Source organism: Dipodomys merriami, unplaced genomic scaffold (assembly GCF_024711535.1).
Source record: "Dipodomys merriami isolate MVZ:Mamm:240054 unplaced genomic scaffold, mDipMer1.0.p SCAF_28, whole genome shotgun sequence".
Taxonomy (NCBI): domain Eukaryota; kingdom Metazoa; phylum Chordata; class Mammalia; order Rodentia; family Heteromyidae; genus Dipodomys; species Dipodomys merriami.
The window spans coordinates 11,093,959-11,164,501 of record NW_027204270.1 but is presented as its reverse complement, the minus strand read 5'-3'; the positions used below and the strand labels follow the sequence as shown (position 1 = coordinate 11,164,501).

Below are 70,543 nucleotides of genomic sequence, written 5' to 3'. Positions count from 1 at the left end.
AAAGCTGGGTGCTGGTGGCTCACATCTGCAATCCTAGCTACTCAGGAGGGGGAGATCTGAGGCTCGCAGTTTGAAGCTAGCCTAGGCAGAAAAGTCCATGAGACTGTGATTTCCAATAAACTACTAAAAAGCCGGAAGTGGAGCTGCGGCTCAAGTGGTAGAGTGCTAGCCTTGAGCAAAAGAGCTCAGGGACAGCACCCAGGCCATGAGTTCAGGCCCCAGGACAGGCAAAAACAAATGAACAAGCAAAAAGATAACAAAAGAAAAAAAGCCAATCATGATGGCTAATGTCTGTTGTCCTAGCTACTAGGGAGGTAAAGATTAAAATGCTCCTGGTTTGAAACTCCATTTTAGCCAGCAAGAAGCTGCGCATGGTAGTCCATTCCTGATATCCCAGCCTAACATATAACAAAAGTTATATAGAAAGTATAAATAAGAGGATAATGGTCCAGGTCTCCTCAGGCAAAAAGGGAGACCTTGCTCAAAGAGTAAATAGAGCAGAGAGGGCTGGGGGTATAGTTCAAGTTGTACAGTGCTTGCCTAGTATGTGAGAGATTCTGAGTTCAAACTCCAGTACTACAAAATAAGAGGCACCTGGGGCTGGGAAGGTGGCTCAGTGGTAGAGTGCTTGTTGCATGCATGAGGCCCTGGGTTCTATTCCTCAGCACCACATAAGCAGAGAAAGCCAGAAGTGGGCCCTGTGGCTCAAGTGGTGGAGTGCTAGCCTTGAGCTGAAGAGCTGAGGGACAGGGCCCAAACCCAGAGTTCAAGCTCTACGATAGACAATAATTAATAATAATAATAAACAAATAAGAGGCACCAGTAAATTTAACATTTGTGTGTGTGTTTGTGCATACGCATGCGCATGCACACTTGCTAAACACTTTTTTTTTTGGAGGGGGGGAAGTTGGTTGTGGGGCCTGAACTCTGGGCCTGGGCGCTGTCCCTCAGCTCTTCAGCTCAAGGCTAGTGCTCTACCACTTGAGCCACAGAGCCCACTTCTGGCTTTTTCTGCTTATGTGGTGCTGAGGAATCAAACCCAGAGCTTCATGTATGCATGGCAAACACTCTACCACTGAGCCACCTTCCCAGCCCTGTCCTTAGTCTTAAATTCAACACTTGGGAGGGATATTCTGGGCCTAGATGAGGGGCCAGCCCCTGCCACACCCCCATTTTATGGACTAGAAAACCACAATCATGACATTGTCTTCTAGGGAGGCAGTCAGAGAGAGGTCTGTGTTCTTGTTATGCGGCACTGGGGATTGAGCCCAGCCCGTCTGAGCCAATCTCCTGGGATCTGTTTTGGGCTTGCATTGAGGATATGGTTTGAGACTTTGGAGCCCCCTGCTGGTTTCTAGCCACCCCAATGTGTGGCTTAACATGGCGTCTCCCCACTTCAGTCATGGAAGTTGGCATTGCGAGGTAGCTTTTGGCTGCTTCCAAAAATAAAATCCATCCAGAGGAGGTCAGGATCGGAGGAGGCCGAGAAGACACACCACATGTTGAATGTTCTAGAGCTGGAAGGCAGAGGCGATGGTAGCCACCCCACTCACCTTAAAGCCAAGGGAGTAGGGAAGCTGACGGCTGACCCCGCCCTACAGCTGGGCCCTGGCTCAGCTCTGGGTCTCCGTCTCTGTGAAGGTCGCTGGCAGGGAGGAAGGAGGTCTGAAAGTACTAGGAGCATCTCTTGACTTGCCGTTAGTCCATTTGCTGACCACACTGCTCATGCTTTGGAGACGGGATGATTGTGGTTGGGGAAGGCTGATGAGGGGAAGCTGGGCGGAAGGACATGGGGGTGAGGAGGCCGTGAAAGGGAAGCCGAGGATGGGTCACGGACAAGCTGTGAGTTTCAAATAAGCAGGAACTGGACGTCTTCCATTGGGTATCCTTAGCACCTGGTCTGTTGCCAGGCTCAGACTGAGTGCCTAGTAAATGCCTGTGGAATGAAGGAAGAGTTATCCTACATAGGCCCAAAGGGGGCCTGGGGCGGGAAGGTGGAGTCTCCCCTTAGAGGACTGGTCATTTTCAGTGCCCTCAGCATGTTGACTGCTGAACCCTAGGATGTAGAATCTAAATCTTACCTAAAGCTCTTTCTGGCCTCAGTCCATGGAAAGCAGTAAGTGCATGGCGGAAGGGGAGGCACTCATACTTGGTGCCCACCTTTGGAAGAAAGGAAGAATAAGAACTTCAAGCCTCAGACAGGAAGCCCTTTCTGGAAAAGTTAGATGATCTGATTCCTTCTTGTCACGTGGCTTTGCTGTCACGTGACAGGACGCAAGCTCTCAGTCATGAGGATGACCGACCTGGGCTGTGTGTTTGCTGTGTGTGCCAGGCACCGCTTGAAATCCTTTGTTTGTTGATTGGTTGGTTGGTTGGTGCTGGTATTTAAGGCCTGGGCACTGTCCCTTAGCTTTTTCAGTCAAGGTTGGCACTCTACCGCTTGATCCATAGCTCCAGTTCTAGCTTTTTGGTAGTTAATTGGAGTCTCATAGACTTTCCTATTGAACCTTAATTCTCAGATCTCAGCCTCAGGAGTAGCTGGGATTACAGGGTGGGCCATCCATGCCCAGCTCAAAACCCTTCTATACCGCGCTTCTCACTTACGTATATCTGCCACAAAAGGTGCTTGAGGAGAGCCAGCCGAGGCACATGTCTGCCATCAGCAGAGATGACATTAGGAACCAGGGGTAAGATAAGACAGAGAGTTGCTGGGTCATAAGAGACTCCAAGCTTCTTAAAGACTAGCTATGGTGTGGCTAGTCTATGCAGCTTACAGCCAGCCCTGTCCCCTGGGTGTAGTCTTTCCAGCAGGCATTGGGCCTAGTATGCCTAGGCAGACCTGAGCCATAGCACAGTTACCTCTCCTTAAGCTGGAACCAATCCTATGTCATTGCTATTTGGATTCCTCCCTCCCTCCCTCCCTTCCTCCCTTCCTTCCTTCCCTCCTTCCTTTCTTCTTCTTCTTTTTTTTTTTTTTGGTTGGTTGTGGGGCTTGAACTCTGGGCTTGGGCACTGTCCCTCAGCTCTTCAGTTTAAGACAGGCACTCTACAACTTGAGCTACTGTACTACTTCCAGTTTTCTGGTGGTTTATTAGAGATAAGAGTTGTTAGTATGGGCTGGGAAGATGGCTCAGTGGTAGAGTGCTTGCCTTGCATGCCTGAGGCCCTGGGTTCGATTCCTCAGCACCACATAAGCAAAAAGAAAAAAGCTGGAGGTGGTACTGTGGCTCAAGTGGTAGAGCGCTAGCCTTGAGCTGAAGAGCTGAGGGACAGCGCCCAGGCCCAGAGTTCAGGCCCCACTACTGGACCCAAAAAAAAAAAAAAGAGTTGTTAGTATTATGCTCACCTTTGGTCCTCAGCTCCACCCATACCTGGGCCTCTCTCCCATTCCTGGAGTTCCCTCCATACAGCTGGCCCCTCCCTCTCTCCGCCCAGACCCACCTGAGCTCCCATCTACCCCACTTCCTATCCCTCAGACCCTCCTGCTACCTGGATGGTGACGGAGGCCATGTGCCCCCTCTTGGGGGAAATATGGCTCCTCTAATAAACCTTATAATAATCTTTCTCCTGTGCCTGCTGCCTCTGTGTGGTCCCCTGGGATGGATGTGTCCGATCCTCTTTCAAGAGTCTCTCAGCATTTCCTGCCCGGGCTGGATTTGAACCATGATCCTCAGATCTCTTTCTTTCTTTCTTTCCTTCCTTCCTTCTTTCTTTCTTTCTTTTTTCTTTTCTTTTTTTTTTTTTTTGGGTCCAGTCGTGGGGCCTGAACTCTGGGCCTGGGCGCTGTCCCTCAGCTCTTCAGCTCAAGGCTAGCGCTCTACCACTTGAGCCACAGCACCACTTCCGGCTTTTTTCTTTTTGCTTATGTGGTGCTAAGGAATCGAACCCAGGGCCTCATGCATGCAAGGCAAGCGCTCTACCACTGAGCCACCTTCCCAGCCCTGGTACTGGGTCTTGAACTCAAGGCCTCACGCTCACTTGGCTTTTTCACTCAAGACTAGCACTCTACTACTCAAGCCACACCCCCACTTCCAGCCTGTTGCTGGTTTGTCAGGAATGAGGGTCTTGTGGACTTTGCTGAACCATGATCCTCAGATCTCAGCCTCCTGAGTCGCTAGGATTACAGGGGTGAGCTATGGGCAGCTGGCACAACATGGATAGTCCTTTCTTTCCCACAGATCTGTGGGCTCCCTGTGTATAGAGCTCCCTCCCCTGGATTCTGGGGGACAGGGTGGGGGGGGGTGGAGCCTTTCTGAGCCTCCCCCCCAGGACTGCTTTGAGTGTTCTATGTGCAAGAGACACTTCAAAGATTTCTTTCTGGCTTCTCTATCTCTGTCTAGCAGAGGGTTTCTGGAAGCTTCTATAGTGAGAAGGGAATATGCGCTGTGCCCTGTAGCACCCTGCGATCTGATGCCTGGGCGCAGCTCTAGGGGAGCAGGAAGCCCAGGAACCTTAGGGGAGGGCACAGCAGCCCTGAGTCTGGAAGCAAAAGGGAGTTTTTCAGGCAGGTGAGCTTAGAAGAACATTCCAGGCTGGGAACAGCTTGTGCTGTGGCCCAGAAACAAAGTCAACTGCTTTTGTTCCTGGAGCTGTGGTTGAGGATGGGGGGGCAGGGGGGGCAGGGGGAGGGAAGGGCGGGCGCGGGGCAGACCAGACCAGAGCCAGAGCCAGGTCGCGCTGGGCTTCTCCTTCCTTCCCAGGGTGACTCTCAGGACAAAGGGTTTTCTCATCAGAGAAAGCTGTGGACTGCAGCTGGGAGAGGTGGGGCCAGGAGGAAGAAGGGGTTTCTGGAAGCTGCCAGCAAGTTCCTCCTCCTTCTCTGCCTCCTGGGGCCTTGTTTGCAAGGTGCTTAGAAACGGAGTACCCCCAGATGCTGTTTCTGCCACCAGCTGCAAATCAAGCCACGAGGTCACGGGACCCCAAAGCCCCAGGCCCAGGCCCTCAAAGTTCTGATTTCCAGATGGGGACACAGAGGCCCTGAGAGGAGCTAGGCATTGGCAAAGCAAATTCAGTCCCTCCCATATTGCCATCCCAAATCAGAGATGTGTGTCAGAGAGACAAATGACAAAAGTGAACACTCCTTTTCTTCACATCTGCAATAAAAATGCCAATTATTAATAATGCTTCCTGTGAGCTGTGGGGAGGGGGGGGCTGGCAGCGAGTGTTCATTTCAACCTGCCACACAGCCTGGCGTGACATGTTACAAGGGTACCAGCTGACAGCACTGGGTGTCTCCAATGCCAACCACACCCCGCATCACCCACTGCAGGGCTGTGGCCTTCCAGAAGAGTTTTCCTTTTTTAGGATGGATTTTTGGGATTATGTCATTCAGAATTGAGACATGACAGAAGGTTCAGGAAGGCAAAAGGTGTTAAAACGAAAGAAATGAGGGAACAAGACTTAATGTTAATTGACCAAAGTATACGAGGCACCCAGCCTGAAGGGGTAGAAGCAGTTTCTGGCATGATACTGATGGAGTCTGACTCCTGCCTTTAGCTCTAAGAGCTGGGAGAGATTGAGTACATTCATTATAGTGCTTCCATTTATACATATGTATGATGGAAACAATAAGAGTATATCACTGGGGCTGGGAAGGTGGCTCAGTGGTAGAGCACTTACCTTGCATGCATGAGGCCCTGGGTTCGATTCCTCAGTACCACATAAGTAGAAAAAGCCAGACGTGGTTCTGTGGCTCAAGTGGTAGAGCGCTAGCCTTGAGCTGAAGAGCTGAGGAACAGCGCCCAGGCCCAGAGTTCAGGCCCACGACTGACAAAAAAAAAGAGTACATAACCTCCAGAGCTGTGTGTGGTTGCTCATGCCTGTAATCCCAGCTACTTGAGAAGCAGAGGTCCAGAAGACTGAGGTTTGAGGCTGATCCTGGCAAAAAGTTAGCAAGAGCCCATCTCAACCAATAAGCTGGCCTGTGCCTGTCATCCCAGCTATAAAGAGGATCATAGTCTAGGCCAGCCCTGGGGAGGGGAGGGGAGAGGGTGTGCTGAAGAACCTATCTGAGGGGGTAGGAAGGAGGTAGCTCAGTGGTAGAGCGCTTGCCTTGCATGCATGAGGCCCTGGGTTCGATTCCTCAGCACCACGTAAGTAGAAAAAGCCAGAAGAGGTGCTGTGGTTCAAGTGGTAGAGCACCAGCCTTGAGCTGAGGAGCTCAGGGACAGCACCCAGGCCCAGAGTTCAAGGCCCCACGACTGACCAAAAAAAGAAAGAGAGCCTATCTGAAAAATGACAAAAGCCTAAAAGGTCTCTGGCTGTGGTTAAAGTGGTAGAATGCCTGCCTAGCTAGTGTAAGGATCTGAATTCAAACCTTGGTACCACCTCAAATGGGGGGGGGTACTCTGAACTGTAAAGAGAACCACCTGGCTCCTACTGTCCCTCAAACACCGCAGGATGACCTGCCATGAGGCTGCCTGTTCAGCACCAGCTCATCAGTAAGGCTGCCGTTGATTGGGCTGTGATGCGGGCACCTGTGTAACCCGGCCATGAGGCCTAAGGGGCTGCGCTGAGGGCCACCTGTGCCAGGATGCACCCTCGTATCTTGGTTCTGCCTGCACACCTGCCTTCTCTATGTAGACCAGGGTATTCTAGAACCAGAGCCAGAGCCGCTGTCTTCTGAGCTGCCTGAGCCTTTTCTTTTGCCTGCAAGAGATCAGACAAGAGAGAGAGAGACAGAGAGAGAGAGAGACAGAGACAGAGACAGAGAGGAGAGACAAACAGACACTTTGTGTCTCAAGCTCAAGAACCAGGACTACCACTTGTCCATCTCAGCCAGTCTCACAGAGACTAGGCAAGGATTTTCCCAGGTGCATACCTGACAGGGAACTGGCACAGAATACATTTTGGAAGGACGAAGGAATTGACAGAGTAGGGATTCAAACCAGGAGCTCTGACGACAGATCCTGTGACAGGATATTCAATACCGGAGCAAGCCTGTATCTCTACAGCAGGGATCCTGAAAACCTTCTTTATCCCACAGTTCTCCTCCTCCCTCCCCACCCAGGTGAACGAGAGCGGCTGTCACAAGAGCGATACTGCCTTCTGCCACATGGTGGCACTGCACAAGACTTTGTCACTGGACCTGGGGATCGGGGAGGTGGAATCTGCTCCAGGGCCTTTTCTGATCCTAGGATGAGTCCATTAAAAGCGAGATGCCGTGGACTGAGCCCTGTCCTCTGTCATCTATGCGGTGGTTGTTATCCCAGCTAAGTGGCCTTGGGCAGGATAGCGGGGGTGGGGAGGGGGGGTAGGGTTGATTCCTTAGACTTCTACTTCTTCACCCCTGAAACTGGGGTATCAATAGAGCCTATTTCAGAGTGTGGTTGTGAGCTTAGAAACTGACTCATACCATATCCCCAGCACTTAGAACAATGCCTGGCACGTAGAATTTGATTTAAAAGGTGGGTTTAAAAATAAATAAATATGGGGCTGGGAAGGTGGCTCAGTGGTAGAGCGCTTGCCTAGCATGCCTGAGGCCCTGGGTTCGATTCCCAGCACCACATAAGCAAAAAGAAAAAAGCTGGAAGTGGCGCTGTGGCTTAAGTGGTAAAGCGCTAGCCTTGAGCTGAAAAGCTGAGGGACAGCGCCCAGGTCCAGAGTTCAGGTCCCACGACCGGACCCAAAAAAAAATAAAAATAAAAATAAAAATAAAAAAATAAATAAATATTGCCGGCTGCACAGGCTGAGATCTGAGAATCACTGTTCACAACCAGAAAGTCCACGAGACTCTTATCTCCAATTAATTACCAAAGGGCCAGAAATGGGGCTGTGGCTTAAGTAGTAGAACATCAGCCTTGAGCAAAAAGCTGAGTAGGGGAGCGGGGAGGAGGACACAAAGGCACAGTGCCTGTGTGCCTCTGATCGTGTAAAATCCTGTTTATCTAAATGAACTCCAGGAAGGGGAAACAAGAGGGTTTTTTTCTTTGCTGTTGTTTTTCTTTTCTTTCTGTCTTGTTTGTTGGTTTATCTGTCTTTGGGAGGGTAAGGAGGCATAGAAATGGAGGGACAAAGTATTAACAAACACAGCAGTGGCCCTCACTAGACACTATGTTGAAAATGAACTTTACAACTTGTGGATGGGAATGGGAGGGAAAAACTAAGAGAAAGTGCGGGAAGGGATGGCATTGTCCAAAAAGAAATGTACTCTGGCACTGGACAAAGCAACTCAAGGGTGGTGATGGGAGGGAGGGAATGAGAGAGAAAGAGGGAACAGCTGATGCTAAGCAAAAGGAAAGAAATGTATATATCACCTAATTTGTAAGTAATTGTTTTATTGCTGAGCGCTGGTGGCTCACACCTGTAATCCTAGCTACTCAGAAGGCTGAGATCTAAGGATCACAGTTCAAAGCAAGCCCGGGCAGGAAATGCCATGAGACACTTATCTCCAATAAACCACCAGAAAACTAGAAGTGGCGCTGTGGCTCAAGTGGTAGAGTGCTTGTCTTGAGCTTAGCTGAGGGACAGCGCCCAGGCCCAGGGTTCAAGCCCAATGACCAACAAAAAAAAAGAAAAGAAAAAAAGAAATAGTTTTATTATTAGTCATAGAGTTCCTAAGCAATGTAGATTAAGATTATGACTATCGGGCTGGGAAGATGGCTCAGTGGTAGGGTGCTTACCTTGCATGCATGAGGCCCTGGGTTCAATTCCTCAGCACCACATAAGCAAAAAGAAAAAAGCCAGAAGTGGTGCTGTGGCTCAGGTGGTAGAGCGCTAGCCTTGAGCTGAAGAGCTGAGGGACAGCGCCCAGGCCCAGAGTTCAGGCCCACTACCGGACCCCCCCCACCCCCAAAAAAAGATTATGACTATCATTGTGAAGATTAAAAGGTGTTTGTGACTTAAGTATAAAAAAAAAGAAATTTACTCAGTAATCACCTTTATAATAACAATTTAAAAAGCAGGGACTGGTGGCTCACGCCTGTAATCTTACTCAGAAGGCTGAGATCTGAGGATTGTAGTTGGAAGCCAGCCCAGAGAAAAAAATCTGTGAGACTCTTATCTCCATAATTAACCACCAGAAAACCGAAAGTAGGGCGCTGGCTCAAAGTTATAGAGTGCTTGCCTTGAGCAGAAAAGCTCAGGGACAGCATCCAGGCCCTGAGTTCAAGCCCCAGGACTAGTGTGCGTGTGTGCACACATGTGCACACACACACATGCACACACATGCACCAGTGACCCAAAGTTGCTGCATTCTGCCTCCTGTCTCTTGTGAGCTCACAGTGAGTTTGAAAGGTGGCGGCCTGGGCACCCATCCTTTTACAGCTCCCGGATTTACTTTGGAGGAGAGACGCAAAGCCATCTTCCTGCCTCAAGCCTGCTGATAGATGATTCAACAGCCAGGAAGCCTCTCTCTGGCTGAAGGCTGGTTTTTTTTCTAATCGCATTGGATCCACTCCACTCTGCCCCAGGCAGCCAATGTCTGTCAGACTTTCCAGTTCTTGCACACTGCAGTCTTCTGGTCTCTTCTCTTCCAGCTCTGCTCAGTACAGCATCTGCGCAGTGCCTGCTGGCAGAAAACTGTAATTCAAGCCAGAGATCCTAGGAACAGCCAGAGGATTGAAAGCATGCCACACCACAGTGCGACACAGGGTCCTACTGGGCTTAGTGAAACTGCCCACCTGCTTCCCTTGGGACGCAAAGGCCTGTGCAATGCAATCTACTTCCCATAGCTTGAACTCAGGGCCTAGGCACTGTCCCTTAGCTTTTTGGGCTCAAGACTGCTGCTCTACCACTTAAGCCACAGCTCCACTTCTATCTCTTTGGTAGTTAACTGGATTTTTGGGGGGCCCAAGCTGGCTTTGAACCGTGATCCTCAGATCTCAGCCAACTGAGTGGCTAGGATTACAGGCGTGAGCCACTGGCGCTCAGCAAGAGCCTCACACTCTTGCTTGGATTTTTTTTTTTTTCCTCAAAGGTGGAGTTCTGTCACTTCCTGCTTTTTAGTGTTGGGTTGAAGATAAGAGACTTGTGGGCTGAGTGACAACAAAAATGACACACCCACAAGAAAGTCTCATGGACTTCTCTGTATGGCCTGTTCTAACCTCAGTCCTCAGCTCGCAGCCTCTTGAGTAGTTAGGATTCCAGGTGTGGGCCATCAGTCACCTGGCTACCTATCCTCCCTCACCCCCCTCCCTCGCCCCCCGCCCCTGGTTGTGGGGCTTGAACTCTGGGCCTGGGCACTGTCCCTCAGCTCTTCAGCTCAAGGCTAGTGCTCTACTACTTGAGCCACAGCGCCACTTCTGGTTTTCTGACTGGTTAATTGGAGATAAGCGTCTCATCGACTTTCCTGCCTGGGCTGGCTTTGAACTGTGAGCCTCAGATCTCAGCCTCCTGAGTAGCTGGGATTACAGGTATGAGCTACCTGCACCCGGCTTTCTGTGAGACTCTTCTCTCCAAGCAAAAAAAAAAAAAAAAGCCAGAAGTGGAACTGTGGCTCAAATGGTAGAGCACCTGCCTAGCAAGCAGAAGGCCCTGAGTTCAATTCCCAGGATTGCAAACATGAGCAGACAAAGCCTATGGGTAGTGATGATTGCAGACACACTACCAGAAAGCAATGTCCTTTGGTGCAGAATGTGGCAATTCCAGCACAGATGAAGGGAGAAGATAGAACTTCCCTACCACCAGTGCCTGCTGCTCACGTTGAGCCCTGGTGCACATTGCTGTGGCTGCCAGCTTGGCCGTGGCTGGCAAGTGTTAGATCCAGTTGTTGGGCTCATTCGTATCCCCCATCATGGCCGCCATCATGGTTACTGTGACAGGTATGCTGCAGAGCATAGGGCTGGCTGGCATCCACGATGGGGACAGCCGGACCATCTGGCTGCAGACTGTCTGCCCAGAGCAGGGCCTTGTGCCTCCCAGGCCCCTCACCAACTAGTGGCCATGTGCCTACATTTCCCTTGATCATCTCTCTCCATGCACCGGGGGACTACTGCTACCATTGTTCTGTGCACCTCCCCTCCCACCACCCAAGGATTCACCTCTGACCTGCAGGGATCTCCCACATAGGCTAGGAGAGAGTCTATGCCCAGCTGAAGCCCTAGTGCTATCCTGACTCTGGTGTAGCTTGGGTTCAGAGACTTTCTTCCTAGAATGCTGGGGTGCAGGTAAGCCTCCTTAAGGCTGTGGTGTTGACCAAAGAGAGTAGGCCAATTCCTAGTTAAGCTGGGTCCAGGTGGCTCGTGTTGTAATCCTAGCTTCTCAGGAAGCTGAGATCTGAGGATCATGGTTCAAAGCCAGCCTAGCAGAAAAGTTTATGAGGGCCTGAGAAGGTGGCTTAGTGGTAGATTGCTTGCCTAGCATGCATGAAGCTCTGGGTTCAATTCCTCAGTACCACATAACCGGAAAAAGCCAGAAGTGGCACTGTGGCTCAAGTAGTAGAGTGCTAGCCTTGAGCAAAAGGAGCTCTGGGACAGTACTCAAGCCTTGAATTCAAGTCCCAGGACTGGCAAGAAAAAAAAAAAGTGTATGAAATTCTTACTCTAATTAACCAGCAAGAAAGGAAAGAAGAAAGGAAGAAAGAATGTATGGAAGAGGAAGGAAACAAGGGAAGGAAGGAAGAAGGAAGGAAGGAAGGAATGAAGGAAGACAGGCAGGCAGGCAAAAAGGCAGGAAGGCAGGAAGGCAGGAAGGCAGGAAGGGAAGAAGGAAGGGAAGAAGGGAGGGAGGGAGCTCTCCAGGCCAATGAGCACACAATGTGGTGTTCACATGCCCCAGGAAAGAGACCACATGTGAGTGAATTAAATGAACTGCCATCCATCACCAAGCACTCAAGAGTAATACCACAGAAGTAAACTGGGTGGGGAAGGGGTGGGAAGTCTCAGTGTTTGTTTATGGTTATGGAGAAGGTCTCACTATTTAGCCCAGCCTGTCCTAGAACTCTTAGCGTCCTCCCTCAGTCTGCTGATTGCCAGAATAATAGGTGTGTGCCACAATATGTGTGCTCAAATGTTTAGTTTCATGTGTAAACAGTATCAGATATTTAGGTGTATATAGTCTATGGGCTGCTAGGAAGGTATATATGCACACATACATATACTGTGTATCTGGTACTGGACATTGAATCCAAGGCCTCGTGCTTACTAGGTAAGCACTCTACAAATAAATCCTCAGCCCCCTAGTTAGATTTTATGAGATTAACATTCTCCATAATATAGTGGGTCTCATCCAATCAGTTAAAGGCTTTAAGAGAGAATGTGTATGCGCGCGCGCATGCGCGCGCGCGCGCACACACTATGGATTCTGTTTCTCTGGATATCATTGACCAATGCAGGCTGCTTCAGGAGACTTTGCTTAGTTTTTCCTATGCTTCACAGGGCATGAAATCTGTAAGAAAACTATGTCAGCTTCTGTGAGACCCATTGGACTTAGGCTGATATCTATCTGCCTTCTAGCTTCCTTTATTGTCCACCCTATCCCCTTCCCTTCCAGGTCATCTCATTTCCATCTCTTTAATAGTTGGGGGGGGGGGAAGGTGGCTCAGTGGTAGAGCGCTTGCCTTGCATGCATGAGGTCCTGGGTTCGATTCCTCAGCACCACATGAGCAAAAAAAAGCCGGAAGTGGCGCTGTGGCTCAAGTGGTAGAGTACTTGCCTTTAGTTGAAGAGCTGAGGGACAGTGGCTAGTCCCAGAGTTCAGGCTCCATGACCAAACCCCCCCCCAAAAAAAATTGTATGTGTGTGTGTGTGTGTGTGTGTGTGTGTGCACACGCATGTGTGTGCACTGATCCTAGGATTTGAACTCAGGGCCTGAGCACTGTCCTGGAGCTTTTGTGCTCAAGGATGACACTCTACCACTTGAGCCACAGCTCTCCTCTGGCTTTTCTGTTTGGTGGTTAACTGGAGATAAGAAGCTACAGGGGAGCCCGGCGCTGGTGGCTCACGCCTGTAATCCTAGCTACTCAGGAGGCTGAGATCTGAGGATCGCGGTTCAAAGCCAGCCCAGGCAGGAGAGACTGTGAGACTCCTATCTCCAATAAAAACCACCAGAAAACCGGAAGTGGCGCTGTAGCTCAAGTGATAGAGTGCTCCCCTTGAGCTGAAGAGCTAAGGGACAGCGCCCAGGCCCAGAGTTCAAGCCCCATGACTGACCAAAAAAAAAAAAAAAGAATCTACAGGGGGCCAGGCGCTGGTGGCTCACGCCTGTAATTCTAGCTATTCAGGAGGCTGAGATCTGAGGATCGCGGTTCAAAGCCAGCCCGGGCAGGAAAGTCTGTGAGACCCTATCTCCAATAAACCACTAGAAAACCGGAAGTGGTGCTGTGGCTCAAGTGGTAGAGCGCTCGCCTTGAGCTGAAGAGTGCAGGGACAGAGCCCAAGCCCAAAGTTCAAGCCCCACCACCGACCAAAAAAAAAAAAAAAAAGAATCTACAGGGGGGCTGGGAAGGTGGCTCAGTGGTAGAGCGTTTGCCTTGCATGCCTGAGGCTCTGGGTTCAATTCCCCAGCACCACATAAGCAAAAAGAAAAAAAAGCCGGAAGTGGTGCTGTGGCTCAAGTGGTAGAGCGCTAGCCTTGAGCTGAAGAGCTGAGGGACAGCGCCCAGGCCCAGAGTTCAGGCCCGACCGGACCCAAAAAAAAAAAAAAAAAAAAAAGAATCTACAGGGATGGTAAGGGGAAAAAAGGAGGAGGCCACAATGCTTGATAAGAAATGTACTCATAGCCGGGCGCCGGTGGCTCACGCCTGTAATCCTAGCTACTCAGGAGGCTGAGATCTGAGGATCGCGGTTCAAAGCCAGCCCGGGCAGGAGAGACCATGAGACTCCTATCTCCAATAAACCACCAGAAAACCGGAAGTGGCGCTGTGGCTCAAGTGGTAGAGCGCTCGCCTTGAGCTGAAGAGCTGAGGGACAGCACCCAGGCCCAGAGTTCAAGCCCCACAACCGCCAAAAAAAAAAGAAATGTACTCATTACCTTGCTCATCTAATTGTAACCCCTCTGTAAGGTATTTTCACAATAAAAAAAAAAAGAATCTACAGACTTTCCTACCTGGGCTGGCTTTGAACTTTGATTCTCAGCCTCCTGAGTAGCTAGGATTACAGGTGTGAGCCACCAGTGCACACTGAAAACCCTTCCTTTTCAATGCAGGTTTGCCTGACACCGGGGTCCCTCTGGGAATATTAGTTTAATTGTGGTGTCATTGCAGAATTGCTCCTCAAGGGGGCATAGTCTCCCATGCAGTGAAGAGATTCTGGCTCTGTTAAATCTAGAATCTGGGTGAGGGAGTGATTTTACATAGTGGCAGTAAGTGGCAGTCTTTTACTTACCAGCTCTTGGTGTTGTTTTTGTTTTTGTTTTTTAATGCAAAATGCAAGGAGCACCCGGTACAATAGCTCATCTGTAATACCTAGGAAGCTGAGATCAGGAAGATTTGAGGCCAGCCCAGGAATGCATCCATCACCCCTTCTCAGATCAATATGGAAGCCATGCGCCAGTGGCTCATGCCTGTAATCCTAACAACTCAGAAGGCTGAGATCTGAGGGTTTCAGTTGGAAGCCAGCATGTGCAGGAAAGTCTGTGAGACTCTTATCTCCACTTAACTGAAAACTGGAGCTGTGGCTCAAAGTGGTAGAGTACTAGCCTTGAACAAAAGAAGCTCAGAGAGACAGAGCCCAGGCCCAGAGTTCAAGACCCAAGACCAGCAATAAATAAATAAATAATAGCTGGGCCCCGTGCAATGTGTCATTCCAGTGGCATGGGAGGCTGAAATCCAGAAAATCGTGTTTCTGGTTATAAGCCAGGCTTGGTTGAAAGAGCCATAAAACTCCATCTCAGTGGAAAAGCCTGGGCATCATGGCACACACCTGTTATTCCAGCTATGACACAAAGCATAGAATAGACAGGTGTCAGCCCAGGTGTGCATCCAGGCAGGAAATGGATCCTATCTCAAAGATGATCAGTACAAAAAGCTGGCTGGGGGCATGGCGCCTGCCTAGCAAAGATGAGGCCCTGACCTCAAACCCCAGTGCCACCAAAATAACAACAACAACAACAACTCTTGGGGGGCTGGGAATGTGGCTTAATGGTAGAGTACTTGCCTAGCATGAAGAAGCTCCAAGTTCGATTCCTCAGTACCACATAAGCAGAAAAAGCCAGAAGTGGCGCTGTGGCTCAAGTGGTAGAGTGCTAGCCTTGAGCAAAAGAAACTCAGAGACAATGCTAGACCTTGAGTACAGGCTTCAGAACTGGCAAAAAAAAAAAAAAAAGAAAAGAAAAGAAAAGAAAAGAAAAGAAAAGAAAGAAACAAAAACACTCTGGGAAGCCAGAGCACTCTACTACTTTGAGCCACAGCACCACTTCCGGTTTCTGGTGGTTAATTGGAGATAAGAGTCTCACAGACGCCGGGCGCTGGTGGTTCTTGCCTGTAATCCTAGCTACTCCGGAGGCTGAGATCTGAGGATCACAGTTCAAAGCCAGCCCGGGCAGGAGAGACCGTGAGACTCCTATCTCCAATAAACCACCAGAAAACTGGAAGTGGCGCTGTAGCTCAAGTGGTAGAGCGCTCGCCTTGAGCTGAAGAGCTGAGGGACAGCGCCCAGGCCCAGAGTTCAAGCCCCACGACCGACAAAAAAAAAAAAAAAAAAAGAGTCTCACAGACTTTCCTGCCCAGGCTGGCTTTTTTTTTTTTTTTTTGGTCCAGTTGTGGGGCCTGAACTCTGGGCCTGGGCATTGTCCCTCAGCTCTTCAGCTCAAGGTTGGTGCTCTACCACTTGAGCCACAGTGCCACTTCCGGCTTTTCTAGTGGTTTTATTGGGGATAAGAGTCTCACAGATGTTCCTACCCCGGCTAGCTTTGAACCACGATCCTCAGATCTCAGCCTCCTGAGTAGCTAGGATTACAGGGTTGAGCCACTGGCTCCCGGCTCTGGTTGTTTATTGGAGATAAACCTCATGGACTTTTCCTGTCTGGACTGGCATTGAACCCTGATCCTCAGATCTCAGCTTCCAGAGTAGCTAGGATTACAGGCATGAGCCACCAGCGCCCGGCAGGAACAGTTCTTTGAGTGTATGGCAGCATGGGATCTAGAGGAGGGCCAATAGCAGAGGATCACTGTCTGCTCCCAAGAGAAGGGACAGAATTGGGAGGTGTCTGGGCCCCATGAAACCATCTAATATTCTTTATTTTTTTGTCGGTTGTGTGGCTTGAACTCTGGGCCTGGGTGCTGTCCCTAAGCTCTTCAGCTCAAGGCGAGCACTCTACCACTTGAGCTGCAGCGCCACTTCCAGTTTTCTAGTGGTTTATTGAAGATAGGAGTCTCACAGTCTTTCCTGCCTGGGCTGGCTTTGAACCGTGATATTCAGATCTCAGCCTCCTGAGTAGCTAGGATTACAGGTGTGAGCCACCAGCGCCTGGCCCATCTAATATTCTTAAGAGGAATCTTTGCTCCTGGCAAGATGGGAGGAGCTGTTCCCGTCACCCAAGAACGTGTGAGATGGAGATTCTTCAGTTTGTCCTCCCCAATGTCCTCGGCCCCTTGATCTTGACTTGGACACAGGAGACCTATAGGCGCTGGGCCCTCGGGGCCCTCTGTACCTCTGCTTCTTCTAGCCTGATCCTCATTCTGGATTTCCACAGCTTTCCCTTCACGAGTAAGAGATTTAATTATAGAGATGTCCACTGCAGGCCACTCAGCATACTACAGATAGGCTACACTCTGGCATCCATAGAGGTGAGTGACTCCACCCACCCAAATCCCACATCTGTGTGTGTGTGTGTGCGCGCGCGCGCACACACCAGTCCTAGAGTTTGAACTCACAGCCTGGGCACTGTCCTTGAGCTTCTTTTATTCAAGGCTAGCACTCTACCACTTGAGCCACAGTGCCACTTCTAGCTTGTTTGGTGGTTTATTGGACATTAGAGTGTCCTGGGGGCCAGGTGCCAGTGGCTCACGCCCTCGTTACTCAGGAGGCTGAAATCTGAGGATTGTGGTTTAAAGCAGGAGCAGAAAAGTCCATGAGACTCTTATTTCCAATTAACCACCAGAAAACTAGAAGTGGTGCTATGGCTCAAGTGGTAGAGTGCTCGCTTGTAGCTGAAATGCTGAAGGCTGACAGCACCCAGCCCAGAGTTCAAGTCCCAAGATCAACAACAATAACAAAAAGAGTGTCGTTGGGGCTGGGAATGCAGCTCAGTGGTAGAGTGCTTGCTTAGCATGCATGAAGCCTTGGGTTTGATTCCTCAGCACCACATATACAGAAAAAGCCAGAAGTGGCCCTGTACATTAAGTGGTAGAGTGCTAGCCTTGAGCAAAAGAAGCTCATGGACAGTACCCAGGCCCTGAGTTCAAGTCCCAGGACTGGAAAAAGAAGGAAGAGGGAAAAAAGAGGAGGAGGAGGAGGAGGAGGAGGAGGAGGAGGAGGAGGAGGAGGAGGAGGAGGAGGAGGAGGAGGAGGAGGAGGAAGAGTGTCATGGACTTTCCTGTCCTGGTTGCCTTTTTTTTGTTGTTGTTGGTTGTGAACTCTGGGCCTGGGTGCTGTCCCTCAGCTCTTCAGCTTAAGACAAGTGCTCTACCACTTGAGCCACAGTGCCACTTCCAGTTTTCTGGTGGTTTATTGGAGATAAGAGTTTCACAGACTTTCCTGCCCAGGCTGGCTTTGAACTGTGATCCTTAGATCTCAGACTCCTGAGTAGCTAGGATTACGGCCCAGCTTTCCTGGTTGGCCTTGGAACCAGGATGGTGCTGCAATCTCAGCTTCCTGAGTAGCTAGGTTTACAGGCCTGAGCCGCCCGCTTCCTGCTGAGGTTTCTTTTGTCATTAAAGGTCAGCCTGTGTTTCCTAGGGAGCAGAGCCTGCATTAAGGTGTGTGTTAATGCTTCCTTGGGAGACTGCAATCCTGAGGCTGCAAAAGTCTGTCCTTTGGGGTGCCTTAACTCATTCCAGTGGATTGTTGCTAGGGAAACCAGAGCCTCAAAGGCTCTGTTGGGGTCGATGTGAGTGCAGAAGTTGCCAAGTTCCCACAATCCCAGGCTTAAAGGGAGACCAGCCCTTGCCTCCCAAAGAGGCTGAGGCCGCTAGTGGACGCTTGGAGATGAGCCAGTGACCACCTGGCTGTGCATTGAGAGTCTTTGAACTTAGTCTGCCACAGTCCACGTAAGGACTGGCGCATTGACTTCCAGTGAGTCACAGACTGGAGCAGAAGGGTCACACCTCTGACAAGGATCACAGCGGTGTGAGAAATGCTGCAGTATCCTTCACCATGAATCCATCTTGTTCCTGATTTGCACGGTGAGTTCCAAGGCCATGGGAGCTGGATTTGGGAAAAGTAATCAGCGGATTACTCACCTCTGCATACCTATGACAAATGTATGTGTGGTGGCTCCCACACTATATGCCAATTTATTTAAAAATTGTAAATCAGGGCTGGGAAGGTGGCTCAGTGGTAGAGTGCTTGCCTTGCATGCATGAGGCCCTGGGTTTGATTCCTCAGCACCACATAAGCAGAAAAAGCCAAAGTGGTACTGTGGCTCAAGTGGTAGAGCACTAGCCTTGAGCTGAAGAGCTGAGGGACAGGGCCCAGGCCCAGAATTCAGGCCCATGACCACCACCACCAACAACAAACAATTGTAAATCAATAACAAAAAAAAAACCAACACTGGATACAATAGTATTTACCTGCATACCTCAAATATATCTTTAAAATGACAAGATGGCCAGGTGCTGGTAGTTTATGCCTGTAATTCTAGCTACTCAGGAAACAGAACTGAGGATCGCTGTTCAAAGCCAGCCCAGGCAGAAAAGTCCATGAGACTCTCATCTCCAATTAACCACCAGAAAACTGGAAGTGGCATTGTGGCTTAAAGTAATAGAACACTGGCCTTGAGCAAAGGAGCTCGGGGACAGTGCCCAGGCCCCAAGTTCAAGCCCCATGGCTGACAAAATAATAAAAATAAAATGACAAGATGAAGCCTGGCGCTGCTGGATCATACCTCCTAGCTACTCAGGAGGTTGAGATCTGAGAATCATAGTTCAAAGCCAGCCCGGGCAGACAAATCTGAGAGGCTCTTATCTTCAATTAAACATAAAAACTAGAATCGGAGGCATGGCTCAAGTGGAAAGGCTCCAGCCTTGAAAGGTATGAGGAGACTAAGTGAGAGAGCATGAGGCCTAGGGATCAAATCTGTAACACCAGCTACTCAGGAGGCTGAGGCAGGAGGATCAGAAGTCCAATGCTAGAGTGAGCTAGTGAGATAAAAATAAAGTTAAAAGAAGGCAAGACAGGTAGTTAAGTGGTAAAGTCATATATATATATATATCTTAAGGTGGAGACCTGGTTTTATGTTACTGTAATAGTTTCAATGTTGAAACCTGCTGTGCTTTTCCTCTCATTTGGTCTTGAAGACTAAGCAACTGTGAAGTGTAGCTCTGCCCTTAGGTCAACATCATGGATGTTTACCAAAGCGTGCTTTTCCAGGGCTACTTTATCCTGGCTGGCAGCCTCCTACGTAAGTGTGTCTGACTCGTGATCCCGTGGGCCTCTCATAGGGCTAACGCCCTTGTGCTTCTTGTTTGACCTGTGTCCAGTATATCCATACTACAGTGACTCTTGACTGGGAGAAGTTAGGTTTCACTCTGTCAGGCCAGACAGAGGACACATTCACAGCATAACAAGCTGTTTTACCACTTACAGATTTGGAGGGTTCACTAGAGTGCACCTCACAGGACCCAGGGAAACAGGAAAGGGATATCTGAGTTACTTGAGCTCAGAGGGGTGGTGGGGAGTCAGAGGACAAAGGACTTGTGGGATTGCTAGGGTTTCTGGGTGTTAGCCTTCAGGGATTATGGGGTGGCTGGTTTAAGGAAAACATGGAAGAAGCAGTGTAATTCCAGCACTTGGGAAGCTGAGGTAGGAGGATTGAAAGTGTGACACCAGCCTCAGAAACATAGAGAGATGCTGTTGGAAGGAAGGAAGGAAAGAAGGAAGGAAGGAAGGAAGGAAGGAAGGAAGGAAGGAAGGAAGGAAGGAAGGAAGGAAGGAAGGAAAGGAGGGAGGAAGGAAGGAAGGAAAGAAGGATGGATATGAAGAAGGAAGGGCTGGGAGCCAGTGGCTCATGCCTGTAATCCTAGCTACTCAGGAGGCTGAGATCTGAGGATCACAGTTCAAAGCCAGCCCAGGCAAGAAAGTCCGTGAGACTTTTTTTTTTTTGGTCTTGGGGCTTGAACTTTGGGCCTGGACGCTGTCCCTCAGCTCTTCAGCTCAAGGCTAGCGCTCTACCACTTGAGCTACAGCACCACTTCCAGTTTTCTGGTGGTTTATTGGAGATAAGAGTTTCACAGACTTTCCTGCCCGGGCTGGCTTTGAACCGTGATCCTCAGATCTCAGCCTCCTGAGTAGCTAGGATTACAGGCGTGAGCCACCCGCGCCCAGCCATGAGACTCTTATTGCCAATAAACCACTAGAAAACTGGGCGCGGTTGCTCAAGTGGTAGAGCACTAGCCTTGAGCTGAAGAGCTGAGGGACAGCACTCAGGCCCAGAGTTCAAGCCCCATGACCGACAAAAAAAAAAGGAAAGGAGAGTAACTTACAGGAGTCAGATGTTAGTCAGTAGGTCTTATGACCAACAACTATGTTGAATTTTATATTAGTAGAATGAGGAACAACTGGCCTATAGCACAAGGGAAAGTTTTGTTTTGGTTTTTGTGGCTGTGGGGTTTGAACTCTGGGGCTGGGCCCCGTCCCTCAGTTCTTCAGCTCAAGAAGAACATTCTACCACTTAAGCCAAGGTACCACTTCTGGTTTTCTGGTGGTTTATTGGATATGAGTTTCATGGACTTTGGCTGGCAATGTGGCTTAGTGGTAGAGTGCTTGCCTAACATGCATGAAGCCCTGGGTTCGATTCCTCAGTACCCATAAACAGAAAAAGTCAGAAGTAGTGCTGTGGCTCAAGTGGTAGAGTGTTAGCCTTGAGCAAAAGAAGCTCAGGGACAGTGTCCAGGCCCTGAGTTCAAGTCCCAAGACTGGCAAAAGAAAAAGAAAAAAAAAAAAGGTCTCATGGACTTTCCTGTCGAGGCTGGCTTTGAACCATGATCTTCAAATCTCAGTCTTCTGAGTAGCTAGGATTACAGGCGTGAGCCACCAGTGCCCAGCTTGGAAGGGAAAGTTTTAATTAAGCCAAAGCTGATAGGGTATGACGGCGTTTCAAATATAAAAATGGATGCCAGAGTGGCAAGTATATTTAACGCCTTTGTAAACAAAGCTAATCCCAAATGGCACAGTCTTGAGAATTCGGGGGAGCTATGCAGGGCATGAGGGCGGAGCCTCCATGGGTGGGACTCATTCATATTTTGAGAAGAGGCCTCCCCCAGATGTTAAGTGAGGTCCAGAGAGAAGACACCTTCCAGGAGGAAGTAGGCCCTCCCCAGACACTGAATCTCCCCTGACCTTGATACTGAACTTCCCAGCTCCAAAACTGTAAGAGAAAACCAGGTGCCCAGGGCTCCTGCCTGTAATCCTAGCTACTCAGGGGGATTTGAGGATGGGAGAGGTTCCAAATCAGCCTAGGCAGGAAAGTCTGTGAGACTTTTTTTTGGGGGGGGTCCCGTCGCGGGGCATGAACTCTGGGCCTGGGCGCTGTCCCTCAGCTCTTCAGCTCAAGGCTAGAGCTCTCCCACTTGAGCCACAGCACCACTTCCAGCTTTTTCTGCTTATGTGGTGCTGAGGAATCGAACCCAGGGCCTCAGGCATGCAAGGCAAGCTCTCTACCACTGAGCCAACTTCCCAGCCCCGTCTGTGAGACTTTTATCTCCAATTAACCACCAAACAAGCTGGAAATTGAGCTGTAGCTCAAGGGGTAGAGTACTAGCCTTGAGTGATAAAGCTAAGGGACGTACCCAGGCCCTGAGTTCAAGCCCCAAGACTGGCACACACAGACATACACAGACACACACATATCCCACACAAATTCTGGTGGTTCATGCCTATAATCCTAACTACTTGGGAGACTAAAATTGGAGTCATTCAAGGCCAGCCCAGGCAGAAAAGCTCATGAGATCCTTCTAAACCCATAGCTGTGGAAGTGGCGCTGTAGCTCAAGTGGTAGAGCGCTCGCCTTGAGTTGAAGAGCTGAGGGACAACGCCCAGGCCCAGAGTTCAAGCCCCACGACAGACAAAAAAAAAAAAAAAATATATATATATAGAAAACGGGCTGGGAAGGTGGCTCAGTGGTAGAGCACTCGTCTTGCATGCTCAAGGCCCTGGGTTCGATTCCTCAACACCACATAAGCAAAAAGAAAAAAGCCGGAAGTAGCGCTGTGGCTCAAGTGGTAGAGTGCTAGCCTTGAGCTGAAGAGCTGAGGGACAGCGCCCAGACCCAGAGTTCAGGCCCCATGACCGGACCCAAAACAACAACAACAACAAAAAAAAAACCCATAGCTGTGTATGATGGCACACACCTGTGATCCCAGCACTGACAGGGGAGCCTAAAAGCAGGTGGATTGTGGCACAGCAAATGCCTGAGTGGAAAGTGAAACCCAAGTCTAAAAGCAACCATAAAAAATAGGACCCAGGCCATAGCTTGTCATAGAACATCTTCTGAGAATATGGCACTGAGTTCCATCCACTCCTACAAAAAACAAAACAGAAAGCCGGGCGCTGGTGGCTCACGCCTGTAATCCTAGCTACCCAGGAGGCTGAGATATGAGGATCGCGGTTCAAAGCCAGCCCGGGCAGGAAAGACCGTGAGACTCCTATCTCCAATAAACCACCAGAAAACCGGAAGTGGCACTGTAGCTCAAGTGGTAGAGCGCTTGCCTTGAGCTGAAGAGCTGAGGGACAGCGCCCAGGCCCAGAGTTCAAGCCCCACGACCGACAAAAAACAAAAAACAAAAAACAGAGAGACACATTCTAGCAGGACATGATGGTATAAGCCTGTAATTCCAGCCCTCAGGGGAGGCTGACGCAGGAGGATCAAGAGTTTGAGGCCAACCTCTGCCACCTAGTGAGATTTTTCTTTATGTAACAAAATCAAAACTTGAGCCACACCTCCACTCTGGCATTTTGCTGGTTCACTGAAGATAGTTTCTCCAGGACTTTCTACCTGGGCTGGCTTTGAACTTCAGTCCTCAGATTTCAGCCTCCTAAATAGCTAGGATCACAGTGTCAGCCACCAATGTATGGCTTCCTTGACTTGACCTCTGAGGTCGCGGTCTCTCTGGGTTTTCTTCCTCACTGGCTGTACTTTCTCAGTATGACTTGCTGGGTTAGTAGCCCTCCCATCCTCAGTCCCCAACTTTGCAGCCCTGGCTTTGGAACTCTAAATTCTCACTCTCCAGGTAATCTCGGGGTGTCAAAATCCATCTACATGTTCATGATTTCCCAAACATATTTGCGCCTGGCTGCTGCTCTGCACCCCAGGTGGGTGTCTGCCACAGTTTGCTTGTCTCACAATCAGTTCAAATCATCCTGGCCCAACAGATGCCTCGCTTTTCCCTTCCAATCCCGCTTCTCCACTGCTCTTCCCGTCCCATTCATCCAACCCGTTCACCAGCTGCTATGCCACACAGCTAGAAGGCATCCTTGATGCCTTTCCATTGCTTATCCCATTACTCCAGGCCTCAGCCAGCCAAGTAAAGTTGAGTCTCCATGTTTATCCCAGCTTCATGGCCTTGCTTTTGGCAATGGTCTAAAATCACAGGCAATAAAAGAAGTGAATGGCTCATCTTCTTTTTAATTTAAAATTTTAATTGTTTTAGGTTGTGCCAATCCTGGGGTTTGCTTAGCCTTTTCTACTACAGGGCTGGTGCTCTACCACTTGAGCCACTTCTGGATTTTTGCTGGTTAATTGGAGATTAAAAAAAGTTTCTTGGATTTGTCTGCCCAGGCTAGCTTTGAACTGGGATCCTCAGATCTCAGTTTCCTGAAGAGCTAGAATTACAGGTGTGAGCCTGGGGCATCCTCTAAGGGGATATTTAGAATAGAAGCCACTGACTCTATGATGTATCTGGCTGGATGGGTACCTGAAGGTGTCTGAAATTTGTCACAAAGCTTGGTTTTGTCGCTGAAATCTATCCTCGGCTTCCCTTTGACCAGAAATACATCCATACACCACACACACAATGTCTTTTTCCCTTACCATCTCCCAAGTCCAATCCATCCCTACACCCTGTTGATTCTAATTCCAAAATACACTGAATCCATCTACTTCTCTCTACTGCAGCCTCCACCAAGATGACTACAACAGCCCCCTGAATGACTTGTTTGAACTTTGGCCTCTAGTAGTTTATTCCCTTCCTGCTGCCAGCCAAGGATTCATGCTTGAAAATATAAATCCCGTCATGTTACGTGCCTGCTCCAGCACTGCCAATGGCTTCTTTCCCAGTGTACTTGCTCTGTGGTACACGGCAGAAATCCATTATCAGGGTCTGCAGGCTGCACACATCTGGCCTGGCCAGCCCAGCCCACACCTCCACTCTCTCTCCACAAGCTCTCTGTGCCACTAAGCCCCAGCTAAAACTGGCCTTTTCTGTTTCTTGATTATGCCAAGTTCTCTTCTGTCTCAAGGTTTTGTTGCCCTTTGTCTCAGCCCAGCATATTCTTGGCTAAGTCATCTGGCTAAGTCTGTCTTCAAACGGTTCTTTCCTTAAACTTCTTTGATTCTCTAGCTTCTCCATATCCTAAATCTGTTTTGTTCTCTCTCTCTGCAGTCTGACTTTCAATTTATTCCCCCCTCTCCCCCCTACCCCCACCAGTACTAGGGTTTCAAACTCAAGGTCTCACATTTGCTAGGCAGGCACTGAACCACTTGGGCCATGTTCCTCTACTTTTTTTTTTTTTTTTTTGGCTGGTCCTGGGGCTTGAACTCTGAGTCTGGGCACTGTCCCTGAGCTTCTTTTGCTCAAGGCTAGCACTCTAGCAGTTAAGCCACAGTGCCACTTCCAACTTTTTCTGTTTAGTTTATTGGAGACAACAGTCTTACAGACTTTATGCCCTGCCTGGCTTTGAACCATGATCCCCAGATCTCAGTTTCCAGATAAGATATCCTGCTTTTTCCCAGGCTGGTCTTGGACTGAGATCCTCCTACATCCATTTATCAAATGATTGGAATTACAGGTGTGAGCCACTCAGCCTGGCCAGACTTTTCTTTTTTGGTGGTTATTGCCACAGAGTGGTTGGCTTAACAAGTGGGAAGCTAAGTATATTTTATTTATGTCCCTAAACCAGAGCCTATCACATAGTAAATACTCAATAAAGATTTACTGAGGGTCTGAGAATGTGGCCTAATGGTAGAGTGCTTATCTAGCATGCATGAAGCCCTGGGTTTGATTCCTTAGTACCACATAAAAAAGCCAGAAGTGGTGCTGTGGCTCAAGTGGTAGAGTGCTAGCCTTGAGCAAAAAAAGCTCAGAGACAGTGCCCAGGCCCTGAGTTCAAGACCCAAAAACTGACAGAAAAAAAAATTTAAAAATTACTGAATGAATGGATCAGCACTGTTTTCTCCTTGCCACTGCTGAGACTGAACCCAGGGCTTCAGATAAATGACCAGGTAAAATTGACCAGTTAGCCCTCCACTGGGTGAAGGGGATACAGAGATGACCCAGTTAGCATTGTCAGGAGATACTATGAATGCTATATTCTGGTGAAAGACAACAGGCAACTGTAAAACTGGCACCATAGTGGAGACTAGAGGCCATAAGCACACAGCAGCTCACACCTATGTGCAGGCTCTATAGGGTGAGAAGGGAGGCTGGGTTTACACCAGCCAAGGCTCCAGCATCTCCCTACAAAAAATTGTTTCTTCTTTATTACAGGAACACATATTATTTACAGTACAGGTAACTAACAGTAGAGAGAGGTTCTGCATAGTTTCTTTCCCTCCTTCTCTCCTTCCCACTCTCTCTCCCTCTCTCCCTCCCTCCCCGCTTCCTTCCTTCCTTCCGTCCTTCCTTTTTTTTTTTTTTGTCCGGTCGTGGGGCCTGAACTCTGGGCCTGGGCGCTGTCCCTCAGCTCTTCAGCTCAAGGCTAGCGCTCTACCACTTGAGCCCAGTGCCACTTCTGGCTTTTTTTTTATATTCCTTATGTGGTGCTGAGGAATTGAACCCAGGGCCTCATGCATACAAGGCAAGCGCTCTACCACTGAGCCACTTTCCCAGACGCATTTTTACTTTTTGTAGTGGTTCAGGGGCTTGAACTCAAGGCATGGACTGTCCCTAAGCATTTTTGTTCAAGTCTAGTGCTCTACCACTTGAGCCAAGTTCCACTTTTGTCTTTTTTTGGTGGTTAATTGGAGATAAGAGTCTCATAGGGAAGTAGCGCTGTGGCTCAACAAGGTAGAGTACTAGCCTTGAGTGAACAAATCTCAGAGACAGCACCCGGGCCCTGAGTTCAAGCCCCATGACCACCAAAAAAATTCTTAATTTGGAAATGGTGCTGTGGCTCAAGTACTAGAGTGCTAGCCTTGAGTACAAAGAGGCTCAGGGATTGCACCCAGGCGTTGAGCTCAAGCCTCACAACTGACAAAAAAAAAAAAAAGTCTCATGAACTTTCCTGCCTGGGCTGGTTTGAACTGGGATTCTTAGATCTCAGCCTCCTGAGTAGCTAGGATTATAGGTGTGAACCACCACCATATGATTTCTTATTTTTAATGTGCCCCAAGCCATGCAGCTTCTAAGTAGTAGAACTGGGATTCAAAACCAGACAGGTTCCAGAGCCTGCTTCCTTTTTAGAATGTTTTGAGGTTAAAATTCACAGAATACAAAATTAGCCCTTTTTTCTCAAAACAATTAAAAAATTTTTTTTGTTGGTCGTGAGGCTTGAACTCTGAACCTTAGCACTGTCCCTCAGCTCTTCAGCTCAAGGCAAGTGCTCTACCACTTTGAGCCACAGCACCACTTCTGGTTTTCTGAGTGGTTTACTGGAGATGAGTCTCATGGACTTTTCCTGCCTAGCTGGCTTTTTTTTTTTTTTTTTCCGGTCGTGGAGCTTGAACTCTAGGCTTGGGCACTGTCCCTGTGCTCTTCAGCTCAAGGTGAGCAGATCTACTGCTTGAGCCACAGTGCCAGTTCTGGTTTTCTGAGTGGTTTTTTGAAGATTTGAATATAAGAGTCTCCCAGACTTTTCTGCCCCGGCTGGCTTTGAACCATGATCCTCAGATCTCAGCTTCCTGAGTAGCTAGGATTACAGGCATAAGCCACCAGTGCCTGGCTTCTCAAAATTCTTTAGATCTGCTTTTAGTTTTCTTTTTTCCTTTTATTAATTATATTAATTGCAATTAATATAATTAATTATATATCTATGTATACAATTGTACAGAGAGTTTCATTATGATATTCCCATACATATATAATCACAGTATATAATATACTGTGATCAATTTCAACCCTCTATTACTCTATTTCCCCTCTTCTCCTTTGAAAAGCAATTTCTAGCCAGCCACCTCAGATGACTTGAGCCTGTAATCCTAGCCTCCAACAGAGGCTAAGAATGGGAGGATCTTGGTTCAAGGCCAGGTAGAGCAGAAAAGTCCTTGAGACTCTGCCTCCACGGAAGGAGGTTGGACATTGTGGCAAGTGCCAGTAATAGTAGTACCTAAAAGTAAACTGGTCATGACACAGACACAGACAGGGTGTGGGAATCAAGACCCTATCCTAAAAATAACCAGCAAAAATCAGGGCTTGGGGTGTGGCTTAGCAATATCATGCCACCCTCACAAACCCAGGGACAAGCTAAAACCCCAGTACCACACACACACACACACACACACACTTCATTTCATACAAAGTTTTTTGGTCATACTTACCCTTCCTTTGCCTTCTCCTTTCACCCATTTACTTCTCCAAAATTGATGTGCTGACACTAGAACCTAGAGCCTTGTGTATTCTATGTTAACATTCTACCACTGAGCTTATATTCTCCCAGCCCCTAGATCCAGCTTTATTTTTAAAAAAAATCATCAGAATCACAAAGCTATTACAGCTACATTCTACTTACTGCCAAAGTACTGTCAAATGATTATCTGTAGTAAAACAATGACAATAATCCAAATACAACCTGGACTGCCTACTGGTGAAGAGCCTTATTATTAATTCTCAGTTACTCAGTGGTAATGAATACTGATATTGTATAAGTGCACAAATTATTTGATGAAACTGAGCAGATGGAAAATCCATTCTTCTTCTTCCTTCTTTTGCCTTCTTAAACCTCTCATAGAAACCCCTTTGGCCCTTTGGTCTGGCTGCTCCTGCAGCAATTCCAAACCAAGTGATGTAATGATCCTTATAAACCTCAAAATCAGGAATCTTGAATTCCAAGGGTGTGTCTTCCTCCTATTCAGTGGGCACTGAGAGACAAATCCACAACAGTAAAACAAAATCAACGATTTTAAGGCAAATAATTCAGTGGTAAGGCAGTCCAGTCACAATGTTGTATAACTAAAACATTTTGGTCATTTCAGTGTAAAGCCCTGTCAGGCACCAGAGCTTTTACACCTGCAATCCTAGCTACTCAGGAGACTTGAGATCTGAGGATCTAGGTTCAAAGTCAGCAGCTCCACTTGAGTACAAGTGGTAGACTGCTAGCCTTGAGTGAAAAAGCTAGAGTCTCCAGGTCCTAAGTCCAAGCCCCGGTGCCAGCACACACACATACCACACCACACACACACACACACACACACACACACACACGACCTCAAGTATTTTTCCAGAGCTGGACTGGCCTCTCACATTATAGGCACACTCTAGGTGTGTACTATCATGTACTACTATCAATCCTCTTAATAACCTAGCAGTAGAATTGAGGAAAAGAAAGTTGTACTCAATGCTAACATGCAAGACTTCATAGGTAGGTAGTTGTGTGACTTTGAACCTTCATTTTCTAACTCCAGAGCCTAAATATTTTTATTTCTAATATTTTATTGTTATTAAAGTGTTGTACAGAATACAGAATACCATAATTCAGGTACTGAGTACAATTCTTTTTGGATAATGTACCCCTTCTTTCATTTTTCCCTAGTTTTCCCCTCCCATTCCTGCCCAAAGTTGCACAGTTATTTTCCACATAGTGTCTCCTGAGTACCATGCCTGCATTTTTTTTGTTGTTGTTGTTGGTAGTGGGGCTTGAACTCTGGGCCTGGGTGCTGTCCCTCAGCTCTTCAGCTCAAGGCTAGTGCTCTACCACTTGAGCTACAGGGCCACTTCCAGCTTTTTCTGCTTATGTGGTGCTGAGGAATCAAACCCAGGGCCTCATGCATGCAAGGCAAGTGCTCTACCACTGAGTCACCTTCCCAGCCCCCATGCCTGCATTTGTTCATCCTTCTTCCTACCATTTCTGCATCCTCTTTGCCCTCCTCAATACAGGGAAATAAAAATATTTACAGGGGAAAAAAAACAAACCACCAAAACAAAATAAAAAAGCAAAACCACCACCAACTCCAAGAACAACAATTAAGATTAAATATTTTAATAATGCACATCTTTGGGGGATTAGGATGAGGAGTAGACTGCATTTGATTTTCAAACCACAGGATGAGGTGAAACTGCAATTAGTACCGTACAAGCGGTTGATTAACACCGAAAGCCAACGGCAGAGCCAGACAGCAGCAATTGGTAAGGTCGGCACAGCAGCAAGCTTCGCCAACCCCTCCAGAACAGGCCGTCAGTCAGTCCTGGCCAGGAGGGCGGGGCTTGCTCGGCCCTGGCAACCAGGTCCTGCCAGGGAACTCAGGTGGTTGGAGGCCTGGTAAGGGCAACCGGAGGAAACACAGCAGGAAGCAGTCGGGGCCTATGCCATCCACTGAGGGGGGCGTCTAGAGTAGGGGGGCTTTTTAGTATCTGTCATCCCTCCTGAAGGGGCTGTCACCTCTGTAGTATCCTTCTCCCGCAACAGAGGGGTGCTCTCCATACAGCTCCCCTTTTCTCTACAGATCCCTCGATTCTCGGTGTGGGGGGTCTCAGAGGGCTGCTCTGATGAGGGAGGGTTTCATTCCCAAGTCCTCCCTCCCCCCCACCCCCTTCTCAGGGCGGTAACCGGGTTCCAGTTCAACAAAGCCTCACCCTTGGCCCAAGCCCGCCCGTGGCGCCGCTAGCGGGAAGCTCCATGGCAACCGGAAACATCACAACTCCATAGGGATATCGCGAGAAGTCGCGGTTGCCCCCGTGGTCCAGGAGGGGCGGAGCGAAGGCGGGAACGGGAACGCCGCGGGGTGGAGCCCGAGCGCTTCCGACGTCCGGAGTCTCTTCAGGCGGCGCCCCCGCGTGACTCGGCTTTACATAATCGCGGCCTCGAGCGTAACTGTGGTGTACTCCGGTCCAGACCGAATCGAGTCGGCCGAGGCTCCTTGTCCCGCCCCTCCTGGCTTGATCGACGTCGGACAGAACCAGTGGACGGGCCTCCAGCGTCGTGGTCGTGCCCGCCCGGGTTCGCCCCGGCCCGCTCGCCTCGGCTCGCCGCTTGTCGCCGCCGCCGCCCCCAGATTGTGTCTCCGACTGTCAGCTAAGTCGGCGGGCCGCGCCGGCGGGGCGGCGACCACGGCCCGGGCCGGACATGGCGGCGCTCTACGCCTGCACCAAGTGCCACCAGCGCTTCCCCTTCGAGGCGCTGTCTCAGGGGCAGCAGCTGTGCAAGGTGCGCGGGCTGGGGCGGCGGCCGGGAACTGGGGGCGCCGGCGGCGCGGCCCGGAACTGTCCGTTCTGCGCGGAGGACGCCCGGCAGGGCCCCTCGGGCGGGGTGTGGCCGGCCCGCCTGGCTGCGGCACCGCACCCGCCGGGCTGGAGGCCTGAGAGGCACGTGGGGGAGCCCCGGGCCCCACGGCCGGCGTGGCACGGTGCTTAGCAACCGCGGATGGTTCTGGGACCCGGTGAGGTCGGGGGAGGGGACAGCGTGTCCCTTGGTTGCTCCTGACCGGCTACGCGGGGGAATCCGCTGGGGTTGCCCTGGTTGCAGACCAAGGGACCCCCACACGAGCACCCCTTGCCCCGCGTGGGACTTAATTCCGAACTTGGGTACTGCCTGGGGGGGAGTGCCTCAAACTTGGACACTTCACAGGCACTTTTCAGCTCGTCTCAATCGGAGGTGGCAAAGCTTTATTTAAAGAAGAATTATACGCACATGTAGCTCTACAGGCATACCAGTCAGCACATGAATCAAGCAGATGATTTTGTAGCATCCAGTCGGCCTTAGGTCTTCACCCGAATTAGTTGTTTACCCCCTTTTCCAACTTGTCTTTTTCACGGAAGTTGCTTCCTCCCACTTTACCTATTTAAGGGAACATAGGTGTTGGAAGGCAACAGTTAAAAGTCACCAAATCTGAGATGTCCTCAGATAATCCAGCTCCTGATTGTCATTGTTGGCCTTGAGCAGCCATGACTTTCCTTATGCCATTCTTGCTTACCAGGTCTGAGAGCACACAAATGAGTGATCTTTTGGACCTTATAAAAATTGTATATAATTGTTTAAAATATGTGTGTATGTTAAATTTCATATAAAATTTGATATAAAAGAATTTAATTTAGCACTTTGATTTCACAAGTAAACTTGTACAATACCACACAGTGGCAGAACCAGAATTAGAGAATCAAGAGCTTCCAACTCCCAGTCTGGTCTTATTCATACATATATGTTTGTTTTACAACTCATGACTAGTTCCCTACAAATTCTTCTGCCCACATCAACGGCTGGGCAATGATGCAGATATAGAGATGGAGAATAAGGCCCAGAAAGTTAAGTGACTCATTCAAGCACAGTTACTATGCTGGTATTACCAGTACCCAGGTTGTCTGTTTCTTAGGGAAGGCTTTTTCATTTGTGAGTTCCTTTAAAAATTATATCATTTCATTTCAGGAATGTCGGATTGCGCACCCTGTTGTGAAGTGTACCTACTGCAGGACTGAGTACCAGCAAGAGAGGTAGAGTTTTGGTTCAACATGAGAGCTGTTAATAGGCTTTTCCTCTTGAGCTGTGATGCATTTCATGTAGGGATGTGTCATCAATTGCATTGTAATAAACACATAGGCAATTACAGTATGTATACACATTCTGCAGTTTCCTGTTTATATTGAAAAATATATAATCCACATATCACTCTAGATAAAACCTATTGATTGCCTTTTTTGGGGGTGCTGGTCCTAGGGCCTGAGCTCAGGGCCAAAGGTGCTTTCTCTTAGCTCTTTTGCTTAAGGCTGGCACTCTACCACTTGAGCCACTGCTCTATTTCTTCACTTTTGGTGGTTAATTGGAGAGAAAGAGTCTAAGGACTGGGGCTGGGAAGGTGGCTCAGTGGTAGAGTTCTTGCCTTGCATGCATGAGGCCCTGGGTTCGATTCCTCAGCACTACATAAGCAGAAAAAGCTGGAAGTGGGCGCTGTGGCTCAAGTGGTAGAGTACTAGACTTGAGCTGAAGAGCTGAGGGACAGCGCCCAGGCCCAGAGTTCAATCCTCATGACCTGCAAAAAAAAAAAAAAAAAAAAAAGTCTTAGGACTTTACTGCCCTGGATAACTTTGAACAACAAGTCCTCAGATCTCAGCCTCCTGAATAGCTAGAATTACAAGAGTGAGCCACTAGCACCTGGATACACCTTTTTTTTTTTTCTTCCTTCTTTTGCTGGTACTATACCTTGAACACAGGGCCTTGTGTACTCACTAAGCTTTTACCACTCTTGTCTGTGACTTGAGCTATACTTCTACTTCAGGCTTTTTGCTGGTTAATTGGAAATAAGAGTCTTTTGGATATGTCTGAGCTGGCTTTGAGTTACAATTTTTAGATCAATCTCCTGAGTAGTTAGGATAGATGTGAGCCACCAGTGCCTGGCAGATTACTTACATTTTTACTTTTTTATTATTTTAATGGTGGAGATTGAATATGGAGCCTCATGCATGCTTAAGCATATGCTCTAATACTGGAACTATAATCTCCTATTGCTTAAATTGTTTCCATTTCCTGGAGTTTATTTCAGTTATTTAATATGATCAGAGACACTTAGGCATTGTGCCTTTGTGTTCCTCCTTTCCTAAGAGGAGTATTTAAAAAAAAATATATATATATAGAGAGAGAGAGAAAGAGAGAGGAGGAGAGGGGAGAGAGGGCTGGGAAGATGGCTCAGTGGTAAAGTGCTTGCCTTGCATGCATGAGGCCCTGGGTTCAATTCCTCAGCACCACATAAGCAGAAAAAGCCGGAAGTGCACTGTGGCCCAAGTGGTAGAGAACTAGCCTTGAGCTGAAGAGCTGAGGGACAGGGCCCAGGCCCAAAGTTCAGGTCCCATGACCAACCAAAAAAAAAAAAAAAAAAAGATAGATATATTAGATCATGGGACTTGAACTCTGGGCCTGGGCTCGTCCCTCAGCTTTTCAGTTAAGGCTAGCGCTCTACTACTTGAGCTACAGTGCAACAGTTCTCTGGTGGTTTATTGGAGATGAGAGTCTCATGGACTTTCCTGCCCAGGCTGGCTTTGAACTGCAACCCTCAGATCTCAGCTTGCTGAGTAGCTAGGATTACAGTCATGAGCTACTGGTGCCTGGTTAAATTTTTAAAGGTATTTATTTTTTCAAACTTGGTGATTTTTTTTTTTTTTTTTGGGTCCGGTGGGGCCTGAACTCTGGGTCTGAGCGCTGTCCCTCAGCTTTTCAACTCAAGGCTAGCACTCTACCACTTGAGCCATAGCACTCACTTCCATCTTTTTCTGTATATGTGGTGCTGAGGAATCAAACCCAGGGCCTCATGCATGCAAGGCAAGCACTACCCCTGAGCCACCTTCCCAGCCCCAAACTTGGTGATTTTTATATTGTAGTTGTGTTATCTTTTTTTCTGGGAGTGGGACTTAAACTCAGATCTTTTTGACTCTTAAGAAGCCAATCCCACAGCAGTAAAACATTAGCTTCTTGCTCCAATATGCATAAATACAGAGCTTAAACAATGCATGAGATTAAAGATGATACTTTTTGGAAATGTGACAATCTTGATAAAAAGGTTTAAGAGTAGCCACATTTGAAACATACTTGCCTTTAAGGCTCATTATGTGACTTACTCTTTTTATTTATTTTTATTTTTTTAAATAGGGTCTCCTTGTGTGTAGCCCAAGCTGATCTCAAACTCACCATCCTCCTTCCTGTCCCTCATGAGTGCTGGGATTACAGAAGTGTTCTACCACGCCTGACTAGAAAATCAGATTTTGTGTGTTTTTGTTTCATGGTGATAGGGATTGAACTCAGGGCCATTCGATATGCTAAGCAAAGGCTCTTTTTAAAAGTGTCAGAAAATTGTCCTAGAAAATTTTTGTTTGAGCCGGGTGTCAGTGGCTCATGCCTGTAATCCTAGCTATTTAGGAGGTTGAGATCTGAGGATCACAGTTCAAAGCCAGCCTGGGCAAGAAAGTCTGTGAGACTCTTATTTCCAATTAACCACCCGAAAACTGGAAGTGGCATTGTGGCTCAAGTGGTAGAGCCCTAGCCTTGAGCTGAAGAGCTTAAGGACAGTGCCCAGACCCAGAGTTCAAGACCCACAACCGACAAAGAAAAGAAAATACTTTGAATACTGCTTTTAAATGTTTTCTACTGTGTGTGTGTGTGTGTGTGTGTGTGTGTGTGTGTGTGAGTTCAAGACCCACAACCGACAAAGAAAAGAAAATACTTTGAATACTGCTTTTAAATGTTTTCTAGTGTGTGTGTGTGTGTGTGTGTGTGTGTGTGTGTGTGTGTGTGTGTGTGTGTGTGTGTGTGTGTGTGTGTGTGTGTGTGTGTGTGTGTGTGTGTGTGTTGTACCAGGGCTTTGTGCTTGCTTAATTGGTCAGCACTCTACCACTTGAACTATACCTCCAGCCCAGCCTTTTGCTGGTTAGTTGGAGATTGAGTCTGTTGGACTTTTCTACCCAGGGTGGCAGAATTCCTCAGACTACATCCTCTTGAGTAGTGCTTGCCTTGCATGTATGAGGCCCTGGGTTTGATTTCTCAGCATCACATAAGCAGAAAAAGCCGGAAGTGGTGCTGAGTGGTAGAGTGGCTCAAGTGGTAGAGCACTTGCCTTGAGCTGAAGAGCTCAGGGACAGCACCCAGGCCCAGAGATCAGGCTCCACAACAGATTAAAAAAAACAAAAAACACACAAAAAAAAAACCCAAAAAATATCTTTTTTATAGCTGGTAATTTTTCATAGGATACTTCATAAATGTCAAAATCAGAAATATTTCATTCTCTTTCTGGGCAACAATGGTTCATACCTATAATCCTATCCTACTCTAAAGGCTGAGATCTGGAAGATCTTGGTTTGAGGCTAGCCCTGTCAGAAAAATTTTATCTTTTAGATAAGCAGCAAAAAGCATGGCTGGAGGTATGGCTCAGGCGGTAGAGCATCAGCCAAGCAAGCATCAGGCCCTGAGTTTAAATCTCAGTACCACTTAAAAAAAAAAAAAGCAAAGGGGCTGGGAAGGTGGCCCAGTGGTAGAGTGCTTGCCTTGCATGCCTGAGGCCCTGGGTTCGATTCCTCAGCACCACATAAGCAAAACGAAAAAAGCTGGAAGTGGCGCTGTGGCTCAAGTGGTAGAGCGCTAGCCTTGAGCTGAAGAGCTGAGGGACAGCGCCCAGGCCCAGAGTTCAGGCCCCATGACCGGACCCCAAAAAAAAAAAAAAAGCCAAAAAGAAATAACTCACTCTCCCTTTTGTTGAAATAACGAAACTAATAAGCACATAATTAAAAGAATTCTTCGTAGGGCTGGGAAGTTGGCTCAGTGGTAGAGCGCTCGCCTTGCATGCTTAAGGCCCTGGGTTCGATTCCTCAGCACCACATAAGCAGAAGAAAAAAAAAGCCGGAAGTGGCGCTGTGGCTCAAGTGGTAGAGTGCTAACCTTGAGCTGAAGAGCTGAGGGACAGCACCCAGGCCAAGAGTTCAGGCCCCACGACCGGACAATAAATAAAAATAAAATAAAATAAAAAAGAATTCTTCGTAGATACTTGAAATTCAGACAACCAAGTGTCCAGACTGTATTTTGCCTTGCTTTAACAGAGAGCTCAGTTCTTTGGTTTTAGGAAGAACCAATTTTCAGAGGCCCTAAGAAAAGCCTTGTGTGTCTTTTCTTAACAGTAAAACCAACACAATATGCAAGAAATGTGCTCAGAATGTGCAGCTTTATGGAACGGTAAGTAGGATTTCTCTGATCCTAACAGTGAGTACTTAGGTCTGTTGAAACTTTTATCTTCTCTGGGCTATCAGGACATTTTCATTAGAAGAACTGGTTATGTTAATGTTATTAGTGTTTCAGAGTTTGAATTTACTTGATACCTACAGCTGTGGAGTTTCTGTGTGTGACTATAAAGTAACTACCAGAAAAATAATTTTTCTTGGGGCTGGGAAGGTGGCTCAGTGGTAAAGTGCTTGCCTTGCATGCCTGAGGCCCTGGGTTTGATTCCTCAGCACCACATAAGAAAAAAGCCGAAAGTGGCGCTGTGGCTCAAATTGTAGAGCGCTAGCCTTGAGCTGAAGAGCTGAGGGACAGCGCCTAGGCCCAGAGTTCAGGCCCCACGACCGGACCAAAAAAAAAAAAATAATAATAATAATTTTTCTTGTGTGGCTTTGGAGACGGGCTTAGATGGGGGGAAAGATGGATCCAGAGAGTTGACTTCTTGGGTTGGTAACGTTGACAATTCTCCCTCTCTTTTTTTCAGTCTTTTTTCTTTTTTTGGGTCCAGTCATGGGGCCTGAACTCTGGGTCTGGGCGCTGTCCCTCTGCTCTTCAGCTCAAGGCTAGCGCTCTACCACTTGAGCCACAGCGCCACTTCTGGCTTTTTTCTTTTTGCTTATGTGGTGCTGAGGAATCGAACCCAGGGCCTCAGGCATGCAAGGCAAGCGCTCTACCACTGAGCCACCTTCCCAGCCCTTTATTTTCTTTTTATTACTGTCTTTAAGTAGTTGTATAGAAGAGTTTCCTTTTTTTTTCTTTTTCTTTTTTTTGTTGTTGGTCCTAGGGCTTGAACTTAGGGGTGCTGTCCCTGAGTTTCTTTTGCTCAAGGCTAGTACATCTGAGACACAACTCCACTAGTAGCTTTTTTGGTAGTTTGGTGGAGATAAAATGTCTCACAGACTTTCCTGCCCAGGCAGGCTTTGAACAATGATCCTCAGATCTCAGCCTCCTGAATAGCTAGGATTATAGACATGAACCACTGGTGCCTGGCTTCAGGAATTGCCATTTAACAAAGCCATTTGTGAGCATAACATCTCTCTTTTGTTTTTTTTGGTTCCGGTCGTGGTCCTGAACTGTGGGCCTGGGCGCTGTCCCTCAGCTCTTCAGCTCAAGGCTAGCGCTCTACCACTTGAGCCACAGTGTCACTTCCGGCTTTTTTTCCCTGCTTATGTGGTGCTGAGGAATCGAACCCAGGGCCTCATGCATGCAAGGCAAGAGCTCTACCACTGAGCCACCTTCCCAGCCCGCATAACATCTCTTGATCTTTGTCATTGGACAACTTTTTTTTTTGTACCAATCCTGGCACTTGAACTCAGTGCCCTGAACACTGTCCCTGAGCTTTTTTTGTTCTAGGCCAGTGCTCAACCACTTTTGAGCCACCGCCCCACTTCTGGCTTTTTAATGGTAATTTGGAGATAATTGGGCCACTTGGGCTAGCTTTGAACTGTGATCCTCAGGTCTTAGCCTCATGAGTAGGATTACAGGTGCAAGCCACCAGCGTCACGTGCAACAGTTCTCTTAATTTTAGGTCTAGTGATTTGAAAGCACCTGCTCATTTCTCCATAGCTCAGGTGCTGTTGAATTTCTCAGAAAAGTCTCATCGTACACACCAAGGCCTTTTGTTATTTGTTCATTTATTTATTTAAAAATCAGTAGTCCTTTTCAGAAAAGCACATTTTTTATAGTGTTAAGAATTGGGCTCCATTTGATCAATACAGAAACAAATTTATGATATTGGGGATACAGGAATACATTTTTTTCTTTGACTCATAAACTAGAAGGAATTACTGCTTTAAAGAATATTTTATAACATACTTACTCCATTCTTCTTTTCTTCTCCTTTAAGCCCAAACCTTGTCAGTACTGCAACATAATTGCAGCATTTATTGGCAATAAATGCCAGCGCTGCACAAATTCAGAGAAGAAGTATGGACCACCATATTCTTGTGAACAGTGCAAGCAGCAGTGTGCGTTTGACAGGAAAGACGATAGAAAGAAGGTAAGGCTCTGCATCTTTCTTATTTTACCTTTATGTGTGTGGGGTTGGGGGGATGATGGGAAGGGGTCCTGAGATTTGAACTAGGTTTGAACTCAGGGCCTAAGTTCTGTCCCTGAGCTTTTGTCTCAAGATTATCACTTAGCCAGAGCCCCACTTCTGTTTTGTTTTGTTTTTTTGTTTTTTTTGGCAGTTAATTGGAAATAAGAGTCTCACAGACTTTACTGTCTGGGGTGTCTGAGATACTCAGATCTCATCCTCCTGAATAGCAAGGATTATAGGTGTGAGCCACTGGTGCCCAGCTTGTTTTTCCATTTTAGATTATTTTTTAGATAGACTCTTAAGCTTTTCCTTGAGCTGGCCTGAATCACTATCTACTGCCATCCACCAAGCTAAAAACCACAGGTATGCACCACCATACCCAGCTTATTTGTTGAGCTGGGGGTCTCAATAACCTTTTGCTCAAGGTAGCCTTAAATCACATAATCTTTCTAATCCAATCTTAGGGAAGAAATTAAGAGATGCTATTCTAGTAAATAAACTTTTAGGACTAGGAGCCTTGCTGAAGTTTTAAGAAGGGACAAGATCTTGCGTTTAATCCCTAGTACTTAAAAAAACAACCAGAAAACATCTTAAGTAGAAGTAATCTTCTGAAAATTAAACTATCAAAAGCAAACTATCAGCCAGGCACATAAATTATCAGGCTGGGAATGTGGCTTTGTGGTAGAGTGCTTGCCTAGCATGCATGAAGCTCTAGGTTTAATTCCTCAGTACCACATAAACAGAAAAAGCCAGAAGCTGTGCTGTGGCTTTGAGCTAGAGTGGTAGAGTGCTAGCCTTAAGCAAAAGAAGCTCAGGGACAGTGCCCAGGCCCAGAATTTAAGCCCCAGGACTGGCAAAACAAAACAAACAAAAATTATCAGCCAACCTCATGAGGATCTCAGTTGAGAGCCAGCCTAGGCAGGAAAGTCCGTGAGATTCATATATGCAGTTAAACATTAAAAAGCCAGAAATGGAGCTGTAGCTCAAGAAGTAGCATGCTAGCCCTTAGCCTAGTCCCTAAGTTCAAACCCCAAGGACCAACACAAAAAAACCCTATCATAGGTAGTACTGATTATCACCTATCAGATTTTATACTAACGAATTCATAAATGGTAACTCAATTTCAAAAGAAAAAAATATTTTTTGTGCAGGTCCTGGGGTGAATTCAGGGCCTAGATACTATCCCTGAATTTTTTTGCTCAAGTCTAGTACTCTATCCCTTGAGTCACAGCTCCATTTAGCTTTTTGGTAGTTAATTGGACATAAAGGTCTCAGGGACTTTTCTGTCTGGGCTGGTTTCAAACCTGAGCTGGCTTTGATCTGTCATCCTTAAATCTGAATAACTAGGATTATAGGCATGAGCCACAGTGCCCAGTCCTTCGTCTTGAACTCAGGGACTAGGCACTGTGCCTGAGCTTCTTTTGCTCAAGTCTAACATTCTACCACTTGAGCCATGGGCCACTTCTGGCTTCTTCTGTTTATATGGTACTGAGGAATCAAACTCAGAGCTTCATGCATGCTAGTCAAGCATTCTACCACTAAGCCATATTCCCAACCCTCAGTCAACTTTTTTTTTTTTTTTGTCCGGTTGTGGGGCCTGAGTGCTGTCCCTCAGCTCTTCAGCTCAAGGCTAGCACTCTACCACTTGAGCCACAGTGCCACTTCCGGCTTTTTTTTTTTTCTGCTTATGTGGTGCTGAGGAATCGAACCCAGGGTCTCAAGCATGCAAGGCGAGCGCTCTACCACTGAACCAACCTTCCCAGCCCTCAGTTAACTTTTTTAATAACACCAAAGTCTGATTACCCCATTTATAGATAAAGAGACTAAGGAATTGGTAGATTAACTTGCTCAAAATCACCCAGGAAATAAATGATAGAACCAAGATTTCAACTCATAACATTCTGAGTCTAGATCACCCATTCTTTCTTTCTTTTTTTTTTTTTTTTTGGTTGTGGGGCTTGAACTCTGGGCCTGAGCGCTGTCCCTTAGCTCTTCAGCTCAAGGCTAGCACTCTATCACTTGAGCCACAGCACCGCTTCCAGTTTTCTGGCGGTTTATTGGAGATAAGAGTTTCACAGACTTTCCTGCCCAGGCTGGCTTTGAACAGTGATCCTCAGATCTCAGCCTCCTGAGCAGCTAGGATTACAGGCATGAGCCACCGGTGCCCGTCTTAGTTCACCCATTCTTTCTTTTCTATCTCATTAAATCTTTCAAAGTCTCTAGAAAATAGCTACTGGGGGAAAAAATTGATTCATGATGAGAAAAACTTGCCCAAGATCATTCATCTAGATCCAGGAGTAGTACTAGACTGGGGCCTGGGGACTGCAAAGCTTGAATGATCTGCTAGATGTGGATAGCATACTGTTGTTGTAAGTTAGCTCCTGATTACTAATTCAGCTTCTCCAGTGTCTTGACTCAGAGTAGGTGCCCTAGTTGGGAGGAAGAGTACTCTGGTCACTGGGAAAATAAACCCTTCCATTGTAAGTTAATGAATTTGGTTAGTACAGCCCTTAACAGCTGAAGTACTGGGGCTGGGAAGTTGGCTCAGTGGTAGAGTGCTTGCCTCACATGCATGAGGCCCTGGGTTCAATTCCTCAGCATCACATAAATAGAAAAAGCTGGAAGTGGTGCTGTGGCTCAAGTGGTAGAGTGCAAGCCTTGAGCTGAAGAGCCAAGGGACAGTGCCCAGGCATAGTATTCAGGCCCCATGACCGACAAAAAAAAAAAAAGCTGAAGTACTGAAAAAGAGCTATATTACTAGTTTTCTCTTCTGTGGTAAATATTTACTGAGCAACTACTACTTGTCTGGCCACTGGAAATACTGCAGAGAACAAGCTTAAAAGACGAGCTCACATTCCCAGGGGAGTGGACAAACATGTAATACACAAGAGAATCTTTTACAGTGTTACCTGTTATGAGAACAAAATAGAGTTTGAATTAACACTACAGTGATTAGAAGCTCTGGAGGGCTTCATTGAGGGTCACACAGGCAAAAAGTCTGTGTTTTATACTAGATACGATCAGAAAACCTTGGGTTTTTAGGAGTGTAGATACAGTTGGATTTACATTGAAGAAGCCTTGTTAGGCTTTTTAAGGCCCCATGCTAGGAAATGGGGTAATCATCTGGGCAGTGTTTGCAGTAGGAGATGAGAGTGGCTTTATGAGGATGGAAGTAGTGCAATTAGAGGAAATATAGAGAAAGTCACACAGATGGACTTGCTGACAGGTGGGAGTATGGGGAGCAAAAGAGGGTTTTGCTGACAAGATAAGAGGCCAGCTGTGATAGTACATGCATAATCCTAGCTACTTAGGAGGTAGAGCTTAGAGGATCACAGTTTGAGGCTAGCCCAGGCAAAAGTTACTGAGATTTTTATCTCAGAAATACCTTGGTGGTATGGTGGCGTGTACTTGTAATCCAAACTACTTGAGAGTTGGAGGGAGGAGGCTTATGATATGAAGTTAAAGCATGAGACTGTATCTGAAAAACCACCTAAAGCAAAAAGGATTGTGGGGGTATGGTGGAAGTGATAGTGCCTAGAATGTGTGAAGCCTTAAGTGTGAATCCCTAGTACTGCCCTAAACAAAGCAAAAATGTTTTAGATAATGATATGATTAAGCTATGTTCAAGATAGTACACAAGGGCTGGGGCCCTGTTCAAATATTAAAATACTTGGCTTGAATACTCAAGGTCGATGTTTAATCCCTATGAAAAAATAAAAGATGGAGCACAATATCCAATATGAGGAATAGGATGTACATACAGTATCAACACAATCCCCACTCCCCAATCCAAGTAATTTAGCCAATCCTTCCTCCCCACCACCACTTGGACTGCCTGCAAATGGTTTTACAGTCTTGATTGCTGCAGGAAGGCAAATCTATATTAAAAAATAATTAACCCTGACTAGTGAGGAGTACAGTGGTAGAAAAAGGGATGAGGGGCTAATTCGGAGGGTTGTAGAAACCTTGTGCCCTGCTCCCTCGCTCATAGCTGTCTCTTTCTAAAGGAATTGGCTTTATTTACTTAAAACTGTACCATGCTAGGTCATCAGCAGGGACAGGGTCCTAGCAGCTGCTTGTCTGTTTGTCTTAACTTCGGGACATTCTTTCCAACAAACCATTTTGTGAGACATACAGAAGTTATTAAACAAGTATGGAAGGATTTGGGGATAGAAGACTTAAGTTAGGAAGTATAAATTCAAGGGACCTATTGTGCAACATGGTGACTTATTAACTGTATATCATATTCTTTTGTTTGTTGAAATAGGGCTAGGCTGTCCTCAAACTTAGTGTTCTTGTCTCAGCCTCCTATGTGCTGGGCTTATAGGTGTGTACCACCATTCCCGTTCAATGTATTATTTTTTTTTTCTGCCATTATAGTTATATAGTACTATGCCCAGCTCAATGTATTGTATTCTTGAGAATTGCTCAGAGAGTAGATCAGTACTCAGTACTCAGGTTTGAACTCTGGGCCTATGCTTGCTAGTCAGGTGGTCTTATCAGTTGAGCCAGATAAGAGTAGATTTTAAATGTTGTTTTTTAATGTGTGTGTATATATATATATATATGTATATGTATGTGTGTATATATATGTATATGTATGTGTGTGTGTATATATATATATATATATATATATATATATATATATATATATACATTTGTTAAGATACTGTACAGAAGGGTTACAGTTACATGAGCAAGGTAATGAGTCCATTTCCTATTGAGCGTTGTTACCCCCTCCTTTGTTTTTCCCCTACCATCCCTTTCCTCCCCACCTCTCCATCTCCTCCCTCCCCACCCCCAAAGTTGTAAAGTTCATTTTCAACATAGGGTCTTGTACATTAAATGTTCTTAATACACACACACAAAAGTAAGATGCTGCCTATTTATTTTGTCTTTTCCTTCTGAGTTTTCCTTAATGAGCAAGCACCATGGAGATATTTGTACCTTTTGAAATCCTTATGGGAACTTTGTTCTTGTCTGATTGCTAAGTCAGAAAAACAAAAAGATAAATTACTATGTTTGTTTCTTCATTTTCTCCTTTTTTAGTACTACTGGGGTTTGAACTCAGCCTCTGCCTGCTAGGCAAGCGCTGTGACTTGAGCCACATGTTCAACCCCAAGACTGTATTAAACAGTGTTTGTGTGCCTAAGTCTAGTGCTTTCTGTACATTATGACACTACATCCTTTGAGCAGACCCCATAACTTGGCTGGTTACACAGCTCACAAGTGGCCGATCTAGAACCTGAGTTCTCCCAGTGCTCATGTCCTCAGCCACTACCCTCCATTTCCTTCTCTTTACTCTCTCTCTGGTCTTGCAGGTAGATGGGAAATTGCTGTGCTGGCTGTGCACACTTTCATACAAACGTGTCCTGCAGAAGACCAAAGAGCAGAGGAAACACCTGAGCAGCTCTTCTCGCAGCAGCCATCAGGAGAAGGAGCAGTACAGCCGCCTGAGTGGTGGCAGCCACTACAACAGGTGATCCCAGTGCCCGGCTCCCCACACTAGCAGTACTGGAAGATACATCTCATAGAAGCTTCCCTTTTTTCTCTCTAGTTTGTGGGAAGTATCCAGCTTATCCTATTTTATAATTTCTGTATGTCCCTTAAGGGCCAGGGAGATTTCATTGAGGTTTTGGGATTTCCTGGCACTGTATTGGGTCTTAAAGTTCTGTGGAACTGCCAGGCACTGGTGGCTCATTCCTATAATCCTTAGGTTCTCAGGAGGCTGAGGTTGAGGATCACAGTTCCAAGCTGGCTCAAGAAGGAAAGTCCATGAGACTCTCTATCTCTAATTAACCACCAAAAACCAGAAGTAGAACTGTAGCTCAAGTGGTAGAATGCTAGTCTTGAGCAAAAAGTTACTTCACTTGTTTTCTTTGCATTAGTGAGGGTATTTCTCCAGGACATTTCCCTTTCCAGGGAGTGCATTTTTGTTGTTGTTGTTGTTTTGGTTTGTTTTTTTTTTGGTCTTGGGACCTGAACTCTGCGCCTGGGTGTTGTCCCTCAGCTCTACAGCTCAAGGCTAGTACTCTACCACTTGAGCTACAGTGCCCACTTCCAGCTTTTTTTTTTTCTGCTTATGTGGTGCTGAGGAATTGAACCCAGGGCTTCATGCATGCAAGGCAAGCGCTCTACCACTGAGCCAACTTCCCAGCCCACTGTGCAATTTTTTATGTGTATTTAGTCAGGAGTTTGATAGATGTTCTAGTGCGGAATACTTTGCCAGTGTGGGATCCACTCAGAAGATAACCCTTAGGCTCACATCACATTTAATCCTGGTCCTGCCAAATTCTCTGTGGGAATCTTGGACAATTTTTTTCCCCCTCTGTAAATAGGAAAATAATAATTGTATTACCTCATGGGGCTGTTGTGAAGATAAATTACATAGTACATGCATAGCAATTACTTTTATAACTGCCAAGTAGAAAGTACTCAGCACATTTTAGTTATATTTTGACATTATTTCCAGTGTGGATTTGTTTATTCAGTAAACATTAAGTGCTTTTATGAGCCAGGGACTCTGCTGGGAATACAGAGATGAATAAAAAAGTCATGCCACTCTCCAAGACTGTGCCGTCTGGTAGAGAAGACAGAATTGCAGTGTAATGCAGCAAGCCCCACAGTGGAAATGTGTCAAGATTCAGGCATGAGAGACAGTAGTAATTAACTGCCTGGGAAGTCAGGTAAGGCAGGCTTACAGGAGAGCTGGTGTGTAACTATCTTGGAAGAATTGGAATCATCAAATGAAGACTGGGCAGGGGCACCCTAGCCTGAGGGAATGGCATTTGCACAGAACTGGTGGGCATGAGTCTAAACAGAACCTGGGAGAATTCTAAGTCCTTTTACACTGCTGGAGCTTGTGATTGGAAGCTGGGGAAAGGGAGGAAAGGGTCCAGACCTGCCCAGCAATGTGAACTTCATCCTGGGGTTAGTGCAAAGCCACTAAAGGGATGGGGTCTGTGTGAGGAAAGGACCAAATCTATATTAAAAATAATTACTCCTGATTAGTAGGGAGTACATTGGAAGGAAAAGGGGTGAGGGGCTAATAAAAAAAGCTTTTTTGGAGCTCAGTGCTGGTGGCTTGCGCCTATAATCTTAGCTACTTTGAAGGCTGAAAATAGGAGAACTGTAGAAAAGTTCAAGAGGGCCCTTGAACTTTTTGAAATAGCAGAGTGTAACATGTGCCTGTCATCATGGCTATGTGGGAGGCTGAGGCTGGGAAGATCTTGTGTTCAGGTCAGTCCAGACAGAAAGAAAAGTCCTCAAGACTCCCACTCACCTGTCATCCCAAAAATAATTGGAAGCTTAAAATATGTGGATTGTGGTCCAAGTACATGCCTAGACAGGCAGTGAGACCCTCTATTTCAAAAATAGGGCCTGGGTTGGAGGTGTGGCTCAGTTGGCAGAATGCTAGCTGATGAGTGAAAGCATGAGGTACTGAGTTTGAGTCCCAATCTCAGACCTAAAAAAAAAATGGCAAAACAGGGCTGGAGGCAAGCAAGCAGAAGCCCTGAGTTTAAACTCTAGCACTACAAAAAAAGAAGAAAATGATTTGGGGGGATGTTGCTTGGGTGGTAGAGTCCCTGGCATTTCTGATGCCCTGAGTTTGGTCCCAGCTCCTCTGAGTAAGTAAGTAAATAAATAGCTCTTGTGTTTCTTCCCATAGGGGAAAAAAAGAGAAATTCAATTTCAAAAGTTGAGTTTGAGCTACTAAGAAGAGTTTTATTAGTCTTAAAACTCAGAAGAGAGGCCGGGCACCAGTGGCTCACGCCTGTAATCCTAGCCACTCAGGAGGCTGAGATCTGAGGATTGCAGTTCAAAGCCAGCCTGGCAGGAAAGTCTGTGAAACTCTTATCTCTAATAAACCACCATAAAACCAGAAGTGGCGCTGTAGCTCAAGTGCTAGCCTTGAGCTGAAGAGCTGAGGGACAGTGCTCAGGCCCAGAGTTCAAGCCCCATGACCGACAAAAAGAAAAAAAGGGACTGAGAAGGTGGCTCAGTGGTAGAGTGCTTGCCTTACATGTATGAGGCCCTGGGTTCAATTCCTCAGCACCACATAAGGAGAAAAAGCCAGAAGTGGCACTGTGGCTCAAGTGGTAGAGTGCTGGCCTTGAGCTGAACAGCTGAGGGACAGTGCCCAGGCCTAGAGTTCAATCCCCACAACTGGAAAAAAAAAAAAATTTTTTTTTTTTTTTTTTTTTGTCGGTCGTGGGGCTTGAACTCTGGGCCTGGGTGTTGTCCCTCAGCTCTTCAGCTCAAGGTGAGCGCTCTACCACTTGAGCTACAGTGCCACTTCCGGTTTTCTGGTGGTTTATTGGAGATAGGAGTCTCACGGTCTTTCTTGCCCGGGCTGGCTTTGAACCGTGATCCTCAGATCTCAGCCTCCTGAGTAGCTAGGATTACAGGCGTGAGCCACCAGCGCCCGGCAATTTTTTTTTTTTTTTTAAGTATGAATTCCAGGCTGGGAAGGTGGCTCAGTGGTAGAGCACTTGCCTTTCGTGCCTGAGGCCCTGGGTTCTATTCCCCAGCACCACATAAGCAAAAAGAAAAAAAGCCAGAAGTGGCACGGTGGCTCAAGTGGTAGAGTGCTAGCCTTGAGGTGAAGAGCTGAGGGACAGCGCCCAGGCCCGGAGTTCAGGCCCCACAACTGGACAAAAAAAAAAAAAGTATGAATTCCTACAGCCCTGCCCCAAAGTTTAATTCAGGCACATGGGCCTGGGCAGGAAGTAATACCCTATCTCAGAAAATAGCCAGTGTAGGGCTGGGAAGGTGGTTCAGTGGTAGAGTGCTTGCCTTGCATGCCTGAGGCCCTGGGTTCGATTCCTTAGCACCACATAAGCAAAAAGAAAAAAGCCGGAAGTGGCGCTATGGCTCAAGTGGTAGAGTGCTAGCCTTGAGCTGAAGAGCTGAGGGACAGTGCCCAGGCCCAGAGTTCAGGCCCCACATGACCAGACCAGTTCAAACCGCAGTAATGCCCCAAATTTATATATATCAAGGATAGGCTTTCAGGTTTCTTTTTTTTTTTCTTAACCCGTATTGCTGTTTAATATAAAGTGTAGGTCAAATTATATCACGGCTCATCAAATATAAAAATCAGGTTTTGGCCGGGTGCTGGTGGCTCACGCCTGTAACCCTAGCTACTCAGAAGGCTGAGATCTGAGGATCGCGGTTCAAAGCCAGCCCGGGCAGGAGAGACCATGAGATTCCTATCTCCAATAAACCACCAGAAAACCGGAAGTGGCGCTGTAGCTCAAGTGGTAGAGCGCTCGCCTTGAGCTGAAGAGCTGAGGGACAGCACCCAGGCCCAGAGTTCAAGCCTCACGACCGACAAAAAAAAATAAAATAAAATAAAGTTTTGTTTTAAGATCAGTTTTGGGTGAGCTTCCTGAGGCTGACCCTGGTTTTGTTTTTTTTTGTGTGTGTGGGACTGCTGTACTAGTAGGTTCCTAAGTACAGGGAGGAAGACCAAGAGTTCAAGTACATCAACCTGGTTTCTAGTCATAGCTTTACTACTAGCTGTGTTCAGTTTCTACAAAGTAGGAATAATCCAGAACCCTAAGATGCATGTGAGACAGTGATTGTAATGTTTAGGTGCTTTTAAAAGTAAAGACAAAGCCAGGCGCCGGTGGCTCACGGCCTGTAATCATAGCTACTCAGGAAGCTGAGATCTGAGGATTGCAGTTCAAAGCCAGCCCCAGGAAGGAAAGTCTGTGAGACTCTTACCTCCAATAAACTACCAGAAAACCGGAAGTGGCTCAAGTGGTAGAGCCTTCACCTTGAGCTGAAGAGCTGAGGGACAATGCCCAGGCCCAGAGTTGAAGCCCCATGACAAACAGAAAAAAGAAAAAGACACCAGTAATCCTAGCTGCTCAAGAGGCTGAGATCTGAGGATCTCAGTTCAAAGCCAGCCTGGGCAGGAAAGTCCGTGAGACTCTTATCTCCAAGTAACCACCAGAAAACTGGGAGTGGCGCTGTGACTCAAGTGATAGAGTCTAGCCTTGAGCTGAAGAGCTGAGGAACAGTGCCCAGGCCCAGAGTTCAAGCCCCATGACTGACAAAAAAAAAAGACAGATTATACCAACTATTGAAGTCTTACCAGTCCTGTTTTCATGGTTATTAATATAATATTTTAGGCTGATGATGTTTTTGGTCCTATGAAGACTAGCTACCCATGCATCCAGTATCTATTAAATAATCAAAACTAATAACCTCTTAGACAGAAGAGCTCCTGTCTTCCAGGGGTCCATTTGACAGACTTTCATTGTGCTGTTTTCTTAATCTTTGATTTCTAATGTGTGTCTCTCTATTTTTGCCATTAAAAGCCAGAAAACACTTTCTACATCTTCAATTCAAAATGAAATCCCAAAGAAAAAATCCAAGTTTGAGTCAATCACAGCTAATGGAGACAGGTGAGCCAGTTGGAATATGTGCACATACACATTGCAATGCATATACAATTCTTGAAACAGGAGTTCTCTTTAGGGTGTGCTGGAAGCTAGCCTGTAGCTGTCATGAGCCTTTTGTTGGTGCTGCTCTACCAACTTGATGGCTGATGTATATAAGCAGTACCAGTAACTGTTTATCAATTGAGGCTTGTCATTAAGCCATAAGAACTTGTTGGCTTTAATAGTAGTTCAATTCTGAAGTCCTAAGTAATTCTCCTATCCTGAGTTTAAGTCAAGTGCTGAACACTTACTTCATGGTGATACATTCCTGTAGTTGCCTCCAAGCAGGGCATGGATTGATTTGGAGGGGCTGAGCTGAGCTGAGATGGGGTTGAAGGAGTGTTGCTCTGTGTGTGAGGATTATTCCAGAGTTTGCAGCCTTTGGAAAATCAGCCCAGTGCAGATGATGGATCAGGAGAGAATGAGATGCACTTGAGTATTTTTGTTCCATTTAAATGTTCCTGTAGTAGAACATTCCTTTCACTTGCATTTCTAAATATTTGTAGCACAAGATTATATTTTGCTGCCCATTTTACTTTTTGAGAGTTCTTCTCTGCTTGTAATGCATTTTGAAAAAAGCATTCTGACAATGCTGTGATTTTTTTTTTTTGGCAGCCTTTTACTCTAATCCTGTATACCTGAGGTACACATGTTAACATATTATACTAAGCTTAATTAGTCTGTGTGTGTGTGCTCACACACTAGTCCTGGGGCTTGAACCCAGGGTCTATGCACGGTCCCTGAGATTTTTGCTCAAGGCTGACACTCTACCATTTCCAGTTTTTTGGTGGTTAACTGGTGATGAGTCTCTTATACTTTTGAGCCTCAGTCTTCAGCTCTCAGCCTCCTGAGTAGCTGGGACGCTGGGACTACAGATGTGAGCCACAGGTGCCTGACTTGTAGTCTTGTATCTGAAATTAGGATTTGGGGAGAGGTGTGTGTGTGTGTGTGTGTGTGTGTGTGTGTGTGTGTGTGTGTGTGTGTGTGTGTGTGTGTGTGTGTGTGTGTGTGTGTGTGTGTGTGTGTGTGTGTGTGTGTGTGTGTGTGTGTGTGTGTGTGTGTGTGTGTGTGTGTGTACTCTGGGCCTGAGTGTGTGTGTGTGTGTGTGTGTGTGTGTGTGTGTGTGTGTGTGTGTGTGTGTGTGTGTGTGTGTGTGTGTGTGTGTGTGTGTGTGTGTGTGTGTGTGTGTGTACTCTGGGCCTGAGTGCTGTCCCTCAGCTCTTCAGCTCAAGGCTAGTGCTATACCACTTGAGCTACAACACCACTTCCAAGATCTCATACTCTTGCTTAACTTTTTCTGTCAAGCTGACACTGCCATTTGATCTACAACTTCACTTCTGGTTTTTTGCTGATTGAAGATAAGAGTTGCGTGCTGTTGGCTCATGCCTGTAAGCCTAGCTGCTCAGGAGGCTGAGATCGTAGGATTGCGGTTCAAAGCCAGGCCAGGCCTGCCTAATATGTGTGACTCAAATCTCTGCTTTTTTAACTCCAGATTTTTTCCCCATGTATTCCACAACTTTTTCATCAGTCTTTCCAAACTATCCCATTCCCTTCTCATTAGCATAGAGGCATATGATTATTTCTTTTCCCTTATTCTTTATCCATTAGTCTTCCTTATTATAGACAAAACACATTATCTTAGCTTTCTCTAATGGTTTATGATCTATAAGATAACTTAGTCTTTTGCATTTTCATATTCTACAGAGTCCCTCACCTACCTCTCAATGATTTCTAATTTGTTGAAATTATAACAAAAACTTTTCAGTTTGAAGGAAGTGGGAGTTAGGTGTGGTTTTCATTCCTTGAGAAAATGAACCAGCTACTTTTTTTTCTTTTTTCTTTTTTTTTGGGGGGTCTGGTCGTGGGGCCTGAACTCTGGGCCTGGGTGCTGTCCCTCAGCTCTAAAGCTCAAGGCTAGCGCTCTACCACTTGAGCCACAGCGCCACTTCCGGCTTTTTTCTTTTTGCTTATGTGGTGCTGAGGAATTGAACCCAGGGCCTCAGGCATGCAAGGCAAGCGCTCTACCACTGAGCCAACTTCCCAGCCCCTACTTTTTTTTTTTTTTTTGGGTCCGGTCGTGGGGCCTGAACTCTGGGCCTGGGTGCTGTCCCTCAGCTGTTCAGCTCAAGGCTAGCACTCTATCACTTGAGCCACAGTGCCACTTCCGGTTCTCTGATGGTTTATGGACTTTCCTGCTGGGACTGGCTTTGAACTGTGATCCTCAGATCTCAGCCTCCTTAGTAACTAGGATTACAGGCTGAGCCACTGGCGCCTTGCCCAGCTACTTTTTAGTGACAGTTGTTTATTTTTTCTATTGGCAGTATACAAGCCGTCTCAACAGTGAGCAGCACCCATCATACTTGTGGCTTGTCATTTCTTTTCTTTTCTTTTTTTAAAATTTATTTATTTTTGTTGGTTGTGGGGCCTGAACTCTGGGCCTGGGCGCTATCCCTCAGGTCTTCAGCTCAAGGCTAGCACTCTACCATGTGAGCCACACACAGCTTTTTCTGAGCCACTTCCAGCTTTTTCTGCTTAAGTGGTGCTGAGGAATCGAACCCAAGTCCTCATGCATGCAAGGCAAGCACTCTGCCACTGAGCCCCCTTCCCAGCCCCATGGCTTGTCATTTTTTTTTTTTGTCAAGGTATTTAACAATATAAAGAATTCACATTTCTTCTTTCCCACCTTTTTCAAAGATTCAATAGTAGAAACACCCAAATGCTGCTTACAACACAGAAGAAACTATCATTCATGAAAACATCATGAATGTAGTGGTCAGTGTCAGCATCCCAGAAACATGGGGCAGCCATGAACACTCCTTCACCTCTTTGCTCCCCAATGAGTACTTGCACTACCATTTTATATCAATCAAATCCCATTTCTTTTAATTTGTCTTTAACGGTTTCTAATAAATGTTTTGTGAGCTGAGGCATTTCTTCTAATACAGACTTTAAACACAGAGGGCCTGAACCTTTGCTGGCAAATAGGCCTCAGGATATATGTGTTCTTGGACTCCCCTGCATTCTTCTCAGCCTCCAGTGCCCCATTGCTCAGAAAGAGGGATGTGCCCACTATGAAGAACAGGCAACTTACCAGGATGCAGAGCCAGGTGCACACCCTTTCTAAAGGACCCACTTTTCCATGTAGCTTCATTTATTCTCCTGACCTGTTCCTGAGTACAGAAGATTGTTCTTAAATTAACAGCTTTTTACAGAAAGTTACATTAACAAAATGTTTCCCAGGAAAAGAAGTTCACTATCATTGGGGATATTTTGAAAGAGACTTTTCTACCTTACTAACCTAGCTGTCTTTTTTTATTTATAACAGTTGTTACTGAAGTAGGAGTTAAGACCTAGAGAGATTAGGTTCTAATACAAGATAGAACTGGTTTTGTCAACCATTCATTAGTACAAGAAGACTCTTCTCTCAAGAAGCAGGTGTAGCAGAGCATTTGCTCTTTTGTAGTGGAAAATCATATACTGTCTCATTCCTCTTGCTTCATTCATTGCTGTAGTTATGGGTTTAAATAAGATTTAGGTTGAGTGGGGTGCCCGTGGCTCATGCCTGGAATCCGAGCTACTCAGGAGACTGAGATCTGAGAATCATGGTTCAAAGTCAGCAGGAGGGAGAGGCAGGTGGCAATAATCTTGTCAATGGATCATGTCTTCCAATTCTAGCCATAGAAAAGTTTGCATTGGCGGTTATGAAGTACTATGTCCAGGGTCAGGCTTGCTCTTTGGGGTTTCTTCCTGTGTAGAGAAATGCTGATTATGAGATGTGGTTTAAGATAGAGGAAAAAAATCCAACCGCAGGAAGAACCACAAGGTGTTGCTCTGTTGACACAGGGACACTCAAGTCTCCCTAAGGCTTTCCTAAGCCTTAGGAAAAGGACGTAGGTTTATTGTTTTGCTTTAGATTGTTCTGAAAGCCACTCAACTACTTTGTTGTTTCCCACAGTCTATTTCCTTTGAAAATTTACTTTTGATTTTGCATTTGCTCTGCCTCAATAAAGTCTTACTCTGGTAAAATTCAGAAAGAAACGGCTCTTCTGAGAGAAAAAAGGCTTCCTTTGGGGATTCTCTAGAGAACTAGAAGTGATCCCTTGTTTTGGGTCTGAGGTACCTCTAACCAATCTCTGAAAGCTATGGGTCCTCACTGGTTAAACTGTTCATTGTATGTGAAAACACATTTTTTTGGTATAATTTCTGGACTTTGCTGAAAGGACATAGATTCCATCTGGCAACTTGGACAAAATGGAGTGCTCGGGTGCTATACCGACTATTGGAAACCCTAGTTGTGGGGTGGTTTTGAAGTCTGCCCCTCTTTGTTCCTGTCCTGTCACATAATTCTTTTTTTGCTTTCTATGAGATAGGATAGTACTAGGTTAGGCTCAGCCTAACCTAGAGCTCACTATATATACCAGGCTGGCCTCAGACTCATAATCCTCCTGCCTTCATCTCCTGAATGCTGGGATTACAGGTGTGTGTCATTGTGCCCAGGTGATAAAATTCTTGACAATGGAAATGACAGTCAAGTATAGCATAAGTGAAGCTGGTTTCCTTCCCCATAAGCCTCATCTTTGTAGAAAAGGGACTGGCTATACTTCATCATAGGGCAGAATTTCTATGCTTACAAATGAGGATTATCCAGAATTCTTGAATTCTAAGGAAGTTAATCACAGCCATGGCTTTTTCACCAGTAAAACATGAGGATTTTAAATGGGATATGGTATCTATTTTAGTAGTAAATGTGAGAGAAAGTGCTGCCAGGTTGTGGTTTGTTTTGATATGGTTTTCTGACTTCCACCTTCTTGGTGCAGTTTGAGTTCAGCAAATACTGTTGAGCTTTGTGAGGATGGACCAACATGCTTGATGCTGGGAATTCAAATAGTTTACTGGGGTCCTTAAAGAGTTTGAGTCACATGGTCTGCAATACATCCTCAGGTAGAGAAAATTTATCCATTTAAGTTACGATTTTTTTTTTCTCTTCCATTTTCTTGCTCAGCTTTTCCCCGGACCTGGCCCTGGACTCACCAGGCACTGACCACTTTGTCATCATTGCCCAGCTGAAGGAAGAGGTGGCAACTCTGAAGAAGATGTTACATCAGAAGGATCAAATGATCTTAGAGAAGGAGAAGAAGGTATGGCTAGAAAGATCCAAGGTTACAATCACATAGTCTAGGACAGGATGGTAACAGTTTGACATGTTTGATGTGGTTGGATACATTGATGTATTCAGAGATTCTCATAGCCATGTGATTCATGGGATGGCATTACCTTGTTCAGTCCCCCTAGGCCAAGACTTACCTTCCTGCGGTCTAAGAATTGTCCTCCCTCTTGAAGGGAACTTCTTACATTTTTATTCTAATTCATGTTTATTATTTCTACTTTACTTTCAGCTTCTCGGAATATCTCATTTTGTCTTTTTTTTTTTTGTCGGTCATGGGGTTTGACCTCTGAGCCTGGGCGCTGTCCCTCTGCTCTTAAACTCAAGGCAAGTGCTCTACCACTTGAGCCACAGGTTAATTGAGGTAAGAGTTTCATGTACTTTCCTGCCTGGGGTGGCTTTGAACCGAAATCCTCAGATCTCAGCCTCCTGAGTAGCTAGGATTACAGGCGTGAGCCACCCACTGGCGCCTGGCAACTTCTTTTTTGATGTGAGGTCTCCTTATATTGCTTAGGCTGACTTCGGCCTCCTGGGTTCAAGCAGTCCTCCTGCTCCAGCCTCCTGAGGGCTGGGAGTGTGCAAATCCACACAATCGCAACCTATTTGTAATGTCATATTATTTACATTCTTTTCATTTAATTCCTACCTTGTTTACAGATGAAGAAACAGGCTATAAGAGGTTAAATAGTGCGTCTAACCAACTTAGCGGTAAAAGACAGAATAAGAACTGGACCCAAGTCTTTCTATGCCTGTTGTTCTTTCTTTACTGTGTTCAGCTTTAGCTTGCTAGTAAGCAGAGATTCGTAGGAACACGCATATTCCATCCACTTTATTGTGTGACTGACAGATGAAAATGGACCCAAGTATATTCTCCTCATGGACCTGATCAGAATGACACTTCTATTACTTTGAACTAAGGCTTTGAACAAAGCCAACCCAAAAAGCTGTTGTGTCCTATACTTTGTTTTTTTGGGTCCGGTCATGGGGCCTGAACTCTGGGCATGGGCTCTGTCCCTCAGTTCTTCAGCTCAAGGCCAGTGCTCTACCACTTGAGCCACAGTGCCACTTCCGGCTTTTTTCTTTTTGCTTATGTGGGGCTGAGGAATCGAACCCAGGGCCTCTGGCATGCAAGGCATGCCCTCTACCACTGAGCCACCTTCCCAGCCCCTGTTGTGTCCTATACTTTTAAAGACTAAAGTCAGTTTTGAAGAAGAAATTGTATTCCTTGATGTAAAAAGGAACTGTTGTACGAGTTTGGAAACTCTGCACCTCTGTGTGTATATATATATATATACTTTTAGCAATAAAGCAGCATGGGCTGAGAATGCACTGAAGAAAAAAAAAAAAAGACTAAAGTCAGGGGCTGGGAAGGTGGCTCAGTGGTAGAGCGCTTGCCTTGCATAACTGAGGCCCTGGGTTCGATTCCTCAGCCCCACATAAGCAAAAAGAAAAAAGCCTGAAGTGGCGCTTTGGCTCAAGTGGTAGAGCTCTGGACTTGAGCTGAAGAGCTGAGGGACAGCACCCAGGCCCAGAGTTCAGGCCCTATGACCGGACCCAAAAAAAAAAAAAAAAGACTAAGGTCACACTTCCTGATATGAGACATCTTGATTTGATTTGATAGGCATCATGGCTTCCTATCTCTACTCAGATAATCTTGGTTAACTTCCATCTCTCTGCCTATGCCCAGATTGTTCCCTTCATTCAGATGCCTTATATGCCCTCCTGCTACTGTACTTCAAAACTCAGATCACACATCACCTCTCTCAGTAGAGGTCCCTCCTTTCTGTTCCTTGGATAGCAGTTGAAATGAGCCTTGAATTTGAAATCTAGCTCTGATATTTGTTAACCTTGTGGATACTTGCTCTCTGCCACTTAACCTTTTCTAAACCTCTGTTTTTCCATCTATGAAACAGGTCTACTGCCCTTAAAGGGTTGTCTTAAAGATTGAACTAAAAATCTGAGCACTGGTGGCTTACCTGTGTAATCTGAGCCACTCTGATTACAGCCCGGGCAGGGAAGTCTTTTTTTTTTTTTTTTTTCTTTTGGGTCCGGTCATGGGGCCTGAACTCTGGGCCTGGGCGCTGTCCCTTAGCTCTTCAGCTCAAGGCTAGTGCTCTACCACTTGAGCCACAGTGCCACTTCCGGCTTTTTTCTTTTTGCTTATGTGGTGCTGAGGAATCGAACTCAGGGCCTCAGGCATGCAAGGCAAGTGCTCTACCACTGAGCCATCTTCCCAGCCCCAGGGAAGTCTTATGAGACTATTTTTTTGTTGGTCATGGTGCTTGAACTCTGGGCCTGGGCGCTGTCCCTCAGCAATTTATATCAAGGCTAGTGCTCTACCACTTGAGCCACAGCACTGCTTCTGGTTTTCTGGGGGTTTATTAGAGATAAGAGTCTCACGAACTTTCCTGCCTGGGCTGGCTTTGAACTGCAACCCTTAGACCTCAGCCTCCTGAGTAACTAGAATTAGAATTACAGGTGTGAACCACTGGCACCTGGCTGAAGATTGAGCAAAGCAAACTTTTTTTTTAAAGTTCAATGTAGTGGACTTTGGTGGAACATGGCAAAAGTTCAGCTGTTACTCTTATGGCTCTTCAAACCATCCTTGTTGGTTTTTGTTTGTTTTGTGCCAGTCCTAGGGTTTAAACTCAGAGTCTGGACACTGTTCCTGAGCTTTTGGGTTAAAGGCTAACATTCTACCACTTTGAGCAACAGATCTACTTCCAGCTTTTTGGTGGTTAATTAGTCTCACAGACTTTAGTGCCTGGATTAGCTTTGAAGCTCAGTCTTTGGATCTCAGGATTGTAGGTAGACCTGAGTTGCTAGGTTTTGGCAACAGTGAAACTTAAAAAACAAACAAGCCAGGTGCCTAGCTACTCGGGAGGCTGTGATCTGAGGATCACAGTTCAACGCCAGTCAGGGCAAGAAGGGCTATGCGACTCTTATCTCCAGTAAACCACCAGAAAACCAGAAGTGGCGATATGGCTCGAGTGTTAGAGCACTTACCTTGAGCTGAAGAGCTGAGGGACAGCACTCAGGCCTTAAAAAAAAAAAAATCCACCCCCTCCCCCCCAAAAAAAACCCCACAACCAAAGCTGGGTGCCAGTGGCTCATGCCTATAATCTTAGTTACTCTGGAGGCTGAGATTTGAGAATTGAAGTTCTAAGCCAGTCCTGGCAGAAAAGTCCCCATGAGACTCTTATCTCAACCACTCAAAAACTGGAAGTAGTACCATAGCTCAAGTGGTATAGTGCTAAAGTGCTAGCCCTGAGCACAAAGAGGCTCAGGGACAGCACCCAGGCCCTGAGTTCAAGGCCCACAACTGACCCAAAAAAAAAGTGAAGCTTGCCGGCACTGGTGGCGTGTGCCTATAATCCTAGCTACTCAGGAGGCTGAGATCCTGAGGATCATGGTTCAAAGCCAGCCCAGGCAGGAAAGTCTATATCTTTATCTCCAATGAAGCACCAGAAAACTGGATGTGGCAATATGGCTCAAGTGGTAGAGCGCTCACCTTGAGCTGAAGAGGTCAGGGACAGCGCCCAGGCCCAGAGTTCCAGTCCCATGCCTGACCAAAAAAAAAATGTTTTCAAGACTCCATCTCCAGTTAGCCACCAAAAAGTTTGTCTGTAGTCATGGCATCATCTATGAGTGAAAACTGGATACCTGTAGTTTAAACCCTAGTACTGACCCAAAATAAAACAGTCACTTAAAAAAAACAAAACTGGAGGGAGTGGCATACACATAATCCCAGATACTCAGAAAGTAGAGGCTGGAGTATCTTGAGTTTTATGCCAGTTCAGACAGAGTTAGTGACATTCTTGTCTCAAAAACAAATGGCTGGGGCTGGGAAGGTGGCTCAGTAGTAGAGTGCTTGCTTTGCATGCATGAGGCCCTGTGTTCGATTCCTCAGCACCACATAGGCAAAAAAAAAAAAAAGCCGGAAGTGGAGCTGTGGCTCAAGTGGTAGAGTGCTAGCCTTGAGCTGAAGAGCTGAGGGACAGCACCCAGGCCCAGAGTTCAGGCCCCATGACCGACCAAAAAAAAAGAAAAAGAAAAACAAATGGCTGAGGGTTGTGAATGTAGCTTAGGGGTAAAGTGTTTGCCTCGCATGCATGAAGCCCTAGGTTTGATTCCTCAGCACCACATAAACAGAAAAAGCAGGAAGTGGTACTGTGGCTCAAGTGGTAGAGTGCTAGCCTTGAGCAAAAAAAGCTCAGTGACAGTGCTCAGGCCTTGAGTTCAAGCCCCAGGACTGGCAAAAAAAAAAGTCTGAAATGGTAGAGTGCTTGTCTGGTATGTACAAGAACTTGGGTTCAGTCCCCTGTACCACAAAAGAAGAAACAAAGACATGTAATGATGGTTTTGTGTGATCTTCAGGAACAAATTGAATCCTTGTTGGCTTTGATGAAGGTAGGGACTGCAGGAAAGCTTGGGCTTTCCATTTCCTGGGGGACCATTTATCTCTGCTACCAAAACATCTTTCCTCACACAAAAATTTCTTTTGTTTTGTTTTGTTCCCCTCAGATTACAGAGTTGAAGGCTGATTTTCAATACCAGGAATCTCAGATGAGGGCCAAAATGAACCAAATGGAGAAAACACACAAAGAAGTCACAGAGCAATTACAGGTAATTCTACTGGTGTACTTGGCTGATTGCATTTTAAATAATCATCTCATGTTTCTTTTTTTTTTTTTTAATTTTTGGTTGGTCATGGGGCCTGAACTCTGGGTCTGGGCGCCATCCCTGAGCTCTTCAGCTCAAGGTTAGCGTTCTACCACTTGAGACACAGTGCCACTTCCAGCTTTTTCTGCTTATGTGGTGCTGAGGAATTGAACCCAGGGCCTCATGCATGCAAGGCAAGCATTCTTACCACTGAGCCACCTTCCCAGCCCCTCATGTTTCTTTTTTCTCAAAGTTTTGGCAAATCACACCAAATCTTCCTTTTGGATATCTTTTATTACTATTTTACTCTATGATATATTCTGATCTTTTTCTCTCAAGAATCATGAAATTGGCCGAATGCCAGAGGCTCATATCTATCATCCTAGCAGCTACTCAGGAGACTGAGATATAAGGATCATGGTTCAGAGCCAGCCTTGCAAGGAAAGTCTGTGAGACTCTTAAGTTCAGCTAACTACAAAAAAGATGAAAGTAGAGCTATGCCTCCAGTGGTAGAGCACTAGCCTTAAGCAGAAATACTAAGGGACATTACCCATGCCCTGAGTTCAAACCTCAGGACAGACAAAAAACAACAAAAGAAAAAACACTGGAATTAACAAATGAGTTCCTTGATTTTTTAATATACCATGTATGATTGCAGATGTCTGAATTATAGATTCTGTTTACTGAACTCATTAAAGCATGACATGGTTGGTTTAGATTGCATAAAGTAACCTGTTTTACTTCTGTGTAATGTGTGGCATTATTCAGGCTTGAACTCAGGGCCTTTCCCTCTCATGTGGCTTTTTCTTTTTGCTCAGGGCTGGCACTCTACCAGTCACTTCTCTACTTCCAGCCCCTTTCTGGTTAATTGGAGAGATCAGAGTCTCACTTCACAGACTTTGCTACCTAGGCTATTTTTGAACTGCGGTTGTTGGATCTCAGCCTCGTGTATACCGAGTATTACAGGAAAGAGCCACCAATGCCTAGCTAAAAAGTGTCCTTTTGTTTTGGTGAGTTCCAAGAGATTGAGGCTCATCAATTAGCCTATAGCAAATACTGTCTTCCCTGAACCAAATATGTAGCCTTAGGACTTTCTTCCTAATCTTCTGCATTGTTTGTTTTCATGTCTGCATGGAAAACCTATCCTAATCTTGACACTGATTTTTATTTTCCTTTTAGGCCAAAAACAGAGAGCTCCTGAAGCAGGCAGCTGCCTTGTCTAAGAGCAAGAAGTCTGAAAAGTCAGGCGCTATAACCTCTCCATGACAGACCATCAAGAGGCTCCCTAGCAACAGCAGATGGAGTCGTCCTGGGTTGGAGACCTGTCTGTTCTCTAGAATCGCAAGCTTTCTTAAGAAATCTCTATTTTATTACAGCTATCCTTCTTTGTGCGACTGTCATGGGCTGAATGGAAACATCCGAGTTGTGCGCTGTTAATGACTGCATGCTTGAGTGTTTGGGGTTTCAAGCTCACTGTCTCTCCTCTATACTCCCACCTTGTCCTTTTCCTCTTCCTTCTGTCGATCCCTCCAGATCCCTCTACTCCTCCCTCCCACGTTTTTATTTTGATACGTGTGTGTGTGTGTGTGTGTGTGTGTGTGTGTGTGTGTGTGTGTGTGTGTGTGTGTGTGTGTGTGTGTGTGTGTGTGTGTGTGTGTGTGTGTGTGTGTGTGTGTGTGTGTGTGTGTGTGTGTGTGTTGGTCACAGCTCAGTGTTTTGTGCAGAGTGATGTTTTCTGTTCATCCTTGGGTCCTGCTATACCCGTGGGCAAATTGTTTGCATTCATTGTGTATCACTGCCACTCTCTGAACTTTAAAAACTGCCACCTTAAGACTTGTTACAATGAGAGAGGCCTTCTCTCTCAATAAAGCTTTTGCTTCAGGGTATCTTTGGGTTTTTTTTTCCAGGTATATTATGTATGAACTTTGTACTATGTATAGCCAGAGTTTTATTTATTTTTTAAAAAAAGAAACTTTTTCTTGCTAAAGGAATAATGGTAGCTGAGCTAGTCCTTGTAAAAGTGATGTCTCTTGAAAATAACGTCCTATTCTCTAGCTTTTAGTAAAAGAATCAGATGGTTTCTTGTTACCTTACAGTCTTAAAACCGATCACTAAGGTGAAATATTTGATGCAGAAGTTCAGAGCTAAGTGCCTTTTGGGGAGTTTCTCGGAGGAGCATTTAAGGAGATGCTTGAGGTGGTTGCAAAGATTTGAACAGTCTGTCTTTTTAAAGTAAGGGCAGAAAGAAAGGTTGTCCAGGTTCTACTGGACACTTCCCCACCCTTTCCCTACTCCTTTATGTGATTGATTCCAAATTCTTACACTGCCACTTCTTTGGAAAAAAAAAAATACCCTTTACTTGCTTTTATCAGTTATTATACTGGGCATTTGTCAGAAAACATTTCTTTTTTCATTAGCATATTCAAAACTGGATAATATTTGAACTCTGGAATATCAGAGGGTCAGTATGAGCTACGTAAGTATGGCCTGTGAATCTGATCAGGAGAATATCACTGTACCCTCTTCTCACCTCTTGCTCACTCTGGCCTGTGCACCCTTGCTTTTAATGGAAGTGTATGGAAAATCGGTGCCTCTCAGGAGCAGCACAGCCTCTGCCAGAGCATATGTACCCTGTCTTCCCTTAATGACCCAGCAGGCACATGGGAAGGAAGATAGATTTATATTTCTAGCCATACTCTTCAGGTTCCTCTATGTGATGTTTGTGAAGGAAATTGGAGGTGTGTAGTATGTGCGATGAAACAGAACAAAGCCAGTTACCGCTACATAAATATGGTAAGGGAGCAAGGTAGAATTAAGGGTAATCATTATAAGGACAGTGGACATTTGTTCTCAGTCTCTCAAAATTGTAACAGTAAATTTAACTTGTTAAAAGCAAAGTATTCTGTAATTTGTGATATCTTTCTGGAAAAAAGAGCCATGCATATAGCTGGACAGATCAGAAGTGGGTGGCTTCCTTTTCATCCAAGATACAATGGACCATGTTGCATTTTTATCAGTTTGCATCCCAGCAAGGAAAACAGTGTGAAATAGTTTTGTAACTTTTTGAACAAGAGACTTGTAGCTAAAGCTGAATGTCAGATATTTTTCAGATGTATTTGACTATGGAGAAAGGATTCTGAAAGAAATGACAGTCATGGTTTTGTTCCCTTGTTTTTTATTTTAAAGACTGAGAAATTCAGATACATAAAGTTTGACAATATAAAAATGCATACATAATTTTTATACTAAATCTTTTTTTAAGGTCTTGACATTTAATATAAAGTAAATCCACACATTTTTAACTTTCCATAAGTTCTTAAAAGGGAAAGAAGAAATCTCAATTCATAAAACTTTGATTTTTAAAAATCATGACACTGTTTTACCATGAAATTGAGTAGCTAACTTTTGGTAACACCTTTCATTTCTTTGTATGTTTGTAATAATGGACATTTTAAAACAAGAATGTTTTGGTTTGTACAGACTTTGGCAAATGTGTGTTAATAAAAATTCATATTGACTCAAGTGTAATTGAAGTATAACTGTGTTTTGTGTTGTGTGCGTGTGTGGTGGGGTATTAAACCGGAAACTTTGTGCATGTCAGGCAAAGGCTCTACCATTAAGTTATACCCATAGCCCTATGTTTATTTCTAGCCTGGTCACCAATAGACATATCCCATTATCCTCTTCAATCCTGAAAACAGTTTATCTTGCTTGTAACCTAACAGGAAGCTTCAAAAGTATGAAGAGTTAGCCATCCCAGGCACTGATGATTCACATTTGTAATCCTAGCTACTCAGGAGGCTGAGATCTGAGGATCTCAGTTCAAAGCCAGCCCAGGTAAGAAAGTCCATGACACTCTTATCTCCAGTTAACCACCAGAAAAACTGAAGTGGTGCTATAGCTCAAAGTAGTAGAGCACTAACCTTGAACAAAAGAGCTCAGGGACAGTACCCAGGCCATGAGCTCAAAGCCTATGACTGACAAAAAAAGAGCCTGGTACAGGTGGCTCTTAGCTATTCAGGAGGCTGAGATCACAGTTCAAAGCCAGCCTGGCAGGAAAGTCTGTGAGACTTCTCTCCAGTTAACTACCAAAAGACTAAAAATGGAGCTGTGGCACAAGTGGTAGAGCAAGCTTTGAGTGAAAAAGCTAAAGAACATCACCTAAGCTCTGGGTTCAAGCCCTAGTACCAGCACAAAAAGGAATGAATGAGGAAAGGAAGGGAAGAAAGAAAAAAAATATTCTGGACTGGGAATGTGGCTTAGTGGTGAAGTGCTTACCTAGCATGCATGAAGCTCTGGGTTCGATTCCTCAGTATTACATAAACAGAAAAAGCTGGAAGTGGTACTGTGGCTCAAGTGGTAGAGTGCTAGCCTTGAGCAAAAGAGTTCAGGGACAGTGCCCAGGCCCTGAGTTCAAGCCCCAGGACTGGCAAAAAAAAAAGTTCTGCTTCTTAGTGTGGCTGGTATTTAGCCACATGAGTGGGCACAAGGGCCAAAATGCATTGAATGGAAGACTTCATATCTGCCTGCATTCCATTGCACATGTTATAATTTAATAAAAAGTTGAGTATCAAAAAATGCTTCTGGAGGGGCTGGGAAGGTGGCTCAGTGGTAGAGCACTTGCCTTGCATGCTCGAGGCCCTGGGTTCGATTCCTCAGCACCACATAAGAAAAAAGCCAGAAGTGGCCTTGTGACTCAAGTGGTAGAGTGCTAGCCTTGAGCTGAAGAGCTGAGGGACAGTGCCCAGGCCCAGAGTTCAGGCCCCATGACCAGACCCAAAAAAAAAAAAAATGCTTCTGGAGCCAATGCCTGGTTTTGAGACAACTGGTAAGTCCATCTCTTATGTATATAATTAGGACTGTATTGTTGCATATAGGGCACATACTCTGCTACTTAACAGTTGTATCAGTTGTATGCTATTGGACAAGTACCAACAATCCCTAAGAATAGTAGTTTCCTTTTTTTTTTTTTTTTGGTCTTTTTTTTTTTGTGAAAATACTGTACAGAGGGGTTACAGTTACATGGGCAAGATAATGAGTACATTTCTTATTAAGCCTCCTCCTTGTATTCCCCTTCCCATCCCTTCCCATCCTCTCCCCGCCCCCCCCCCCTTTTTTTTTTTTTTTTTGGGGGGTCCGGTCGTGGGGCCTGAACTCTGGGCCTGGGCGCTGTCCCTCAGCTCTTCAGCTCAAGGCTAGCGCTCTACCACTTGAGCCACAGTGCCACTTCCGGCTTTTTTGTGTTTGCTTATGTGGTGCTGAGGGATCGAACCCAGGGCCTTGAGCATGCAAGGCAAGCGCTCTACCACTGAGCCACCTTCCCAGCCCCCCCTTTTTTTTTTTAAATCAGTCATGGGGCTTGAACTCAGCTTGGGTGCTTTCCTTCAGCTAGCTCTACCACTTGAGCCACTGCACCACCACTTCCAGTTTTCTGGTGGTTTATTGGAGATAAGAGTCTCATGGACTTTTCTGCCTGGGCTGGCTTTGAACTATGATCCTAAGATCTCAGCCTCCGGAGTAACTAGGATTACAGATATGAGCCATCAGCGCCAGGCTAATTTCCTTATCTGTACCAAATTGCTAATCTCACTTTGATGGAGACAAGCCTGAAAGACTATTTTTGTTAATTAACAAAAGAACTGAATGCTATGAGTAATGCTAAATCCTCAGTATTTAGCATTGAGATGTAGCTCAGTGGTAAAGCAAGTACAATGTCCTGATTTTGATCCCCAGTACCAAAAAAGAAAAGACCAAAAAAATTGTTTAAAAAAAAATCACAGGGGCTGGGAAGGTGGCTCAGTGGTAGAGCGCTTGCCTTGCATGCTCAAGGACCTGGGTTCGATTCCTCAGCACCACATAAGCAAAAAGAAAAAAGCCGGAAGTGGCACTGTGGCTCAAGTGGTAGAGCACTAGCCTTAAGCTGAAGAGCTGAGGGACAGTGCCCAGGCCCAGAGTTCAGGCCCCACGACCGGACCCAAAAAAAAAAAAAAAAAATCACAAACCAAACTAGGTATTTAAATTTTCTGTTTGTTTGAACTATCAGAAAACTACTCTTAAGACAGGCATTCCTGGCTCATGCCTATAATCCTAGCTACTCAGTAGGCTGAGATCTGAGGACTGCAGTTCGAAGCTGGCTGGGGCAAAAAAGTCCCTGGGATTCTTATCTCCAATAAATTACTCAGAAAAAGCCAGAAGTAGAGCTGTGGCTCAAATGGTAGCATTGAGCACAAAGAGGCTCTAGGAAGTGCCCAGGCCTGGAGTCCAAGACCCAGGACTGGCAAAAATTAAATAAATAAAAAGCTGCTCTGGGAGAATGTGAGTTGTTTGGACAAAGAGAAACAGCGTGAATTTCTGACACAGGTGCAAAGCTTCAGATAAGAGGTTTCCAAGTACAACATTCCACGTTTATCTTCACATTTTAGTTTCCTAGGAAACAGGGATCCTGAATCCTCTTGATAGCTCAGAACTGATGATAATCCTTTTACACATATCCCTGGTATGCTTTGAGGCTATTTAAAAAAGACTGTTTCTGAGGACATGGCTCAGTAGTAGTGTTTGCTGGCATGCTCAATAGCCCTAGGCTGATCCCCAGTACCACAAAAACAACCAACCACAGAGCTGTTTTTATACATATTCTCTGTCTCTCTGTCTCTTTCTGTGTGTCTCTTTCTATAGATAGATAGGTAGTAGACAGAGAGACAGATAGCTAGATAGCTAGAGCCCCAAAACCAGCAAACACAAATAATTTTACCTTTTTTTTTTTTTTTTTTCTCGGTCATGGGGCCTGAACTTTGGCCCTGGGCACTGTCCCTTAGCTCTTCAGCTCCAGGCTAGCTCTCTACCACTTGAGCCGCAGCAGCACCACTTCTGGCTTTTTCTTTTTATGTGGTGCTGAGGAATCAAACCCAGGGCCTCATGCATGCGAGGCAACACTCTACCACTGAGCCACCTTCCCAGCCCTTAACCTTTTTTTTAAAAAAATGCCATTCTTGGGTCTTGAACTCAGGACCTACATGCTGTCTCTGAGCTTTTTTTTTTTTTTTTTTTTTGGGTCCGGTCGTGGGGCCTGAACTCTGGGCCTGGGCGCTGTCCCTCAGCTCTTCAGCTCAAGGCTAGCGCTCTACCACTTGAGCCATAGCTCCACTTCCGGCTTTTTTCTTTTTGCTTATGTGGTGCTGGGGAATTGAACCCAGGGCCTCAGGCATGCAAGGCAAACGCTCTACCACTGAGCCACCTTCCCAGCCCCTGTCTCTGAGCTTTTGTGCTCAAAGCAGCACTCTACCATTTGAGCCACAGCTTCACTTCAGGCTTATTTTGGTGTTTAATTGGAAGAGTCTCACAGACTTTCCTGCCTAGGCTGGCTTTGAACCGTGATCCTCATATCTCAGCCTCCTAAGTAGCTAGGATTATTATGCCACCTGTGCCTGACAAATTTTTTATTCATGTATTAGTTCAATACATGTATATTGGGCATTTGTTATTTACAAGACTCATTTATTTCTGTGAGAGACACAGGTGGAAATTTTTTCTTTTTTCTTTTTTTTTTTTTTAATTGTGAAAATACTGTACAGAGGGGTTACAATTACATGGGCAAGGTAATGAGTACATTTCTTTATTTTTGGCTGTGGGGCCTGAACTCTGGGCCTAGGCGCTGTCCCTTAGCTCTTCAGTTCAAGGCTAGCGCTCTACCACTTGAGCCACAGTGCCACTTCCGGCTTTTTCTGCTTATGTGGTGCTGAGGAATCAAACCTAGGGCCTCATGCATGCAAGGCAAGCACTCTACCAATGAGCCACCTTCCCAGCCCTGTGAGTACATTTCTGATCAAGCATTGTTGCCTCCTCCTTTGTTTCCCCTTCCCATCTCCCCCCTTCCTTCCCCCCTCCCCCCCCACTGGGAATTTTTTCTTTTTCTTTTCTTTCTTTCTTTCTTTTTTTTTTTTTTTTTTTTTTGCCAGTCCTGAAGTTTGAATTCAGGGCCTGGGCACTGTCCCTGACCTTCTTTTGCTCAAGTCTAGCACTCTACCACTTGAGCCACAGTGTCACTTACAGCTTTTTCTGTTTATGTAGTACTGGGGAATCAAACCCAGGGCTTCATGCATGCTGCTAGGCAAGCACTCTACCACTAAACCATATTCCCACTCCAAAACTTCTGTTTTCCACAGAGAAAGAAAACAAGTATTTCTTCAATTCCTAGGAGAAAAAATACCTTTACTGAAGGGGAAAATGGAAAGGAAAAAATTTGAAGTACATTGAAAGTATAAATGAGAGCTGCATAAAGACCCTTGAAAGCTATTGATCAATTGGGATTGGAGGTGAGGAAAGATAAATCAGTTCTAGCTCTGTAAGTGTGTAGGGGGAGGTGTGATCTAGCCGGGGGGAGGGGAACTAAGGGGTAGGAAAGATAAATAGGGCCAAAGTAGACTGTTTGCAAAGATTAAAATAGAACAATGAAATCTATTAAAATTTTGTATGATTGGGTACCAGTGACTCATGCCTAGTTACACAGGAGGCTAAGATCTAAGAACTGCAGTTCAAATCTTATCTGGGCTGGGAAGGTGGCTCAGTGGTAGAGCGCTTACCTTGCATGCCTGAGGCCGTGGGTTCAATTCCTCAGCACCACATAAGCAAAAAGAAAAATGCCGGAAGTGGCGCTGTGGCTCAAGTGGTAGAGCACTAGACTTGAGCTGAAGAGCTGAGGGATAGCGCCCAGGCCCTGAGTTCAAGCCCCACGACCGGACCCAAAAAAAAAAAAAAAAATCTTATCTGGGCAGCTGAATCAAAGAGACTTATCTCCAATTAACCACCAAAAAGCCAGACCTGTAGGTATGACTCAACTGGTGGAACATCAGCCTTAAATGAAAAAACCAAGTGCTGACACCCACATATCTCCCAAAAAAAGTTTTGGGAAGAGGCTGGGAAGATGGCTCAGAGGTAGAGTGCTTGCCTTGCATGCATGAAGCCCTGGGTTCGATTCCTCAGCACCACATAAGCAGAAAAAGCCGTGTTGCTATGGCTCAAGTGGTAGAGCACTTGCCCTGAGCTGATGAGCTGAGGGACAGTACCCAGGCCCAGAATTCAGGTCACACGACCAGCAAAAGTTTTGGGAAGGTAAGATGGGAGTAGGAAGAATGATAAGGAGTGAAATTAATTGGAATATATTGTAAACACCTGTGGAAATGTGACAATAAATCTCCCCTATGTAATTAATTTAACTTTATTTCTGGAGCTGGGAAGGTGGCTCAGTGGTAGAGTACTTGCCTTGCATGCATGAGGCCGTGGGTTTGATTCCTCAGCACCACATAAACAAAAGAAAAAAGCCAGAAGTGGTGCTGTGGCTCAACTGGTAGAGCACTAGCCTTGAGCTGAAGAGCTGAGGGACAGTACCCAGGCCCAGAGTTCAGGCCCCACAACCGGACCCCCCCCAAAAAAAAAAAAAAAAAACACTTTAGTTTTTGCTGGTCCTGAGGCTTGAACTCAAGCCTGGGCACTGTCCCAGTCCTGCCATTTTGTTCAACACTAGTGCTCTACCACTTGAGCCACCGCATCACTTTCAGCTGTTTCTGAGTAGTTTATTGGAGAGATGAGTCTCATGGACTTTCCTAACTGTGGGCTAGTGAAGAAGCTCAGTCTTCAGGTCTCAGCCTCCTGAATAGCTAGGATTATAGACATGACCCACCAGTTGTCAGGCTCTAATTTCACTAAATAGTGTCAAATGTAAAGGAAAAGACCTTAAGGCTTTTACAGGCAAAAAGGACAATTTACATGAATTTTTATAGGATTTGTTGTTGTTGTTCTGTTGGTCATGGGTCTTGAACTCTGGATTTAGGAGGATAAGGCAGGATAATTGATTCTTTGTTTTTTTTTGGTCCAGTCATGGGGCCTGAATTCTGGGCCTGGGCGCTGTCCCTCAGCGCTTCAGCTCAAGGTTAGCGCTCTACCACTTGAGCCACAGTGCCACTTCCAGCTTTTTTCTTTTTTTCCTTATGTGGTGCTGGGGAATCGAACCCAGGGCCTCAGGCATGCAAGGCAAGCGCTCTACCACTGAGCCACCTTCCCAGCCCGGCAGGATAATTGAATTCCAGGACATCCTGGGCTGCATAATAGGTCCCAGGTGATTGCTAATCATTGGCTCAAAAGAAGAAAACAAGGTTCAAGGAGGAAGTGGAAAGGGGAGATATGTAACATTAATAGAAAAGAGTAATTTGATTCAAGTATAGCATATACTTGTATTGAAATGTCACAATAAAACACTTGTAGGGGGGTGGGGAGTGGGAGATGGGAAGGGATGGGAAGGGAAAACATTGGAGGAGGCAACAATGCATAATAAGAAATGTATTCATTATCTTGACCATGTAATTGTAACCCCTCTATACCATATTTTCACAATAAAAATAAATTTAAAAAACACTTGTACAATTAATATACTAACAAAAGTTCATCTGCCCATTTATTTTTTATTTTTTGGGTCCGGTCTTGGGGCCTGAACTCTGGGCCTGGGCGCTGTCCCTCAGCTCTTCAGCTCAAGGCGAGTGCTCTACCACTTGAGCTACAGCCCCACTTCCGATTTTCTGGTGGTTTATTGGAGATAGGAGTCTCAGGGTCTTTCCTGCCCAGGCTGGCTTTGAACCGAGATCCTCAGATCTCAGCCTCCTGAGTAGCCAGGATTACAGGCGTGAGCCACCAGCGCCCAGCTCCATTTATATTTTTATTGTCTTGTTTGGATTTATTTTTTTCTCAGTATTGGGGAGTGAATACAGTCTCTCACATACTAGGCAAGGCTGCTATGGAGGGGTTTCAGTTCAACATGTCAATTTATGAACATAATGCATGCCCCTGTCATTTTCAGTGAAAGGAAAACAAAGCTCTCATAATTATGCCCCAAGGATAAAGAGATGCCTTGCTTTAAAGGCCTCTAAGACTGAATACAGGCTTTTTCATGCATTTGGGGGCCCTTCCTACAAAGGCAAGCTGCTGCGGGGAGCTACTGAGGAGGCTGAGATCTGAGGATCAGGGTTCCAAGCCAACTCCAGCAGAAAAGTCCTTGAGACTCTTATCTCCAATAAACTACTCGAAAGCCGGAAGTGGCGCTGTGGCTCAGGCGGTAGAGCGCTCACCTTGAGCTGAAGAGCGCAGGGACAGCGCCCAGGCCCCATCACCGACAAAAAAAAAAAAAAAAGCAAGCTCTTTGATTTCTGAAACTTCAAAAGGAGTCAATTTGGGTGGAGCAGAGAACATAGAAAACTGCTAATGGACCTTCACATTCTCACTTGGATCCTCCCAAGCCAGAATCCATGTCTTCCCTTTTACCAAAAGCTGACAAAAGGAAATCTTCCTTGCTAGCATCTTGCGGTTACACTCCAAATTGCTTAAGGGAACGATTTTTAAATTTTAGGAATCAAGTTCTCCAATAAATCTTTACTTGAGGTATGATGAACAGGCTATTTGGGAGGAATTTAGAGAATTTGGGAACATGGGAATGAGTTTAGGGAATCAGCAAGGTAATAATAGTGAACTTAGTGCTTGGGTTTTACAGTAAAATTTAAATAAACAACCATCTGTGTTCTTAATTTTCTCTCAGTATAAGCAGAAGTGATACTTACTTTGCTTGGGGACTTTAACATCAATATTTTCTTTTTTTTTTTTTTTTTTTTTTTGCCAGTCCTGGGCTTGAACTCTAGGTCTGGGCGCTGTCCCTCAGCTCTTCAGCTCAAGGCTAGCGCTCTACCACTTGAGCCACAGCACCACTTCTGGCTTTTTCTGCTTATGTGGTGCTGAGGAATCGAATCCAGGGCCTCATGCATGCAAGGCAAGCACTCTACCACTGAGCCACCTTCCCAGCCCCTACATCAATATTTTCAAACTCGACTATCTGTTACGTATTTCAACGATAAACTACAAATAGAACATAGTCCCTGCTGTGAAAGTGCTTTGCGGTGAGGGAGTGAATTGCAGTTAGGATTCACATGCTGTCCGTGCAGAACAAATACGATTATTATTGCATTCTTAGACTAGAAGAAGGGTGGATAGGACTGGAGAGAGCTAGAAAAGGTTGGAAGCGTGACCGGAGAGGTAGAGAGCCGGTGTAGCAAGCCCAAAGCCCTGGGTTCAAATCCCAGTACTGCCAAAAAAAAAAGAGAGGAAAAAA

At 46.0% G+C, this 70,543-nt stretch overlaps 1 protein-coding gene across 2 annotated transcripts; it reads left to right on the top strand.

Annotated features, from left to right (window-relative positions):
• The first annotated feature begins 30,364 nt into the window (after positions 1-30,364).
• On the top strand, positions 30,365-60,284 carry Fam76a (family with sequence similarity 76 member A). 2 transcript variants are annotated; one of them, XM_070037512.1, is made up of 9 exons: positions 30,365-30,548; positions 31,764-31,828; positions 35,990-36,044; positions 37,933-38,085; positions 43,446-43,603; positions 48,450-48,536; positions 53,575-53,710; positions 58,261-58,362; positions 59,578-60,284. In XM_070037512.1, exons 1-9 carry the CDS (start codon positions 30,468-30,470, stop codon positions 59,662-59,664), a joined length of 924 nt encoding a protein of 307 aa, XP_069893613.1. In that variant the 5' UTR covers positions 30,365-30,467; the 3' UTR covers positions 59,665-60,284. The 2 variants fall into 2 exon arrangements, with proteins under 2 accessions (XP_069893613.1, XP_069893614.1); XM_070037513.1 differs by lacking the exon at positions 48,450-48,536.
• The last annotated feature ends 10,259 nt before the right edge of the window (positions 60,285-70,543 follow it).

What these genes read in the sequence shown, in the direction of transcription:
- Fam76a (XM_070037512.1), top strand. Translation starts at nt 30,468, where the DNA reads ATGGCGGCGCTCTACGCCTGCACCAAGTGCCACCAGCGCTTCCCCTTC. An exon ending in ACTGAGTACCAGCAAGAGAG is followed by an intron (nt 31,829 to 35,989) that starts GTAGAGTTTTGG and finishes TTTTCTTAACAG; the next exon opens with TAAAACCAACACAATATGCA. An exon ending in AAGTCACAGAGCAATTACAG is followed by an intron (nt 58,363 to 59,577) that starts GTAATTCTACTG and finishes TTTTCCTTTTAG; the next exon opens with GCCAAAAACAGAGAGCTCCT.